Source organism: Panicum virgatum, chromosome 5N (assembly GCF_016808335.1).
Source record: "Panicum virgatum strain AP13 chromosome 5N, P.virgatum_v5, whole genome shotgun sequence".
Classification (NCBI taxonomy): domain Eukaryota; kingdom Viridiplantae; phylum Streptophyta; class Magnoliopsida; order Poales; family Poaceae; genus Panicum; species Panicum virgatum.
This window is the reverse complement of record NC_053149.1, coordinates 31,172,223-31,243,710: the sequence shown is the minus strand read 5'-3', so window position 1 is coordinate 31,243,710 and position 71,488 is coordinate 31,172,223. Positions and strand designations below refer to the sequence as shown.

Below are 71,488 nucleotides of genomic sequence, written 5' to 3'. Positions count from 1 at the left end.
TTTCTGGCTTCTAATCTTGGGTGTAGATCTTGGATCGGACGGCGCGCGGGTGTGTTGGGGACGTGGGCGGCGGCGGGCGTTCTGGCGCGCGGCGGCGCACGGCGGTGAGGTCGCCGGACTTCACCGAAATGGTGATTCCGGACTTGAATTCGAGCGGAAATTGGTCGGGGAGCAAGGGAGCGACACCCTAAACAGATCTAGGGGATTGACGCAGGGCCACAGCACGGCGGAGGCCCGGTACGGCAGTGAGGCGGCGAACTCTACTGCGGCGAGCGATTATGCGTCAACAGAGGGAGGATAAAGGGAAACAGGAGCGCGCCGAGATTTCTCACCCACGTGCGAAGCTTCGGCGGTGGTCCAGAGGGTCAGAGAAGCGGTGGAGCGCGGAGTTCGCGGTGGCGCGGCGGCTCTGGTTCTGCAGGGCGGCGAAGTGCGAGGAGCGGCTGCGTGGACGCTTCCCTGGGCGTCGAGCTCCGGTGGAAGGCGGCGCGGCGGTCCTGCAGAGGTACCAAGCAGGTCAAGGGGGCGGGAACACACCAGCAGCGTGGAAATCATGGGGCAGCAGCGCTCACTTGAGACGGGTCCCGTGGAATTACCGAGCAAGCGAGCCTCGGAGTCGCGAACAAGGGGTTGGTGGCCTTCGGGGCGTCGATGCGGGGCAAGAGTGGGGACTTGCCGGGGTGGATCTGCAGCGTGGTGACGGTTCCACGGCGGCGCAGAGGAGAGGCGCTGGGCGGGGCAAAAGCGGGGCGGATGTGCTAGGTTTTTGGGTGGCGGCTGTGGATGGGGGAAGAGCGCAGGGTCGCGGGGCACCAGATAAAAGGGTAGCCCGGGGATCACGGCGTGCGGGGCGGCCAGGGGATATCCGGCGGGGATTGCGGAGGCCGTTGCCTGGCGGGATCTCGGCGGGGACAATGGGTCCGACAAGTGGGGTCAGGTGGTCAGCGGGGGCGTCGCGCGCATGCGCTGGAGCGAACGGTGACGCGCAAGCGGGCCGTCGTGCGGGGGAGAGCGGGGGCGCGGGTTGGGCTGGAACAGGGGAGCGCTGGCTGGGCCCGCGTGGGAAAGAGAGGAAACGGTTTGGGCCCGGGGTGAGGGGAAAAAGAGTTGGGCCGCATGGGTGGAAACGGGCCCAAGAGAGAGGAGTGAGCTGGGCCGCAGGAAGAAAAAAAAGGAAACTGGGCTGGGTCGAGTTTGGGCTGGGTTTTCTGGGTTTCTTCTTTTCTATTTCTATTCACTCTCTCTTTTCTATTTCTAATTCAAACAAAGTTTGAATTCAAATACAAATTTGAATTCAAACCACACTCAAATAATTAAAACTATGCACCAGCATGAATGCACAAACATGTTGACCCTAAAATAATTTTTTTAATTACTTATACAACAAAATTAGATTAAATGCAAGCTATGCAAATTAAATCCTTAGAAAATTAAATAAAACCAATTAAATTTATTAATAAATGCTGAAATTTAAATTAGGGTGTTACAAAAATCCTCCCCTGTAACTGCAAGGGTTCTTGTCTAACAAGTTGATTAGTAATTAAGTGCATCCCGGGTGAGTGAATATTATATGGCCTGGATATGCTTTCCACTTCCAATCCCAATCTACTTACACATTCCTTGCTAATAAATGTGTGAGAGGCACCAGAATCAAATAGCACAGTAACGGGGTGCTCGTTAATGGAGAACGTACCCGACATCACTGGTGCTCCCTCAGGGATGGCCTCGAAGGTGGTATAGTGCACCTGTCCTGGCTTGAAATGAGCCACTTTCTGCTTCTGGCTCTGCTAACTTGATTGCTGGCTCTGCTTGGGTGGCATCGGGCAGTTACGTGCAAAGTGTCCAGGCTGCCCACAGTTGTAACACGGAAACAAATTGGGGCGTACCCTCGGCTGTTGCACCCAGACCTTCTGCTTGCTCTGCTGAGGAACAGGAGGTCTGAACGTCCCCTGAGGCTGTGCATACTGGGGTGGCCGATACCCCCACCGCTACTGTGGCTGGTGCTAAAAAGGAGCTCTCTGTGGGCCCGACTGTACTAGACGGAAACTCTGAGGAGCGCTGCTCGAAGATCCCGCTGCCGGTGCCTTCCTCTTCTTCTTTGCCTTGTGAGCCAAGTGGGCATCTTCCTGAATGATAGCCCCATGACTAGCTCACTGAACGTGTCAAATTTGATCATGGCCAGGCGATCCTGGAGCTTGCTGCTAAGCCCCTGTCGGAAACATGCCTGCTTCTTCTCATCAGTGTCTACATGATACCCCGCATACTGTGACAAAGTGTTGAAGGCCTGGGAGTACTATAGTACACTGTTATTGCCCTGCTTCAGGGCCAAGAACTCCGTGAGTTTTCTTCTGATCACCCCTACTGGGATGTGATGTGCCCTAAATGCTTCTTTAAACTGGGCCAAGGTGAACAGAGTGTCCGCCGGGAACATGGCCACATGATTCTCCCACCATGTGCGCGCGGGGCCCCTCAACTGCTGGGCTGCCAATCCTGCTTTATCCACATCATTTGTATGGGTGCAAGGTAAACTTGGACTCAATAGTCCGAAGCCAGCTATCCGCCTCCAATGGTTCATCCGCCTTGGGGAAGAGCGGTGGCTGAGTAGCCAGAAACAACGGATATCCAGGAGCAGGGGGCTGGTGGTGATGTTCGTGCCGCTGTGCCCTACCTTGCTCCACAATCTCCCGGAGGAGTGCCATCTGCTCATCACGTCCGGTGAGCATGGCCGCAATGGCCTAGGCCAAATCAGGAGGGTTCGGTGGTCCAGCCATTCCGCATTTAACCATGATTAGAATAGTCCCATGATTCTGATTACAAAACAATCAACCATGGAAGAATGCAGGAAGCATAAATTAAATCAAAAAGCCGGAAATTTTTTGCAACCAAATCCGGACTGTCCAGACTCTCATCCGGAATATCCGGACACCCCGCCCGGACTATCCGGACCCATGTCCGGAGTATCCGGTTACACTCGTGATGTTTCACACCGTTCCCACCTCAAAATGCAAGAATCTTTTTAAATCAATGAATGGCATGATGCACAATGCATGATCATCCTACAATAATCCTCTCATCTCCAAAACCAACAATCTAGCCACAACCCTAACATTAACCATATATAAGGCTATTATAAATAATCCCGCCCACACTACTAATTAACCTTTTATCTTAAGTTGAAATTCGTTTTTAAGTCGTAAAAACCTCAAAATTAGTCATGCTCGTACCACCCCCAGTGTGTTTCGGCTCTGATACCAGCTGTGATAGAACCGCCAAATTAAAACTCTAATTAAGCGTAATGGCCGTCATTGGAACACATCAGGCACATTCGCTTTATGGCTTAATATGGCGATCCTTTCTCAACCCATGGCCCGATCGAAATAACACCGGTAGTCTCACGCGAAGGTGAGCGCAGATGGCACAAGCACGACACAATACTTAAAAATACAACTGTCATATGCTTATGAAACATTTAGTTTACAAACCGAGTTCGAAATACATAATACAATACCAGTGGATCTGCCTTTTATACAAAGTTTGATAAACATGGAATCTGCCCACTACAAATATAAGAACGGAAATGAATTACACACTCAGCCCATGAGTGTGCAATTCCATACACTCCCAAGCTACGCGCCTGGGTCCTCGACGTTCCACCCATCCGCGTCCAGTCGAACGAACTTGGCGCAACACGGACAGAAGTCTACGTGTGCGGGTCCTGAAATCATTTTTTTCCAACAAAACCCTGAGTATACTAATACTCAGCAAGACTTACCCGACTAGTGGGTATAACTTAGCACACATATCTAGACATGCAAGGCTTTCTGGCTGGTGGTAGATTTTGCAGAAAAAGCTTCTAAAATGAGTCATTATTTTTCCCATTTTTAGCTCCAAATTCTATATGCCAAAATCATCAACTAATATTTGCACCTGCTAAGCAATCGTAACAAACATAGAGTAATAATTCATGATAATCATTTCCAATTATCACTTAAATTCCATATATCATTAATACGATGCGGTGCTGCGATCAAGGTGCTCATATCCGAGAGCGACTGACGGCGAATCGATCCGATTTAACCTTTCAAGGTGAACCTAACCAACACGGCACGCATTTGCCCCGTCGGACTATACATGCCAACCATTCCCCTCCCCGCCTCGAACTACAGAACTGTCCCACCTGCATATAGTCAGTCGAGCCCTACAAGAGACCACCAAAAGTAAACTTATGCTTCCCAATTTTCCGCCGCCACTCGACTCGCCCTAAGGGTTGGGTAGAAGTTCTGTACTTTCGAAGCAAGGCAGTACTCGGCTTAGCAGTTTCGACTACCTCCTACTCCCGGCATGCGGTTAGTACGATTCAAACATGATCAGCAGGGCCAGACAACGGACGGTCCTTAACCGACACAGACGGAGCTAGCCTTTCCCCGCCCGGTCTCCAATTTCTTTTCCTTCTCCAACCTATTCCAATATTCCATATACTCAAAATAACAAGATATCCTATATCTCGCAAGTGACCAGAAATCACTCGACTTCTACCGAAATCTTATTAAGCATAGCATTTCTATCGTCCTATACATACTAGTATAACTCCAGGGGACATAGGGATCATACAACTAGGGTTTCAAACAATTCCTAAACCTAATGCACAAGTAATAGAAACATATCTAGGTGTCATAAATTTAAAATAATAGGATGTGCACTGGGGCTTGCCTTCGGGCTGCTGCTGCTCAGGACTAGGCTCAACTGGGCCTTCAGCCGGGTCCTTTTGAACCTCCTATTGGACTTGCTCCGGATGCTCTTGCGGCTCCACGATCACTTCACATACGACTCCTTCGGTGGCGGCGTCTACACGTATGCATACGACATGAGAATGTATGCAAATATGATATGCAACAACAACTTAGAAATGCCCAAGTAGAAACACTACAAATTTACCCAATTCTACACCCAACCATCCTGATAAAACCCGGATTATCCGGATTCATATCCGGAGTATCCGGACTCCCAAATCCGGAGTTTCCGGGACTATACCCGGAGATTCCGGGTTCCACACCATTTTCACCCCAAAAACTAAAATCTTGATTTTGGCAAAACCAACCCACAAAATTTGTAACCCTTTCAGGCCCTAATAGAATGGTTCACAGGGAGATGATTGACCCAAAGAAAATCACTTAAAACACTTTAGAATGATCGATAACGTTAGCCCTAGCTTGAGTACCTTGCACAAGTTGAAAATGAAGCCACCCCAAGGAGGAATGAATGGAAAGTATAATTCTCCATGCTGATAGAAGTTCCCTTAGCCTTGGAATCAACTTGAACTAGAAGATCTTGGGGTCTAGGGCTTAGGGAGGAAGGAGGGCTCGTGAGGGAGAGAGAGGGCTGAAGTGAACGGTGTTTTATCATATGAGAACAGTCAGAAGGCTAAAAACACGTGATATGGAGCTTCAGGTCCGGACTATCCAGAAAAAAATCCGGAATATCCGGGTTAATCCGGAGTTTCCGGGGTAAAACCCGAAGTATCCGGGTCCACCCAACTCCAGAAAATAAATCTGAGTTTTGATTCGATTTGTGACAAAACAAATTACTTGCTAAGTATCTAGTTAATCCCAAGTTTAACACTAGAGTGTTACATCCGTAAGTTCTTCTGATCTTGTTTGTAGATGTATCGAGTACATTTTAGCTGATTTGTCATTGCAACAATGCACTCCTGGAGGCAAGGGGGAAACTGAGGACGACTCAGCCCCCAAGTCATCAGTGGAGAAGCCCCCGAGTACTCCGGAGATGAGTGCTCGCGAGGCGGAGGACATGGCGGATGCCATGCTTCAGAATTCTCCACTCCCAGATGCCGGAAGGAGCAATGAAAGGCTCCCGGAAGGTGGAGAAAGCGACAAGCTTCCAGACGAAGGGGGCAACGAGAAGCTCCTTGAGGAGGGAGGCAGTGGAAAGCTGCCTGAGGAAACTCCTACAGGTAAACTTATAATGCCTTATACTGATAAAGTACTTCCCGTCGCTTGTAGTTTTGGTTTTATAATGCATTTTTCCTCTAGATTCCCAAAATCCAGGGAATACTGTGGGAAGAGTCGAAGATGTGCTAGAAAAGGCAATCTCTGAGGTGCGGGCGACTACTTCCCATGTCTCATCGGGAAGTGTTCAGCCTCAAGAGAAGGTGAAACTTGCTTACAAGATTTTGGGGGTAAGTAGTCGAGTGCTTCGAGTACTTGTTTTCTTGGATCGAGTAATATATATTGATCCTCTTATTTTTACTTTTTGGCAGGAGGTGTTGGAGCAGGGGAGTAGCTAGGCCCCGGACAATTCAGAGCTAAATGCTCTAAGAGAGCGAGTGAAAACGCTCTCGTCCAAGAAGGCTTCCCTTCACGAGAAGATCAACAAACTCTCCAAAGCCAAGAAAGGTTAGTCTTTAGCATTTATGATGCAGTCGACTAGATTGTTCTGCCTGGTGTTTATAAGTTTTTCTTTTAATCGAGTACACAGCTTGCTCAAAATCATTAAAGATTGAGGAAAGCCTGGTACTGGATCTAAAGATTCTTATGTACCAAAACACAAATGAAATCGAGAAGCTCAAGAAGATCAAAGAGGACTCTGATCGGGAGGCGGTGACAGCTCTTAAACAACTCAAAGACCTATCAGAGTCCCGGGACTTGATGCAGCAGGAGCTCGTAGAGCTGAGAGATGTGAGGGATGCTGCTCAAGACGTAGTAGGCCTTGTGGAGACCCCAAAGGAGACTGAAGATGAAATGCTCACATTGGCGGGAAGGCTTCGTATGCTACCTGAAAGCTTTGAAAGGTATGTCTCCACGACCACCCGATAGTACGTGGGACATGTACTCGGGTTGTTGAGGTCCTACTGGCCACGTACTCTACTTGATGCACTTGGGCAGGGTGCGAAGGCTGATTGCACTGATGATCAATTCAATCAATATCTGCAAGAGACCTCCACCGTTGCAGACAAGATAGTGGAGACTTTGAACAAGTCCGGGTCTCCTTGAACTGCTCGAAAAAATTGTTTGGCGTGTGGGCCACATGTACTTAGTACAAATGTTTAATATTTGTGTAATGTCGGGTTCTTGTTTTATGGAAGTATTGTGTGATCCTTTTGATGAATCGAGTAATGATACTCAAAAGGCATGAGTTCTGGCAGCATCGCGCCTACTCAAACTTGATAAGAATTGTATCAATAAGTGCCTCAAGAGGTGGAGTATTCTCGAGTAGGATCGAGTTGTATGGTTCTTAATCAGAACTCTAGTGCTGACCGGTTAGGATTGAATCCCGCATGTAACGAATATGGCACCATTTATGCCATTTCGAGTGATTCTGGTGATCGAATGACAACACAACACTTGGACTAATATGATTGTTAAGATAATCATTCTCAGGCTTTTAGGTTCAAGTGATGACAAAGAGAAAGAGAAGGTAGGCATAGCAAGGCCCAAAGGGCCGCCCCTACGGGGCATCCGATGGTAGTCGGAAGAACCGACGCCATGGTACTTTGGTGCAGAAGGGAGTCGAAGCCAAGTCAACCTATAGGCACCGGTTGAACCGACGGGTCAAAAAGGGGCATCGGTGCATTGGCCGTCCTTTGTACCAGAGACGATGTCAGGTGCCCAGGAGAAGTGTCTTCAGCACCGGTTCAACCGATGGGGCATCGGTGCATACCACCGGTGTAATGACGTCAGCGTCCAGGAGGAGATTCCTTCAGCACCGGTTGAACCGGTGAGGCATCGGTGCAAAGCATCGGTTCAACCGGTGGTCTCTGCGTCAGCCGTCAGGAGTCCAACGGCTACTTCGTGTTATGAGTGACCGGATGAACCGACGCTACCCCGCCAAGAGGCATCGGTTCTTCCGGTGGTACGCAGATTTTCAGCTAACCGTTGGAGCAACGGCTACAAGACTTGGTGGCCTATATATATGCCTCACCCCGGCCATTTGAAGTTTGCTGGAGTTGTTGGACATCCCACACACACCCAAGAACATCTCCAAGCCATACAAAAGCATCAAGATCATATCCTTAGCCCTTAGCACATTTTGAGAGTGTTGTGTAAAGGATTAGCTCTTAGTGAGTGAGATTGCAAGGCCTTAAGCCTTTGTGCTGTGGTTCTTTAGCGAACCAAAACAAGAGCTTGGTGCGCCGGCACCTTGGAGCATGAAGCTCGCCGGCAACGTCATCGACCCTCCGACTTGGTGTGGAGCGGCGACGACACCTTTGTGCGGGGGACGTGGAGACCCCCATCCTTTGTGGAGAAGCTCCTTAGTGGAACCCGGGGCCAAGGTGACCGTGATTGTGTTCACGGAAGAGACTTGGTGGCCGAGTAGCAATACTCTTAGTGAGTGCTACAACAACGTGGATGTAGGTGTGCCTTTGTGGCTAACCGAACCACGGGATAAACACCCGAGTCAAGAGTTTGCTATCTCCTATCCCGCTCTTTAAGCTTCCGCATTTCATTCTAGTAATTTGTATGCCTTTACTTTCATAGAATAGTTTCTTGATAGGAAAAGCTATAGGTTGCTAAACTCTTTTGGGATAGGGGTTTTACACTAGAACAACCTAGTTGCACATATTGATAGCATGTTTTAGTTTAAGTTTTGTGCAAACTAGTTGGAGCCATAGGTCTAAGTTTTTATTAGTGCCTAATTCACCCCCTCCCCCTCTTAGGCTAGAGCACCCGATCACTTTCACCGCAGGATTTACCAAGTGGGAAAAGCACTAAGAGGATGTTTTAAGCCGTATCTTAATCCAGATTTCTTTTGGAAAAGAAATGCGTAGGTTAGAGCAATGCTCTTATGGACTTGATTGTCCAACGAGGAGAACTCTTATCGAGTACTTGGAGCTTGGATGTTTTTCTTTGATACATAGGTGAACAGGAGACTCTCGATGACTGCTCAGGGTACCAAGGGAAAACAGAACACTTTATGAACTTGGTGTCTCGAGCAAGCAGGTAAAACCCGTCAAGTACAAGAAGCAACAAGATCCGTAGTGTAACCCCCTTAGTGGTCCAAGCAAGCGGGAGACTCGTGTCAACCTTTTTTAGGGTACCAAGAACTTGTTTTATGCTCCTTGGGGTAATTTTCAAAGTTGACCAGTTATGATGGACCTCGTTTGGTCACCCAAGTAGAAAAAACTTTTTGTGAAAATATCCCCAAACTACTCGATCTAGCGAGTAGTGTGTCCTACATAAGGACTGGATTGATTTCTAAAATAGACCTGTTAGGATGAACCCCGTCGAGTTACCCAAGATGAAAATATTTTAGAAATATCCCAAACTTACTCGAGCAAGGCGAGTAAGGTGTCCCACCCAAGGACTGGAGTAATTTCTAAGATAGATCTGTTAGGATGAACCCCATCGAGTTACCCAAGATGAAACCATCTTAAAAATATCCAAGACCTACTCGAGCTAGCGAGTAGGGTGTCCTAACCAAGGACTGGAGTAACTCTTAGGACAGGTCTGTTAGGATGAACCCCGTCGAGTTACCCAAGACGAAAATGCCGAAAGAGTATTCAAAACCTACTCGAGCTAGCGAGTAGGGTGTCCTAACCAAGGGCTGGATTAATCCTTAAGACAGGTCTATTAGGATGAACCCCGTCGGGTTATCCAAGATGAAAATATCGAAAGGATATCCAAAACATACTCGAGCCAGTGAGTAGGCTGTCCTACCCAAGGACTGGAGTGACTCTTAGGACAGATCTGTTAGGATGAACCCCGTCGGGTTACCCAAGATGAAAATATCGAAAGAGTATCCAAAACCTACTCGGGCCAGCGAGTAGGGTGTCCTAACTAAGGACTGGAGTAATTCTTAAGACATGTCTATTAGGATGAACCCTGTCGGGTTACCCAAGATGAAAATGTCGAAAGAGTACTCGAGGTAAACCATAAAAACTACTCGATTGCTGCTCTAGTGCTGAGGACAGCTTTCAGAGTGGTATTAGTGATGGGGTATAGGTCAAATGAGCGAGAGCAAAGTAGTCGATTTATGAGGGAATCAACTTTTATTGAAGATTTGTTGAGATTACAGCGATTGTAAAATGACAGACTCTGACTCTTAAGACCTACCCCTTGCTCGTGAGCAATGGTTTACATAACTGAAAAAGTATTCGGGGTAAACTAATCGATACAACAGTCGACTAGATTTTGGGTAAAGTCTCCTTTACTAGTGGTGCCCCAAGGGCCTTGCGGAGTGAGTTGCACTTGAAGATCGTATGAGAGCTCTTTGGGTGCACGAAGCACTTGCGTAGGAGCATTTTGTTGATCCTATCTCCGCCGAGAGAAGTTTCTCCATGATGTTGAGTGCGCAGTTTACCCTGGGGATGAGTACTTGCTGGCTTGTGCTTCTTGAAGGATGCGGAAGCATGTGCTGGAATGCAGTAGTTGGAAGAAGGGATGTATGCCTCTATTTCCTCGCGCTCCTTTCTCCTTGAGATGATAGCATTGCATGCATCGTGACCAATGTTGATCACACTATGAAGGTCGCTGTTGGAGTAGTCGTAGTTGTTGCCTTGCTGTTCTTGCTGGCGATTGGTGAGGCGCTGGCACCTAAACTCCCTTTTTTGGTTAAGGAGGTGACGACGCTCATAGAGATCTTCTGTTGTGTGCTGCTCTTCCAGTTGGATAGTAACTATTACTGCTGGAGGAGGTGCAGGCAAGTCTTGCTTGGTAGCAGCTTGGGCTTCTGTGACCATGGGGGGAGTAGTTTCCATGTTGTCGGAAAGATACTCGTCAAAGTCATCAGAATTGTAGTCGTTGAGATTGAGATGCTCCATGGAGTCATCCTCTAGTTCATGAACTTCAGAGATGCGAACCATGAGGATTTCGCGGCAAAGATCTTGGATTTCTTGATCTTGTTTGCTTTAAGACGGATCTAGCGGAGTGCTCTGCTGAAAGGGAAGATCCATTGGCTGAGAGCTGGAAGCCTTAGAATCTTGTGTCTCCTTCAAGCGCACTGTCCGTCCTTGCGGCATTGCATATATGACCAAGTTTGGGAGGGAGTCCTGATTGGACTTGGAATTCTTCATCGAGTTGGATTCGACTTCCTTGCTATACTGGATTAGGTCGTCCAATTCATCCTCCGGGTCAGAAGAGTACTCGGAGTCGGAATCGGTTAAGCCACCGATTTTTGAATATGTGTGCTTTGGGTAGGCGAGAAGCGGCTACGCGAAGGACGTTCTCGTTCATCCAATGTAGCCATGATTGCGTGGGAGTCAATCCTTCAGGCTCCTTAATCCAGGGTTTGTCGAAAATCGACTTGCTGGTTTGTTCTGAAGCTTTGGATTTTCCCTTTTTGAGCTTGGCCAGTTCCCAGAGAGTGTCAGCGTTCTGGGGTGGATGGGCCATAGCGTCCATGAACAAATCGACGCTGTCAGACCAATCTTTGAGGTCATCAAATGGTTCAAAGCCGTCGAGGCTGTTAATGATTTGGTCGAAATCCTGGTCGAAAAAGAAATCAGCTGGTTCAGGAATCCGACTGTGAGCAGGTTTTGGTGAAGGGTTCTGAGGTTTCCTCGAGAAAGACGGTCCCATCTGAACAAGCCGGGGGTTTGTCCTTCCAGATCTCCTGCAGATTCCTCCTCCCGATTTCTGCTTCTTGTTTTGCAGAGTGCCTTCAGCCATCTTAATGCAGTCGACGAGCGTAGAATCTACTCGATCGACCCCTGAGAGTATATCGCCCGACCCTTCCTGTGGTGGGTTCAATTCTTCTCGGTTCTGCTGTGTTTTGGATGAGCCAAGAGCGGGTTCTACAAGTTTAATGCATCCCTCTATTGATCGTGAAACTCAATCTACTCCATCGAGTAGTTCGGAGTTGTCGATCTTTGGGCGTTTGATTGACTTGAGATAAGTCAAGTATTTTCTGAGGGTTTCGGAAGAGTGAAGTTTTTCGGAATCAGATTTTGTATCGAACTCGACTAACCCGAGAACTCAAGTTGGAGTTGACACATTTTCTGCAGTATCTGAACTGAGCTTGAGTGGAGCTTGCTTTCCGTCGAATTCTGCAGTCTTGCAGATTTCGACAGATTGGTTAATAGTTTTCAGCTTAGGCAAGTTGGGCGTGACAAGGTGGCTGGAGAGCCCCCCGATTCGTCAGCCATGCAAGCCCAGGAGCCAAAAACAAGAGTTGTGCCCTCGGGCACGTTGTTGGCGTCGCTTGATCCGGCCATCGATTCGCTGATGAACTCGCCGAGTCCCCTACCTAGCGCGCCAGCTGTCTGTGTTTACCGCCAAGCCTGCTAGGGATACTCTTAGCAGTAAGGTTTGTAGGTAGGGATCGACTGCCCTGGAACTCGATGGAACTAGGAACACAAAGATTTAGACAGGTTCGGGCCGCGAGTTGCGTAATACACTACGTCATGTGTGGTTGTTTGTATTGCTTTAGGTGTTGATGATGTTTTGAGGGGGTCTCTGCCCGCTCTTATATATCCGGGGGGATAGGGTTACATGGAAAGTTCTAGCTGAGTACAGTTGGAGTCCTACTACAACACGATCGGGTAATTTCCTTTGTACTGCAGCTAGTTCTATGCCTATTCGGGTAGTTACAAGAAAGGTAAGGTACATCCATGAGCTATCCCTTACTCTAGAACATTCTATGCCTATAAGCAGTCCCGCTGCGCCGGGTCTGACATGGTCGCATACAAGCAAGCAAATTCTTTGCATGGAGGGAGATGTCTTGTGGATTGCCACCTCTCTGAGAAATGGTCTTCCTAAGCATCCGGATTAGGATGGAGTAATATGTGTAAAGCCCGGTCACTTTCCCTGCATTGCCAGTCTCACCCCTAGGATACATGAACTTCACTTCCTCATTTGGAAGCACTGGTTGATTATGAATCTTGGGCCTATTTGCATCATGCCTATCAAGCCCAAGCACACGAATGAACTGAGTAAATGTCACTCTATAATATTTTCCCTCAGTCATCCAGAACATGGCTCTATCATCCCTCAGATGTCCAAAATGTACTGTGGCATAAAACTGAGCAATCACCTCCTTGTTCCAATCTTTCTGAAACCCCATGAGCTCCTTGATATGTTTGTTTTCACAAGCACTCATGATTTTCTAGAATAGGCGATCATCTGTCTTTTCCATGCCACTCCAATCAACCCACTGTGCCTCAACTATGATCCTCCTATCCCGAAGTATGACATACTCATAAAAATCATGCTAGAACTGACTATGAAATCTGGGATCAGCTGAGGACTTGGGCTCAGGATAAGGATCATTTTTTCTCCATCTTTTTACTTCTCTTGTCATTCCACTTCTATAATAATCAATGCATTTTCCAGAGCCTAATCTGACAGGCTTGTATATGATAGGGAATGTAATATTCTACTCACTCCCATCACTTTCCTCATTTTCCTCATCACCTCCAGCAGTTTCTTCTTCTTCCTCAGTGCTGCCTTCTTCAGTTGGGGCCTTCCCATGCCTTTGCTCAATCCGGTAGGGCTCATCTTCAATGTCATCATCATCACTACTAGAAGTACTATCGCTTTCTTCCACTATATTAGCTGCTGCTGTCTTCTGCCCCCTGCTCCTTAATTCTCTGCCACTGACTACACCTGGGCGACTAGAGCCACTTTCATCTTGATTAGCCCCTACAGGATCCATACGACGCTTAGTTCTTCTCTCAAAGTGCTTAGGCATCCTGCTGTTGTTCCTGAGTATAGAAGATAGGTAAAAAGACATAAGTCCACAGGAACACCCTTAGATTGATAAATGGGAGACAGAGACAAAATTGCAAGGAATTTAGAGCCTCTCTGTGCCATACCGGTCAGACCAGTACGTGAGACTAATCAGACCGGTCTACACAGATTGGACCTAAAAAATCCTGAAACCTCAATCTGGGTAGCACGATTTGTTCATGAAGATTGTATATGAAATGAGAATGATCCTAGGATAGTATATGTTGAAGTTAAAGCCTGAAATCATGAGCTTGGGCTACACTGGGCAGACCGGTCCGACCGGTCTGATCGACCGGTCCGACCGGTCGACCCAGTCTAGACCTAGATCGAGGATCCCTGAAAAATATCCAACGAAATTGAATGATCTCCTAGGAGTTGCTTCATTGGATATGCAGGAGAGGTTCTACCGGAGGGATTTTGAATATATGTCCTAGATAAGTAGATCGATGAGAAACAAGCCATAGAGTACCTTTAGATCGAGATTTTGAAGATGAAATCGATGAACCTGCTTGGCAAAGCGGTCAGCCTGGTGATGCGCGCCAAATCCCCAAAGGAATCGCCTTCTCCTTTGTTGAATCCTTAAAATTACAAATGGGGCGCCTTTAGCGCGGGTTGAGAGAGGGAATGGTGAGAGGATGTCGGTGGGAAGTGAGAAAGAGAGAGTTTTACTGTGTGGCCCGTGAAGGGGTAAATGGTAATTGCCAGGCCAAACCGGTCAGACCGGTCGCCCCTTGGCAGCTAGGAGTTGAGCTCCAATGAATGATTTTTCTCGAAAGATTTTAGTGAGGGGCACTAAGCTTTGAAACTAAAGATATAATGATGATTAATCCAAGGTTTCAAGTTTTTCTTGATACTTCCAAGAGAATAAGAGAGATAGATTTGGATTTTGTGGACTTGAGTTAATTTCACCATTTGTGACTAGCCAGCAATCAACCAAGAAAAACTATAGTCACAAATGGCTCAACTAGGTCACAAAGACTAAAAACCAAATTCTATCCTATACACTCTCACTTCCTATCGTGCTAGTGGAATTTTGAAACATAACTATCCCATGTCACACAAGACATGGAAATGCACATACTAGCAAGATAAAGTGGCCTAGATGCACAAAGGTAAAAACTTGAGTCTATAGAACATACCTTTGCCATTTAGATAAGCGTTGTGCAATATTTATCATTAAATCCAATTTTCTTTACTCCCAAGGATTTTTCAATTTGAATTGCAACACAAGAGAGAAAGCATGGTTAATTGCACGAGCTTCTAGTTTCATTTTAGTGATCCTTTGAGTGTGGAGGTAAATTGGATCATCAAAGATGAAATCTCACAATATAGGCTAAATTCCTCAATTATTAGTGCATATGTATAAGTATATGGAAGACAAGCTCACATGCACTAATTTGGTCACTTAAGTCCAACTTAAGGAATTTAAACTATATTATGGAGAGTAGCTATGCAAGAGTTAGTAACGAACCAAATAACAAATATAGAAATGTTATCACTTTCAGTTTTGAGTACAAGATAGCATACTCCTTGAGAGTTTTCTATCTCTCTTTTATGAGACTACAAATTCACTAGAAGAAAATGTTAGTCCAAAAGATCACACAAATTTGAGAATGACCTCCCCTTAATTAGTGCTGAAGATTTTGAATCTCTTCGATACATGGCACTTTATTCAATTAAGAATATGAGGAAGCTTATTCACAAATTTGGTCAAAACACATAAATAATATACAAGTATTGAAATTGTGCTTGAAACGCTTACTGTCACTTTTATGTACCCAAACTCGTGCCTTGAGTGAGAGAACTCTTCAAATGGTAATTCATGAATTCATTTCCCACTTTGAATGCTCAGGTGAACTACTCTGGGCCAGACCGGTCTGTCCAGAAACAGTCTCCTGAGAGCCCTCGGTCGGAAGTGACTCAAAACTTCCGTTGTTCATCGGAAGTTCCGACACTAGGTCGGAAACTCCGACAAAAATAATCCTGATTCCCAAGAACCCTTGATCAGAGAAGAGATGAGACTTCCGGTGATGGACGGAAGTTCCGACCATGTGTAGGAAGTTCCGACGAGTACACAAACAGCTCCAAACAAGCATTGCTTCATAAATTTTGCCTAGTTGAAAACAAATGACGTGTCCTTTTTTTTCTGTAGTTCAAACAAAGCATGTTCTGTATGAGAGAGACGTTAAAAGCATCATATGGCACAAAACAAATGGACAGCTAGAAATTGAAACAAGGTCACTTCCAAGTGTTTCACAGCTACATGAATTGTGATACACTCTTGTTCACAAAGAATAGAAAGTGACTAGGATGTGACAGTTTACTTTTATTATTGAGATGCCATTGAAGTAGATATTTCTCAACATTGACTTGCACTTGGTTGTTGTTGGGGGAGCCACCTTCGGATGGCGGGAGAAGGTGCAAGGCAGGCAAAGGTGCGATGGCGGGCGAAGGTGCGGCGCCCCGAAGCCCGAGGATAAGTCGATCGCACGAGATATTGGCACGAAGGTCAGGAAGCGAAGCACCCTTCGCGAAGCCCGAGAGCGAAGACCCAAAGTTTCGAAGGGTGATCCTTGGTCAGGTGCCGTGTGTGGCGAGCCTGGCGAAGCCCCGGCGGCGAAGACTCGCAAGCGATGGCCCACAGACGAAGGTGCACAGCAAAGGCCGGGCCCGAGGGCCTGTGCGAAGCCAGATTACGAAGGACAAGGAAGCTTTGGAGAGGCCCGCTTGTTAGTATAGTTGTAATCCACCACCACAGTCCTTGTTGTGATATTACGTTTGTACCCATGGAATATTCCTTAAATGTAGTAGTTAGAGGGCATTACGAAGAACTTACGCCGGTGGGTAGTTGAGCCGCCGGCTATAAATACCCATGTAACCACTAGTGACGGGACATTCAATACAGAGAATTATTGCGCATGCTTTGATTTTCGTGCCAGTATCTTGGTTGTCAGTTTTCTCATGAGGCTTCGCCCTTGTCGAATCGAGCTGTTGTGATTCCTCTTCTCTCCGAAGGGTTTCGTACACCAACAGTTTTGGCGCCCACCCACGGTTCGTTCTGACACGACCACATGGCAGCGAAGAAGAAAACCAACACTAGAACCTCGATGGAGGCCAATGCTTCGACAGAGGCCCGGCCTTCGACAGACAACACCATCGTCACAACGACCAACGACCACAACACCAGCAACCACGAAGATAATGGCGAAGATGCCTCGGTCGACGACCTCACCGAAGGAGAGTTCAAGGTTGACCTCCTCGATATGGGCATCGCCAACGAAGATATCCAAGCTATGAGAAGAACCGACGCACACCTTGCTGAGCATTTGCACCACGCAAAGCAAGCAACAACCCAAGCTGACACATCGAACGCAGTAGTCACAACAAGATCGAAGGGCAAGGAACATGAACTCACCGCACAAGAGCTGGAAGAGCAACTCAACAAGCTCAGAGAGGAAGAGCTTTGCTACAAGGCCATGCGGCAAGCCATCCGTGACTGCATGGCAAAGCTCTAAGGCTTCCCAGCCTCTAAGGCTTTATCATAAACCTGTCATTATCGAAGAAGAGCTGTACTCCAACGAAGAAGAAGGCGAGTATGCAGTAATACAGAAGCAGCATCAGCCACAACAAGGAGGCTTTGGCACCCCTCTTTTGGTAGAGTTCGAAGAGCTCCAATGGCCACCATGTTTCAACCCGGCCATTCTCCCGCAGTATGACGGAGACTCCGACCCACGAGAATTTCTCCTCAAATACGAAGCAGCAATCGAAGCAACCGGAGGCGGTGCCGCCTGCAAGGTCAAAGCCCTCGTCCTTTCATTAAGGGGCCTCACACAGCATTGGTACTCCAACCTCCCAAATGGTCACATCCTCGCCTAGGACCAGCTGCGAGCGGAGCTAACCGCTGCGTTCTGGGCGCCGAAGCTTGACGAAGTCAACTCATGCGATTTCCACAACTTAAAGCAAGAAGGATTCCCCTTGCAAGAATACCTACACCGCCTCGTCAGGCTTCGCGCAAGGGCCCCGAATGTAGCGGAGAAAATCATCATTGACATCATGGTCGCAACCCTAAGCCTTGGCCCATGCGGAGAATACCTCGAGTGCCACAAGCCGAAGACCCTCAACAGGCTCTTTGAGATAATGCAAGAATATTGCATCTCAGACAAGGGTAAGCGGTGAAGACTCGAAGAGATAAACGAGAAGAGGGCACGCAACAGTGACCGGGCGAGGCCACACCAGGTCGAGCAAGCAAAGACTCCGAAGGCCGTGAACACGGTCTCCGGTGACGAAGCCCGCGACTCCCGGCCTCAAAGCAACAGAGGAGGGAGAAGCGATCGAAGCAACAACAACAGGGGCCGAAGAGACAACGCCGGCCGAAGGCAGAAAGTCCCCTATTGCTACATTCATGGCAGGGACAAGGGGCATTGGATGAGCGATTGCCCCCTCGTCAAAGAAAAGAAAGAAGAATTCGACCGAAGCACCAACGCCCAGCCGCCGAAGCCCGTCAACTACACAACCCTCAACAACTAACCGCGAGGCCTGCTCCCACCCACTCAGTGGCAGCCTCCACAACAACCTCACTGGACTTCGGCGTATCCTACACTCTCTCCATCCTTCCCAACATTCCACTACAACCCCACATACACACCTCCAGCCCTTCCCACCCCTTCGGCACCTCAACTCCCACAAATCATAACCCCTTCGGCGCCACAGCAAGTGTGGTAGCCACCACCCGCACCACAAGCCCCCACTTACCTTCCCCCACCACCTAAGCTAGAACCTAGCATAGTCCCGGGAAGAGCTAACAATCCCATCGGAAGCATGGTAAATGTCATTAACGCCATCTCGGGTGGGTCAAACGAGCATGTGCACGAGACGAAGTGGCAGAGGAAAGAATCCTTGTTGACAATGGTAGCTCCGCAGATATTATTATTTGGCAATGCTATGGGGCTGACTAAACAGAACTTGCACAAGTCCCAGTACCCCCTCATCGGTTTCGGAGGGAAGAAAATTGAGGCCCTCGGAAAAATCGAGTTGAACATAACCTTCGGTGAAGGTAACACCCAAAGAACGGAGCTCATAATCTTCGATGTGGTGGACATCACCTACCCTTATAATTCCATCTTCGGCCACAACACCATCATCAAGTTCACGGCAGTCATCGATCAGGCTTACCTCTGCATGAAGACACCAACAGAAGGAGGAGTCATTGCGATCCTCGGCAACCAGGAAGAAGCAAGGAGGTGCGAAGACAACGTAGCATGTGCAATGAAAAATGTTCATGCGATCGAAGCCGCTGACACTGAGGAAGAAGAGGAAGAGCCGAAGCCCTCCAAGTTTGAGCAAGTGCATAAGGCAGAAGGATTTCTACCAGGTGAGCACACAAAGAAGGTACCGCTTTGCGAAGATGTCCCCGATCGCATAGTGACAATAGGCAAGGGGCTCGAAGAAGCCGAAGAGGCAAGGTTAATTAAATTTCTGAGGAACAATTAGGATGTCTTCGCATGGTCATATTCGGACCTACGAGGGGTCAGCAGAGAAATCATGGAGCACTCTCTTAGAGTAGACCCGAAGGTCAAGCCGTGAAAGCAACATCTCCGGACAATGTCCGAAGACCGAAAGAAAGCAGTCCAAGGCGAAGTCTAGAAACTGCTCGATGCAGGTGTCATTCGCGATGTGCAATATCCTGAGTGGTTAGCCAACGTGGTCATGGTCCCGAAGAAGAATGGCAGTTGGAGGATGTGTATCGACTTCACGACCCTCAACAAGTTTAGCCCAAAGGACGAATACCCCCTGCCTCGCATCGATACCCTCGTGGACGCAGCGGCGGGTTCGGAGATGTTGAGCATGCTGGACTATTTTTCTGGTTACCACCAGATCTTCATGAAGAAGTCCGACAAAGAGAAGACCAGCTTCACCACTCACTTCGGCACATATTGTTATGTCAGGATGCCAGAGGGGCTTCGCAACGCGGGATGCACCTTCAACAGAACAATCGGGGCAGTGCTTGGGAATCAGCTCGACAGAAACATCTCAGCATACATCGACGACGTCTTCGTGTGAAGTAAGAAGCGCGAGGATCACATCTCTGACCTCCGTGAAACCATTGCTAACCTTCGCAAGAATGGACTAAAATTGAACCAAAAAATTGTGTCTTCAATGTAAGACGAGGCAAGCTGCTAGGACGCATGATTACAGAACGGGGCATCAAGGCAAACCCCATCAAAATTGAAGCCAATAGAAGAATGCAGCCGCCAACAACGAAGAAGGGGGTCCAGAAGTTGACAGGCCAACTGGCTTCGCTGAACAGATTTATCTCACGATCAGCAGAGAAGTCGCTCCCTTTCTTCAAACTCCTCAGGGGCTCCGAAAATTTTAGTTGGGGACCAGAACAAGACAGGGCTTTAGAAGACCTAAAGAAATATCTAGAAAACCTCGCAGTCCTAACAAGCCCTTCGCCGGAGGCAGAATCGTTGCTATACATTGCGACTTCACATTCTGCGGTGAGCACAACACTGATCGAAGAAAGAATTGCCGAAGGAACACTAAAGTAATTCCCGATTTACTTCGTATCCGAAGCCCTCAGCGGGTCAAAGTTACTACACTCAGAAATAGAGAAGTTGGCATATGCAGTAGTGATGGCGGCCAGAAAACTTCGCCACTATTTCCAAAGCTTCAAAATCAAAGTCCTGACCTTGTACCCCCTTCGGGACATGTTCGAGAACAGGGAAGCCTCCAGAAGAATTGGAAAATGGGCAACACAATTGGCAGCACATACCATTGACTTCATTCCACGAAGTGCCATCAAGTCTCAGGTCCTCCCAGATTTTATCGCTGACTAGACACCACCAGCACCTTTGCAGAAACAACCAGTGATTGAAGCCATATGGCAGTTGGAATGTGGCGGAGCATACTACAAAAACGGCTCTGGGGCTTCGGCAGTCCTAACAGCACCTTCGGGCACCCAACTCAAATATGCGGGCAGACTAGACTTCGCAGGATGCACAAACAACATGGCCGAGTACGAAGGCCTGCTTCTGGGCCTTTGCAAAGCCCGAGCACTTGGTGCGAGAAGGTTATCCATCATATCTGATTCAGAGCTCATCACAAACCACATAGGCAAAACTTACAGGGCCCTCAAACCAGAGCTCGCGAAGTATCTGGCTGCGGTGCGAAGTATGGAAAAGTATTTCCTTGGTTTTAGCATTTGAAGCTTCCCCAAGCTACAGAACAAGCAGGCTGATGCCTTGGCAAAGGCTGCAGTAGAAAATGCCCCATTACCTCCTGATGTGTTCTTTGAAACGTTAAAATGCGGCTCAGTCAATTGAGCTAATGAGCTAGCGAAGTTCGTCAATGCTATCTCTAGCGAAGATTGGAGATCAACCATAATAGCTTACCTTCAGGGTCACTTCGTCCCGGAGGATGAAAAAGAGGAAAAGAAAATGTCTCTTCGGGCTCGAAATTTCTCCATCATTAATGAAGCCCTGTACAGAGGGGGTGTCTGCGCCCCACTGTTGAAGTGCGTCTCACAAATTGAAGGCAGGCATCTGTTACAAGAGATACACGCAGGCATGTGCTCTTCGCACATCGGCACGAGGGCCCTCATGGGGAAAGCTTTCCGCGAAGGTTTCTACTAGCCATCGGCAGTGGCAGATGCCCACAAAGTTGTCCGCACATGCTCAAATTGCCAAAAGCACGCCCATTACAGCAAATTTCCCCCAGATGAAGTTCACCTTATACCTCCGGTCTGGCCCCTCGCCAGGTGGGGCATCGCCATCGTCGGTCCTCTGCCAATAGCCCCAAGAAACTACAAGTACGCAGCGGTAGCAGTGGTGTACTTCTCAAAGTGGATCGAAGCCAGAAACACTTTGGGACATTACAGCTGCGGCTTTGCAAAAATTCTTCTGGCAAAACATTGTATGTCGTTTCGGCATACCAAGGGAGATAACCGTTGACAACGACAAGCAGTTTGATTGCTCCACGTTCAGAGAGTTCTGTTTTCAGCTGGGTAAGAAGCTGTGCTTCACCTCGGTGTACCACCCACAATCTAATAGGGCCATCGAAAGATCAAACGGCATCATCTTCGCAGGCATTAAAAAGAACATCACAGAAGAGACGAAGGGCAAATGGGTGGACGAGCTGCCAAAGGTCATCTGGTCGTACAATACAACAGAGTCGAGGGCAACAAAGTTTACACCCTTCAAACTCCTCTATTGCGAAGAAGCAATGACCCCAGAAGAGCTTTGCCACGGGTCTTATAGAACAGAGAACCCCGATGAAGATGTGAAGCCAACCATTGACATAATCGAAGCCGTAAAACACAAGCGGGCATCAACCTGGTCAAGTACCAGGAGGAGACCCGAAGATGACGCAACAAGAAAGTAAGGCCAAGGGAGATCAAAGAAGGAGACTTAGTGCTTCGCTGCATCCCGAAGGGCAAGTCGAAGGGAAAGATGCATACTAAGTGGGAAGAACCATTCTTCATCACTTCGATGGCAAGACCCGAAGCATGCAGGCTTCGCACTCTCGATGGAATCGAAGACCCATACTCTTGGAACAAGGACATGCTCCAGCGTTATTATGTTTAGTTTTTTTTCTCAATTTTTGTAATAAATTGTAAATTCTTTCTTCGCAACAAGTTTGCATCATGTACCCAAGGGCCCGTACTCTTTTCCTCACAGGGGAAGCCTTCGTGCAATCTCCTTGATCACCGAAGGTGTGAGGTTTTTAACGAGGCAGCAACCTAATGTAACCCCTTGTGAAATATAAACAAGATCCCGAGAAAAATAGCAAAGTATACCCAAATTGGTGCCAAAGCGTCTATCCCTCCTCGTCGCAGCGAAGAGGGGAGTCATCGGCGCATTGCAAGTGAATGACACTTGGAGAAGTAAGCCAAGGGCTCGCGAGCTCAACGGCCTGCAGCACCCTCCGGCTTCACTTCTTAATTTTTCCTAATCGAAAAGACCTTCCACGCACAGCGCCGAAGGCATGGAAACTCCTATCGTGCAAAAGCCGAAGGCTAGGGCTCACCTATGCGTGCTAAAGAGCAGAAGGTCTCCCTACAGAAAAGACCTTTTGCGCCGAGCGTCCTTGCAGCATCAGGGCACCCCAAACGTCACCAAACACAAGGCAAAAGGGGGGTGGCGCTTCGCAAACAAACAGATCACGCAGACAAGGCGCAAATCATCATTCAAGTACAAGGGGGGCTTCGCCTAGGTTTTTATATCCAAGCAAGAGTACATCAACTCGCAAACAAACCTTTGCCACGACCAGCGAAGTCACAATTACAAATGGGGCTTCGCCCTTAAAACCATTTGCATCGTTACATCTGAAACTTCATCCTCAAACACTATGCGGTCTATGTCTTCAATGACCATGCAGACCGCGCGCTCTAGAATTTCTTCGGCCATCCTTCGCAACTAAACTTCGAACGCAGGCCCTGCAAACAAACAAAGCCCACCATCAGACCCCTTTGGACAAGGTGTCTCCTCAAAAACGATATGCGAAGTGCCCAGCGTCGGGGGCTTCTCCGATAGGTTCTGGCTTCGGCTTAAGAAGCCCCATCGCAGATGCATAAGGATGGTCGGTGTCTAAAATGTGTTCTATTTCGCGGCGAAGCGAATGATCAGCGAGAGTCTTCACTTGTTTTTCCTTGTCATACGTAAATTCGGCCCAGAAGCGCTTGGCCTTTGCGTTGCCTGCATCATATCTCTGCTCCCTCCGTTCCCACCATTCCCCGATGGGACCCCATAGATGCTCATACGAATACTTCGCCCAGGACCCACCAGCAACATAAAAAGAACTACGATTCATCCATAGTGGCAGAATACCTTCGGTAATCCGCGCAGGTTCCAACACAGGGACCTGCGCAGACACCGAAGGTGTTAGTGTGTAATAAAACATGTGTTCCTTACAAAATACAACTACAACTTTAAATTGTTCACTCCGCGGCATTTACATCGTCATTATGCGGGGGAGCATCGCGGTCACCATCGCCGTCAATGAGTGCCTCCGCTTCTCCCGCTGCCATATCCTGGAGGTTGCCGGTGTGGGCAGGGCCAAGGAAGGCATGGGCATAGGCTTCAGTATTGTCTCGAAGATGCAAAACAAGCGAAGTCAACTTTCAAGTTGAGCAAAGTCGTAGCGCAATCAAAAGCGGCCAAGTACATGCTTCTAGAGCCACTCAGCCTCGGCTCGGACGAGGTCTCGCCCGCTTGTCTTGAAGAAGGTTGCCGTAAAATTATTGGCGATGTTCTTCGGCAGCGGGGGCAGGGAGTCGGGGTGGACTCCTCTGGCGAAGGCCACTCGAAGTTTGAGTCGTCCATCGACCGAAGCTGCGTCTTGGTCACGGCGGCATCAGCACCTCCACCGGCGAGGAGAAGCCTGCAGATGGAGGCGCTAAGAGAGCGTACAGTCACCGCAATGCTGAGATCACCCATTGCCCGACTGCCGGAGCTCGCCATGGCGATGCACCCCCGAAGCCACCGAAATAGTTCAGAGAAGGAAATGGTATTAGCGACCGGCGAGACGTCGGGGGCGGACATGCCCAATGTCTTCAAGAAATCACCGACCTTGGCTTGGAGGGGTTCGGCACCAGCCCGGAAGGCTTCGCGGTAAGCGTTGATGGCCTGATTTGCCGCTTGATGCCTGCACTAGGCCTCCTCGAGTTCTTTTCTCTTTGCCTCCGCTTGACGCCGGGCTTCAGTCACCTTCGCCTTTGAGGCATCGGTTTCCTGCCGGGCAGCCTCCAGCACAGTCTTCGCCTCAGCATGCGAGGTGGAGAGCGCAGCCTCCAATGCGGTCTTCTCTCGCTCCAATTGGGTGACCTTCTGCTCTAGGCTGGCGATCCGCAAGGGCTGGCCACGCTCCGCACTCAACTGCCGACTGGCGCATCGTGCCATCACGTACAACTTTAAAGCGAGGTCTTCTGTGTAGCGGAGCGCGTGGCCGGGCCCGGTCATCATCAGCCTTTGCTCCATCAATGGGAAGCAGAAGGAGTCGCCTGCCTCGGACAGGAAATCCCGTTCACATTCCCCGCTTTTGAAGCGAAGCTTCCCAACGACCTGGCCGCCAATCAGCCTTGCGTTCATCATACCGAGTGCCTCCATGACCTTGGCAGGGTTGGAGGTGCTCAGCATGTAGCCACTGCTCTCGGAGGAGCTTGAGCCGCCGCTGCTGCCCTCGCCACCGACTTGCTTCCCCTTCGTCGCCACGCTGCCCGAAGGGGGGGGTATGCCCCGAATCCCCCAAATCTTCGACATTCACCTCCTCCTCGTCTTCCGAACAGGATGTTGTTGTCCTCTCCGGGGACTTCTCCGCCGCCACAGCCGACACAGGGGCCTTGGCGGCACTTCGTCGTCACTCTCCGGCTCCGGGTTGCTCCACTACAGCGAGAAGGGGGTCTTCGCGCGTACATGAGCTACGGAGATCGGAGCAGCGGGGGGCCTCTCCATCGTGGCATTGTCCCCACTCGATTCAACCCCTCCCTCCGAGTACCCCTTGCTGCGAAGTGGGGACTCGGTGAAGAAAGTATCAATCAAGCGGGAACGCTTCTTCAGTCGCGCTCCGCCACCATCGCCCCTTCGTTTCTTCTACTTCAGGGCTCCGGTGGTCTTGCCACCTCGAGCGGCGGCAACCTCCTTGGAGACCCTTTTTGCCTTGCCTCTAGCTGCACCTGCAGCCTCGGCCTTCATCTTCTTCTTCCCCTCGGCTTCACTAAGCCGAGCTTCGGCGACACGCTGGGGGGCTTCGACGCCAAAAAAGGCGAACACCCGGTTGCTCCGGGTGCCGCCCAACTTCGCCTTCAGCAGCGTGTACTCCTTGGCCGCCTCGGCCCCAAGGACCTCGTCTGCAAGTACTCCTAGGCCGCCTTGGCCCCAAGGACCTCGTCTGCAAGTGTTTCAATCGCAACGGGGTTCACATCTGTGAAGACAGCGGCCAGATTAAAAAAATGGCGAAGGAGTGAACAACAACTCACCGTCCTTTGTGACCCCAAAGGACGTTGAGAAATTGGGCATTGGGAATCTGCCCACACATTTTTCCTTGCTCGCCCACGAGGAGATCGACCACCCCTCGCGGACAGGAAAACACTAGCACACAATGTACTCCTTGACGATGTCTCGGGTCCCAAAGACCTTCAACACTTCGCGGAGCATCGCGATGTGAGCCTTCGACTCCATCGTCTCCTCGTCCACCTCCACCACCGGAGGCTCCTCCCCGAGCGGACCAATTTATTTCACCACCAGAGGGCGGCTCTATGTCACGGTATCGAGGGGGACCTTGTGGTAGAACCACATCGAGGTCTAGTCCCCCCACTTGTTGCGGTAGGCGACCACGGGGCTCGGCACTGTACCCTTGAAGGCGAAGGTGTACACGCCGAACTGCGGCTCCGCCTCCGAAGTCCCGTCGCTGGAGCGCATGACTACCGTCTTCGACTGGTAGTGGCATCAAAAGAGGCGCGCGAAGCCTTCCGCACTGGGCTTCAATTTGCAGGTCTTCGCCAGCCACATGTAGAGGCTGAGCCGAAGCAATGAGGTCGGCATCATCTAATGCAGGAAGACACCGAGAAGCTTGAAAACCTCCACCACAGCCGGGTCGAGGGGGAAGCGAAGGCCGGTGGCGAAGAAATCGCGGAAGACCACCACTTCGTCCGGATGAGGCTTCGCAGAAGTCTCCCGGATGGAGGGGCCTGTGCGAAGCTGACTCAGAGGATGCCCGACCTCTCCATGTCCTCGATCATCGCTTGGGTCATGTAACTCTTCTCGAGGACGGAGGTCGCAGGAAAGCGAGCTCGTTCCTTCTGAGCCATCTCTTCGGAAGAGGCCGTCATGAAGTCGGGCAAGGACGGCACCGAAGCAAGTCAAGGAAAATGAGCGAAGCAATAAGGCACGAGAGCAAGAGCGAAGGGGGGCTGGAGGGGATAGAGCACTGGAAAGCATGGGGTTCCAGCTCGCCCCCTCCCCCCAGGCTTATATAGTGCCAGCCCACTCGACTCGAGCACCCTGAGAAGCGCGCTGCTTCAAGGTGCAAAGATCATCGTACTCCTCCCCGCGCGCGAAGGAAGTCGAAAAGGCCCAGGGACATCGTCTTTTCGCCAGGAAGCCTAACCGTCTCGTTGACTTCAATTTTTCTTTTCTTTTATTTATTTTCTTGACAAACATATCAATACCCCGAAGTATAACCTCACACACGGCGAAGTTGCGCATTTTCCTCTATCACTGTCCCACTGCAGGTATTTCGTTGCCCTCGCACGCTCACCCGCCCGAAGGGTGGCGCTTGAGGGGTCGTTTCACGCACCAGATTGTCGAGCCTCTGGGTACTCCGAGGAGAATACGAAGCCTCGAGGGGCTACTGCTGGGGGAGCCACCTTCGGATGGCAGGCGAAGGTACGGTGCCCTGCAGACCCGAAGCCCGAGGACAAGTTGATCGCACGGGATATTGGCGCGAAGGTCAGGAAGCAAAGCACCCTTCGCGAAGCCCGACAGCGAAGACTCGAAGTTCCGAAGGGTGATCCTTGGTTAGGTGCCGTGTGCAGCGAGCCTAGCGAAGCCCCGGCAGCGAAGGCTCGCAAGTGAAGGCCCAAAGATGAAGGTGCACAACAAAGGCCGGGCCCGAGGGCCTATGGCAAAGCCAGATGACGAAGCACGAGGAAGCTTTGGAGAGGCCCGCTTGTCAGTACAGCTGTAATCCACCACCACGGTCCTTGTTGTGATATTACGTTTGTACCCGTGGAATATTCCTTAAATGTAGTAGTTAGAGGGCATTACGGAGAATTTACGCCGGCGGGTAGTTGAGCCGCCGGCTATAAATTCCCATGTAACCACCAGTGATGGGACATTCAATACAGAGAATTATTGCGCATGCCTTGATTTTCGTGCTAGTATCTTGGATGTCAATTTTCTTACGAGACTTCTCCCTTGATGAATCGAGCTGTTGTGATTCCTCCTCTCCGAAGGGTATCGTACACCAACAGTTGCATCTTGAGATTTAATACTTCTTCTTGTAGATCAAGACTCCAATGCATCTCCATAGTCCTACAAGCTCAGCAAGTACCTTTTGGTACCCAAATCTTGTTGGGTCCATCCGAGTTAGATACAAGATGCTTAGGAACCCAAATGGCCCTTATGCTAGTTCGAGGAGAGTCAATCACTCTAATAGCACAGGTACCAGCTTTGTCTTTCCTAAGCTTAGTAAAATCATAATGGACAAGGTTTGAGTTAGGTGTTTTACCTTTGGGACAATCCTTACCCAAATGTCCTTTTTCTCTACATGTGTAGCAAGTGCGATGTATGGCTTTGCTTGCCTCAGAATTATCCTTGATATTCTGCACTTGCTTCATTTTGGGCTTCACCCATGAATTTGACTCTTGATTGCACTTGTAGGAGTGAGGTTGGGCATTCTGGGCACCAACCGGTCTAGGGTGACCTGTCTGACCGGTCAGGTCAGATCCCACCTCATTTTGCTGAATGGGGCATGCTGCAATAAGGTGTCCTTTTTCCTTGCATATGAAGCATACCCTTGTCCTTGCACGATACTTTTCTCTTCTTGAGAGCTTTATCTTGTTCTTGGAATTCATGGAACAAGTGGAGTGTTCCAAATTTGACTTTTGGCTTTGAACAAGATCCTTCCTTTTAGCTTGACCTTGTTGAGGAGGAAAGAAAGTGATAATTGAACCCTTCTCAAATTTCTTCACCATGTGATCGTGGTTATCTTGAGAAAGTTGCACTTGAGCCTTGCTTGTCAACTTGATTGGCATTGATTTTGGCTCTTTGACCTCTTTCTTGGGATTATCATCTCCTTGATTAATGAGGTCTTCACAAGTATCTGCAGCAACATGCTCAACACAAGAATTTGTTGCTTGAGAGCAACAAGATTCATTACAAGATAATGAAATTTGAACTTGTGAACATGTGCATGTGTGTGTGGGGGGTTGATAGTGTGTTACCGATATTATTACAACCTCATGATCAACTTGTAGTGACACATGTGAGTCCACAAGCTTCTCATAGGACTTTTCAAGTTCCAAATGAGTTTCTTGTAGAGCCTCATGTTCACTAGTGAGCTTTTCAACTTGTGCTTTGAGTATTTGATTTTCTTTCTCCAATGATGCTACACAAGTAATTGAGTTAGTAGTATTAGCATAATCATTGGACAATTCATTATACCTTTGGACCAACAAAGCTTGCTCTAGTTTGATCTTTTCAATGTCTTGAGTTAGAGCCTTGATTGCTTCAACTTTTTGGTCTTCATTTTCCTTGCTTTTGGCCAAAAAGCACTTGTGATCAACTTCACTTGAAGATGTTGATCTAGCTGAGGGTTGTGCTTGTCTTGATCACCTTCGGGAGCACATTTTGCTCTGGTTTCACCTTTCCCTAGTCAGACCAGTCTGACCGGTTCCAACAAGGGACCACCAGACTCTATTGATTTTGCTCCTTGACTTTCGGGAGGAGTCACATGGGAATGGATGATTGTTTCTGAAATTGAACACTCCTCCAGTGACTCCTCTTCTTCTTCTTGATCCTCATTATGGCTATCTTCTTCACAGATTACTTCAAGAAACTTCCCAAGACGATGAGCATCAATACATGTCTCTTACAACTTGTTCTCTTTCTATATAAGATATGAAAGTTCTTTATCCATATTCTCAAACAAGAGGTTAGTGTCACAAAGGTTGCGAAACCAACACTCTTATCCTCATTTGACAATTTTGATAAATTGTCAAAGTCCTTGGGAAGAATGCTCATTTCAACAACCTGCTCATAAGAAGGACCCAAAGCCCTTAAAACATTAAGTACATGAGCTGACCAAGAATAGTAGTTTGAGCCATCGCATTGGAGTGGCTCAAATCGTACCTCACATAGGATCGACATCGTGATACTCTAAGTGGAGAAGCTTCAATCCGGAGACCGACGCTCTGATACCAATTAAAATGATCTTTGGATGTCGCCTAGAGGGGGTGAATAGGCATTCTAAATTTTCTGTAAAATACAGCACTTAGAAACAAAGTCAACACACTGACCGGTCAGACAGACCGGTCTAGGACTTAGCCGCAGAAAACAATAGGCAACCGGTAAGACCAGTTGTAGTGACCGGTCAGACCGGTCCTAAGCAGAACCTGCCCAATATCAGAGTTTCTCCCCTCTTTTGACTCTAGTACAAATGTAACTTGGTGTAGTGCCTCTGCAGGTGATATCTAACATATTTCAAATCCCTACACACACAGAAACAACACAACCAAGTATATCAAAGCGGAAGCACAAAGTAATAGTTAGAGAAATAAGTAGTGAGGCAAACCACAATGGAGACACAAGGATTTGTTTTTTAAAGTTCAGATTCACCAAAGTGAATCCTACATCTCCGTTGAGAAACTCGTTGGGCGTGAGTCTCTTTCAACTCAATCCCTTTGAGTTGGGTCTTTTCCAACCACTCCTCCTTTCCACTATCTTGACCCTTTCCACCAAGGGGCAAGATCACGCCCGCACAGACATGCCGCTGCTCACACACCGTCGGGAGCTAGCCGGCGATGCCTAGTCGTCTAGGAGGCTCACCTCCAAGAGTAAATGCAAATCAAATCTTTGACGGAACCAAGAGTTCTCAAGCTATGGTTGCTCTCAGCTGCTCGAAATACAGCTCTCACAATAGTCACTTTGCTCTCACACACTCAATCTCTCAACCCAATCAAATGATATGCAATCTATTTAGCACAACTCACAAAGAGTGTTGGGGAGAGCTAGCTGGCCAATAAATTGTCTCAAGAAGCTCAAGAATATGCAAGGAACCAACAACCCTCGCAAGAGAGGGCCAAGGAGTATAAATACCCACAACTCAAAAACTAGCTGTTGAGACTGTCAGACTAGACTGGTCAGACCGGTCCAGTCTTGAACTAGCCGTTAAGCCCATGGACCGGTCAGACCGGTACCTCAGACCGGTCAGGGCCAGAGAACCCCAAATCCTTGTTAAAAAGATTTCTCTTGGTTCGTCAAGTCAAGACTTGATCATCCAAGAATTACTAAGTTAGTTCTCAGAGGTTTTCTCTCAGGATTCTCACTTGGGTGACCTATGAGCACTTTTGACCATGTCAAATAATCAATGTTGCATCCCTCTTGATAGTACGGCACACCTATACTCAAGATTAAATATAAAACACAATTCAACCACTTGAGCTTTGAATCACTTCAGTCTTGCCATACATTGACTTTGTCAATCTTGGAATTTCAACATTGCATTCTCTTTTTCTTGAGCAAATCCATACTTGAGCTAGTGACTTAGGATTTCCATCTCTTAGGAAAATATGTCCTTGAATCTAAGTCTCTCCATAAAATATTTATGCATTGCATTGCTTCTCCCAACAAGGCTTAGATATGATACTTCGAAAACTCCACGGATACTAGCCACTTCACCCTAGCAATTCGCACATATTAAGCCGTCACTTCACCAAAGCTTGCTTAGTCCCAAGCACTAGTCATCTCGGTTGTTTTCTTCATCACTTACCCTTGCCACATTGAGTTAAGATTTGCACATCAACAACGAATTCCATTTGAACTTTCTATTTGATTCCTTGAGCTTGATCTCATAAGTAATATTCCATATCTCAATCTTCCACCAAACATCAATTACTTAAATAAGAAATAAGCTCATACACATGTCTTGCTTTGCAAACATTCTTTCGATCAAACACTTCTCAATTTATGCCAAGCCATATATAGAAACCACTTGTTGTCATTGCATGAACGCTTGTTTCTTGTTTCTCATCACAACATACTTGACTTTCAACATTATTTGTCTTTTGTTTGATTCAATATCACATGAGCTAATGTCAATAATTGGTTTGTAAATAAATCCCTGCTCATGACAACTTCAACAATATCGTTAAGTCTTTAATCATGTTGTCATTCAACTCACCAAAACCCATTAGGGCCTAGATGCGCTTACACATATGCCTTTAGCCAATCAATCACTTGGTCACACGCCCAAAACTGTGTCACCGCTACACAAGTGCCTGCCCTCCTTGTACTGGTACACTCCTCATGAGGGTATGAGTTCCTCTTCATATGCCAATAAATCAATTCAATGGTTATTTACATCGGGAAAAAATATCAATCAATACAAATTAAGGGCAATATAAATATTGCCTTTACTGTGACACCATCGCCCAAAATAGATGCATGAAGTCTCCACCTGCAGGTCACATTCTTGCCACTGCAGTGCACCGTGTGCCGAGTTTTATCACTCTTTTCAATTTTATAGTGAAACTTATATTTGGTAGAATGTGAAGCTAAAGCCAACTTAAAAGCATCCATGTTTGAATACAAAGTGCCTATAGCCATAGGAGGATCACTCTTATCATAGTTAGCATCAGGCTTCTGTGGAGGCTCTCTATCTTTGACAACCTCATCTATGTCCTCTACTTCATATTCCTCATCAGAGAAAGATTCATCATCACCATCTGAATCGTAACATCTATCTAATTGGGATGTTTCAGGTTCTCTTTGTTGGCTGTGAGGATTGACAGGTTCTAGATTTTCGGGACCAATGTCAATATACAACCCTTCCCCATCACATTGAACCTCATTGCATGGGTTTGGGTTAGGCATTTGTTCAGTTTCAGGATATTGAGTATGAGTTTGAAAGCTTGGTTCTGCTATGCTAGCATATGACATTGAAGGGATGAATGGAGCTTCCATTGACTTGCCAGTACTACTAACATCCCATACAGGAATCTCAGGAGGCTCACTACCAGAGCTTTGATAACAGAATGTTAAATAGCAGCACTTTGAAGCCTTATGTTTTGCAAACATTTCAACCAAATTTTGGCTCCATTGACTTGCCAGTACTACTAACATCCCATACAGGAATCTCAGGAGGCTCACTACCAGGGCTATGATAACAGAATGTTAAATAGCAGCACTTTAAAGCCTTATGTTTTGCAAACATTTCAACCAAATTTTGGTCAGAGCGGACTTGGATGTTGGCCTTTGTATCCTTGCATGAGTAAAATAGCTTTAGTATGTCACTAAACGGGGAGGATACTTCTCAAAAATTTCATCAACCGAATCTCTGAAGTTGGTGAAGTCAGCATCCACGATTTTATCCAAAATGTACCACCTACCATGGGTTTTGGGAGCAACAATCCGAATTTTTAGATTGAACTGACTATTTTCGTCCATTGTACAAATGCACAACAACGCAGACTCATCACATATGCAAGCAAATATAGGAAATTTATAGCTATGTACCACTAGATGTATGAACCAATGTATGAATCAATGGGTAAAACCAATGTAGGAACCAACGGGTACTCCTAACAATAAGTTATATTCGACATGCTGCAAACTGCGCCACGAATTTGGGATGTTTAGCATCTCGTAATTTTCAATTTCAGCAGGAAAACATCAAACGACAGCAGCCATTCAGGAACACAGAGGCGGAAAGGCGCGGGTGGCGCACGTGGGGCCACGCCTGCCCCTAAGGTTGAGGCCCGCGACGCGGGTGGTGTGTGGGTGGCGGCCCAGGGCCTACCCCTGCCGCGCCTGTGGCCCGGCGCCTGCCCCTGCGCGCGCCTGCGGCCTGCCCCTACCGCACCTTGGCCTGATGCGCGCCCTGGCTTCTAGGGGCCGCGCTCTGCCCCTACCACCCAGGCGTGCCGGTTGGCCGGCGCGGGTTGGTCGGAGGCGCACGGGTTGGCCGGAGGCGCTGGCGGTCGGCGGCGAGGCAGGGTTTGGGGCGGGTAACCGAAAGAGGAACAAGGCCAGTTGCCGATTCGGGGCTGAAGAGGGACGGGTGAGGGGATGAAATGATTGGGGATGGGTAAGGAGCAATCTGGTCATTTTCAAATCCTAGATCCTAGCTGTCAGAGCTACTCCATCAATAAAAACTAACAAAACGTAGACAGAAGAACACTAGGGTAAAAAATTTGGCGGCAAGACATACCGGTGCGAGTGAATATTTTATTTTAGAGATAGTAGTAAAGTGGACGTGCGACACGCACATATTTTTAAAACACTGACATTCATTATCTATTCAAAGAACATAATATTAAATTCAGAAAGTATATTGATTGTCAAAAGTAACAACCGATAATGCCTCCAACACGTTTTGGTAGTACCACCGCTCGCCCTCCGTCACCACGGTCGTCTCGCCGGCGGTCAGGCATATGAACTTGTGGAAGTTGTACTCCAGCCCAGGGTTTACGTTATCACTGATACATGGTTTATCAGTGCCCTCCGGTATCGATAATCGATTGAAAATCGGTGAAATATCGCTAAAATCGACTGATAAGGAAGGTCAAATTCAAATATCGATAATCAATGATTTATCATTGATAATCGATGCAAATCGGTCGATTTATCGAAAATTCGGCTGAGAAATGTATTTAGCAGATGGAAAATAGAAATTTTTATAGTATTTTTATTTGGTTTGTTAAGTATGGTATTTTATAAGGTAAATTATACATACATACGTAGCTTACGATAGAATTGCATTAGAAATAAACATGTACATATATTTTGGACATAAATTGAATAAACTATAGATACATATTACATATATCCATGTTATGTATAATTATGCAAACCACACAAATAGGCATACACCAAATGAAATTGCACATAAATACAAAAAAGTACTTAGTCCATACAAACCACATTGTCCATATTAGCATAAATTGACACAAGTTTTATGCAAATTGGTAACAGACTCATCTGACCACATCCATAATTCATACAGAAAGGCACTTAAAACATCCATTTTTCATAAATGACACTTTTTTATAATAATTATGTAAACCAGTTAGACATAGTTTTTTTAGTATAAGCATACATATTATAGTCAACATTGAAGCCTATTGTATCCTAACTGATTTAACAAGTCAACATTGAAGTCTTTCTTCCCACCACTAATATTTAACACTAATCTACATTGCAAATTATCAGTATAACCATCCATTTGTAGCATAATATACAACAATATAGTAAATACCCCATGCATATTTGGTCAAGTTGGTGAAAGGAAATAGAAAATCAACCAAAATTGTTGAATATCAACTGATTTGCATTGATTATCGATGGATTTGCATCAATTATCAGGCTTTAGTATTGGAAACATTTTTTGTCTAAGCAAACGGTGGTTGTTTTTAATATGTGACATCATTCTAGACTATAGAGAGGCTCTAGTTTTTTATAGAATTTTTTCCACACTAGTTATAAATTTCTTTGAATTTTTAAAATTTGGATCGAAATCCATCGAAAAATCAATTGAAAACCGATATCAGTCAACATCGGTAATGGTAAATTTCACCAATAATCGCGATTATCGAGCGGTTTTGTATTCCATGCTCCAGCCTGCACGGGCAAATTCAGAGGACAAACGTTAGCTGAATGTTCACCCACGAAGCCTGAAGAAAAAACAAAGATCAAAGCTTTCGTCGCCAGGCAATCAGTCCTTCCTCGTGGTGGGAGACGTCGAGAAAGTCCGTTGTGTGCGACTGCAGCTTAACGAATGAAGGTGGCCGTGGACAGTAGCATGTTCCTTACCAGCTCGAGCTCGTTCTCCTGGACACCCAGGTGCGCCATTGGCTGAACAGAGAAAAAGAAAAGAACAGAGATGCAAGCAACGTCAGTTTCGTTTCATGGAGACTGAAAATCATTGTCCAAGAACTGTTGCAAGCCTGCAATCCTGCAGCAGAGATAGATGCTTTACTCTGGTCCATCCGATGCTACAAGTTGAGGTACTCCTGGAAATCCTGCGGCGTGACGACCACGGTTAGTTGAAGATCAAGTTCGTTCATGCTCCCCAAATTGACAAACTATCGGCATGCAGTAACTTCATCTTGGAATGGATGCACTACAACAACGAGCCTAATCAATCAATTTATTTTGCTGCATCGCAGAACAATCCCTTCCCAAAACAAGCAGAGAACAAGATCGACCAAGAACACATCACAGATCAATCGAACTCTGAAGAACGGATGAAAAAGACTGGCCGGAATCAAAAGGAATCTGAGAGCGGGGTTCTGAATCAAGGCTAGCACATACCATCAGGAAATCTGCAGGGACTCGTTCCTCCGGCCACGACGCTGGGCTGGCAACCCCGACGCGTTCCGGTCGGAGCGGTTCAAGGCCAGTGCAGTGGAGTTTAAGGGCGCCGACTTCGAGCGCCCTTCGGCGCTGGGCGGGAGGCGCCCGGCGTGGCCGACCCCGCCGAGTTCGACATCCGCCGAGTTCGACATGGCCGGTTCAAGGCCAACCTCCTCCGACCCATCCTCCGCGTATTAAGAAAAACAGACAGGATCACAGGAGGCGTAATCGACAGGGACCGAGGCACCGAGCAAATACGGCGGGCGGGTACGCAGAGCGGGCGGTGACAAAAGAAATTAGTATTTGGCACAAGTATCTCCTAATTTGTGATTTTTATGGGTCTCCAATCCTTTCCCATTTTCTGAGGAATCCTTTCCCATTTTCTGAGGAGTACAGTGGACCCAAATTAGATGAGAAAAATTTTCAATTATTTTCGATATAAAACACTTTACATAAGAATATATAAATTAAAGACTCCCAAACTACTGATCCCAAATTCACAATACGCTTTCGTTGCCCCCGGACCCCGCTCTCGGCCTCCGACCTTCCTGCCCCCTGGCGATTTCCCCTTGCTCCTCGCCCACCGGCTCCAGCTCGCACGCCGTCCCACCCGCTTCCCCTCTTTCTCGGCTAACCTTACTCCGCCTTTGTTACCACCCGTCAACCTCCTCGCCCCCCCCACCCCAAAGCGGATTGGAGCAGAGATCCATCCGGATCCTCGTCGGTCGGGGAAGAAGACCCGCCCCGCCGGAGATGGCCACGGTACCTCCTCGCCGGGCTAGGGGAGATGTAAGCATCGAGTCCCTGGCGCGGCCGGTCGCTGTCGACCACCGCATCACCATCCACTACTACTTCCGCATCGCCGACAACCTCCTTCGCCAGGTGCCCTATGATCGATTCCCCTCCCCTTGTCGTGGAAGACTTGTTAGCTTTGCGTGTATAAGTGGTCGCTTCGAATTTGAGCTCGTGTTCGAGTAAACTGCCAGAATACCGTAATTATGGGCAATTAACACTCGGCTTGTTGAATTCCGGTGCTTTTTTTTTGTTGTGTCTGCAGGCTGATGTGTATCGAGAGGAGAACAACCTCCTGGACCTGTACATTATCCTCCTGAGATATTCGAGGTGAGGTGTTGACTGCAATCTTGTCAATTTCTTGTTAACATTGTCAGCTTGGAACTGTTTGGTTTGAGAAATGGAGTGATCCCTCACCATCTCACTCCTCACATTTTTGTTCGGTTGCATAATAGAATGGTTTCATCCATCAGCACCTCTTCCTTCTCAAACACATATAGCTTAATAATTTGGATTGGTCTCATTCCGCCATAATTCATGGAGAATTGGAGATCACCCCATGATGGACCATTCCATACTAGACAAGGTGGCTCAACAAACCAAACATGCTATAAATGTTATCTCTGTACATTGGCAGCTTGTTGCTTGAGACGATACCCAAGCATCACGATTACATTGCATTTAAGGCGAGAGAAAAGGAATTCCTGAAGAAAGGCCCCCATAACTCTAAGGTATTGCCTTGCTGAGTTTATAGCTACCTTTGTGTTTACTGTTTCTAATGTTCTTAGATAGGAATACTTTCTTGGTTCTTTAAACATGCAATTTGTCGTGACTAGAATGGAGAACCCAAGCACTTTAGGATCAGTGTCGTGTTGAACCCAAGCATAGGTTCCAAAAGTTTTTTGCTGAGTGACTGAAATTGTTTAAATTCTTTCATTATAGAAACTTCATAATGTTCTCAATGAGCTAGAATCCCTGAAGCCAGTTGTGCAGCAACAATTTGCCAACCGTAGCGGTGGTGCAGAGGATCCTATTGGTGTACATGGAACCTATGCTGCAAGCAGTGGGATGGAGCAGTATATCCCAAGCCCGTATATGCCAAAGGTACACAAATCATTGGATGGCATTTCCCATCCTTACTGTAACAGTAAGCAAGCATTGGAAGGTGTTATGTGCTTAAAATTTCTAATTTATTGTTCGGGATGTCTGGTCATAGTCTTACATTCCCCCTTGTTCACAGTCATTGGCTGGAAGCTCTACTGGACTACAGCAGAAATCATTCTCTAGTTCGAACCGTCAAGCAGAATCAGTGCAGAATGTTCAATCTGAGAGACAACTAATCAAACCGTAAGTTCTGATGTGCTACAACATGTTCAGCTTGACCTGTAACTAGATTAGTAGATGATCCTTCCATCCCAAATTTGGCTTTTCTAGGTATGCACCTAGATATACGCAATGTTTAGATACGTAGTAAAAAAACCCACGTATTTAGAAAAGCCAAAACGACCTATAATTTGGAACTTATGGAGTATATTGGATTTCAGATTGAACAGTTGGTTACAATCTTTTATTTATATAACTGCAGAAAATCAGTTAAATTTTTCATTAGATTTACCTTGAATATGTCATTTAGTTAATGAATTTACTTGGTTGAGCTTATAGGGTCTGCCTTGCTGTTACACAACTGCTCATGTTTGGTTCAAATCTCATATTCTTACGTGTTCTCACTGGGGTAGGTTGAGTTGTGATGAATTCTTTTAACATTTTAGCTATGGAGGCATTTTATGGACTTAGGATCATATGGTTGCGCGCTCTGAAAATTCACAATGAAAATCATAGATGAAAAAAATGCTATACAGCCTATGTTCTTGCAAGATTTTCTGCTAAAGAAATTATCATATGCTCTGTAATTATACAACTAGGACACTCTTGTATTGTCAGAATATATCTGCTTTTTTTACAGCATACTTATGGCCATATTTTTTACGGGAATGCTAAGACATAGACGTCCGGATGGGGAAGAAAAATCGGACGCTCCAACATATGTTTCAATAGTTGATCTTCGATGTTGCAACTATTGTTTCCGCATGTTTCATGGTGAATGTTTGCATGAAACATGGTGAATGTTTGCATGAAACATGGTGAATGTTGCATGAAACATGGTGTTCATGTTGTGGCGGGAATTTTCGTATCCAGGAGTCAAACGACTTAATTAGTTATTTCACATATTTCATGGTGAATGTTGCATGAAACATGGTGTTCATGTTGTGGCGGGAATTTTCGTATCCGGGAGTCAAACGACTTAATTAGTTTTTCACATATTTTTCAAGGTTGCACCTATATATTTTCAATGTTGCAACGGAGCGTCCGATGGGAAAGTTCCCATCGGATAGACTTGATCACGGGCCACCCGACCTGATAAACCCGACCCAACCTGCCCGAAAAAAACCCAACCCGACCCGATCAAGTGACGGGTCGGGTACGGGCCAAATATTTGACCCAAAACTCAAAAAAACCCAATCCAACCCGAAAATTACACACAAAATTGCGGGCCAACCCGACCCAACCCGAACCAGACCCAACCTGACCATGTCATGGGCCGGGCATGGGCCCACATTTTTTGACCCGAAACCCGAAGTGACCCGACCTGACCCGACAGATGACCCGGGCGTGTGGCAAGAAAGTGCGGTGCTCCGCATAGAAGCGTTCAGGCAGCACGGAAGGGGAGTGCTGTCAAGATTAGTGGGAGATTGTTAGCAATAATCTTGACTAGTAGTGCAGTAGGTACATGTAAGTTACTTAGGGTCCAAGTCTAGTCGTTGCCATGTGGTCAAAAAAAAAAAAGAAGAAGCTGATGGTGCTGTGGTACTGTGAGTAGACTGGCGTTGTGAGGCTGCTAGGAGAAAATGGTGGCTGCAAGCTGCTGGAGAGAAGATTCTGGCATGGTGGCACTGCGAGCGATGTGCACAGCAAGGAGAAAGAGAAGGCCTCTGCGTGTGGCAAGAAGGTGCGGTGCTCCGCATAGAAGATTTCAAACAGCACCAAAGGAGAGTGGTCTGGTTGTTCTCTGCAAAAGAGGAGTGTGTGTGGCTGCTGGCTGGTTGCTGTAAAGGACTGCCTGGGCTGCAGAGTAGGATTTGCCATAGCTGGATGCTTACAGGCTGACCGGAGGCAACTTTAGATTGGGAGGAGCTGACAAGTGGATCAGTTCCAAGTAGGTTGCTGCGGCAACTATTGTGTTTCTGCGTGAAACTAGTGTGTTAGCGTGTATCTTCGGTAGTGTGTTGTCCCAACATTTACCAATGACATAAGTGTGGTTTCACTTGGCAGCAGTGAGCTGTCTTTATAATTCTCCTGATTATATTCTTCTGAGCATTGCCTAGGATAGTTCATGCAATGCACTTTATTTTTTGTGCAAGTACACTGCACTTTATACTTAAATAAAATGAGTCTGAATGCATTCTTGCTTGCATACCTCTGTTATTTGACTTAACATTATATAGTTTTGAAGAATTCGTTTGTTAATAAATATTTCTTGGACACTTTTTTGTTAATAAATACATACATAATTTTTTTTTGCTTTGTAACTTATGCAGATATTCTACTTTTCCTTATCCAAAAGAGGAAACACTATCAAGACACTCGGTACTAGGACCAAATGGGCTTCATGGCCAATGGGCAGGGCCTGTTACTGGTATCAGGGTATATTTTGTTTATGTTTTTGTATTTGCATTTCCTTTTTCGTAAGTTTGATTATAATGATGGGCATTTATGTTTCGCTCATGCCTGTTGCAGATTGAGTATCCATGTAATCCTGAATTGACCCAAACTGATATCTCAAGGTGAGAACTTGGAAAATCTTCAGCTTGTCCTTTGTAACAAAGGCAGTCTATACTGACAGCTATATGGCGTTCATAAACTTATCTCTCTGCTCTCTCTGCAGTTTAGTGCCATCGATCTTGAGCCAGGACAGCTTGCATGGTCCCATTACAGTATCGCAGGACAAAAATGATGATGTGCTGTCTGTTCTCTCACTTGATGATGGAAGATGGTCTTTACCAGTAGAAGAACCAGCCTCAGTATCTCCGGGTTTGGAAGCAGAGTTTTCCCAGCTGAATATAAGACAACCATCTCCCCCTCCTGTCCTAGCACAGGTGCATTCTCAGCATGGAACAATTCCGCCATCAAGAGTTGCTGATCCAAGACCAGGACATGCTACCTCTGACACTGGACGCTATCAGAATTTGCATGTGGTAATCTCTTCATGGAGATTTTTTTTTGACACTATGATCCCAAATTCACTACATTTGAGCAAAGATATGGATGAGTATGATTTTTTTGAACAAGACACATGAGTATTATTTTCTTGACTACGTCTTGATTATCATATACTTGAAGTGTGAGGTGATTTTATTTTACCATTTATCAGCCAGTGACATTAATGGAGTGCTTCCTGAGGGTTGCCGAGGCAAATACCGCTAAAAATTTGGAAACCTGTGGGATTCTTGCGGGTACCCTGGTATGCACCTTGCCCAAAAAGCAAATGAAAATAGTACTATATATGGCTATATCGGTAACAATTTCTTTTGTAGAAAAAACGAACTTTCTATGTGACGACGCTGATAATTCCTAAACAGAAATCAACATCTGATTCAGTAAGTTGTTATTTTATGCTGTTACATACTCTTTATTTGCTCCTATTCTCCATTAGATATTGGCTGTGACCTGGACTGTTTTCTGAATAATTGGCCATCCATTAGGAGCTTGTTATGAATTATGATCCTAAGGTCATTAGGGTTAAACACTGATGGGAAGATAGCTGGGCGGAGTTGGCTTGGAGGGAGATCATACTATTAGTGGACTTAGGATTAATTCTTCTTCATTGATTGATCTCAAATGACTGCCATGCCTGTGTATATATAGAGCCGGCATCTAACAACCTGATAATTATCCTAAAAAACTAACTAATATAATCTCTCTCCTAATCCTTATCTCTTGACATGAGGAGTAGATGGGCTGGCCCTCCAGCCACCCATAACACTTCTCCCCCCTTTTCGAGCAGCTCGTCCTCGAGCTGCAGCAGACCTTTGTTAGGAAAAATGACATGACTCGATACGTGATTAAGCTTGTTACATCTCGGCTTTACTTTGTTATTTATGACTAAAATGCAAAATAAATCGACTCTTTATTTGTGGCATAGCTTGAACTGTTGGACCCATCCGGAAGCATGAAGAGATAGAATGCAGGGGCAGCTTCCCTGGTTCACTGCCTTGCTTAGGGACAGAGTTGTATCCTGTGTTATTTGTAGTTCCGATGAGTCGCCTTTTCATCTCTGGCACTAATACCAGAGATCATAGAGTTCTACCAGGAGGATTGGTCCACATGGGCCCCACTGAAAGAGCCCTGCCGATGGCTGCAGCTCATAGAATCTTCGCTGCATCTACTTGTGCCGACAGACACCGGCAAAAGCAGAGGATCCAATGTTTCGACTGTCCGCTCGTTCTGGAAAGATCTGCGCCCATTGTCTTGGCCTGTGGCACCCATCGCACCCGCTGCGCCACGCAGAAGTGGCCTGAAGCGCCGGCTTGGCGGCTTGAGCCATGCTGGGCAGAGGTGACCTTGAGTGATCATGGATGAAGGTGGCGATTCGCTGCAGAGATTGGTGGAGCAACTAGTGCATTATCCACGCCATCACTCTCATGAGGAAGCCATATGCCGTGGCTTGCAGGTGCACGGCCATCGCCTTCTCCTTCGAAGATGTCCACGTGATTGCTTGGGCGATGGAGTCCATGGAAGAAACCAAGAGGGGAATGGTTGCATCTTCCCTCGTCGTGTCCACGGCAGCCGCACGGATGTTGCCTGCGCTGCTGTGTGTGGCGTCTTGAGACGAACCCTCAATACCTAGCGCTGACATGCCGCATGCTGGCAGGTTGGGCACAGCCATGAGAGCTGCTCCAACCAGGATATCACCCTGATGGGGGCTTGCGCCGAGCAGACCATCCTGCTGTGTCACCTTCTCAATGTCTCAGATCAATTTCCTTCGCAGCTGGTCCACCAAATCCCTTAGTTCATTGGGCTCCTCTTCTTCGGCATGTAGCGACCTTCACAGCCTATCTGCTAATTCAGACCACAATGGTGATTGTACTGCCAATTGATTGGCAGCAGAACCATGGGAAAGGATCCCTAACTCATGATACCAGATGTTATGATCCCAAGATCATCAGGGATAAGAACCTCTGGGAAGATATCTGGGCAGAGTCGGCTTGAAGGACGACTAGACTATTAGGGGAGTTTAAAATTAATTCTTCTTCATTGATTGACCTTGAATGACTGGGTGCCTATGTATACATAGAGCCAGCACCTAACAATCTGATAATTATTCTAACAAACTAACTATAACTAATATAATCTCTCTCCTAATCCTTATTTCTTGACGTGAGGAGTGGTTGGGCTGGCCCTCCAGCCACCCATAACGGAGCTTCTGAAAAATACCATCTTCAGATTTACTGATATCATTTTTAGACTTCTATTGAGTTGTGGTAACTAATACTAGGGGATTAGTGTTTGTTTTGTGCGTCAACTCAGATCCTATGGATTTGCATGTGTTGTCTGCAAGTTTACGGTGGTGCTTATTGTGTTGCAGTGCAGTCTCCAACATGCAGTTTTCTCAGAATACTAGAATTAATTTTCCCCTTAATTTTCCAGTGTCAAGCTACAAATGAAGAAGAAATTTTTGAAGTCCAGGACAAGGGCTCACTTTTACCTCTTGGTTGGATTCATGTAAGTCCAGCACTTGGTTTAGTTAATGCAATTTTTTTAACCAAGTCAATAAATTACTTGTGTTTATTTAGACTTAAAGTGTCTATCTCTTTTTTCTTATGTTGTATTGTATGTAGATATTGAAGGAGCACATCTGGAAAAAAATGTTCAAAATCCAACATTATTTTCGCTTCTTTTCACTTAACGTTCCTAAAATCATGCTTACACAAAATATCTGACAGTGACCAAACTTCTTAAGTGCTATGGAAGTGTTCTATTTTCACTCATTCGCCATGATGCTCTGTTGCTTTTGTTATTGGTTGCTGATTATGGAGTAATAAGACAAAACCTTAGCTGCCCTCAAATATATATGTAGCAAATTTCTACTTGCGCTGGGTAATTTCTACATGTTATCGTTTCAACTGTTAAACTTCCATAAAACTCTATAGGCTATACTTCGATGACATGAAAACTTTACCTTCAAAATCAATATTGCTGCTTTTGAGCTAACATATTACTATGAAAACCAATTGTCAGAGTTGCGTGTTACAAGCCATCCTTTATCCATCAGATCATATTCTTAAAAACTGTTTGTTTTTTTCTTTTTTTCCTATTTAGCATCACCTATTATATTTTCTCGAAAGCACAGGAGAGCTACGCTTCATTATAGTAAGAAGAAAGATAGATAGGGGAAACCCTCCCCTCAAGGGTTACAGATATGAAAGGACTGTAACACTCCCTAAGTACACAAAATTCTCTTTACTCTGCTAAGGAACACAGCGGGACCAAAACTAGACCAGACCCCCAATATTAGGAGATCGTAGGAGCCAGGGCGAGGAGGAAGGAAACTCCTCTAGCCCCAGCAATAGACCACAGGTGCAGATCTTCCCTAGTTGCTAACACTAAGCTGTTTAAGTCAGGAACAGCCCCATCAACACACCGGTTTTGGTGATTCCACAAATTCCAAGCCCCCAAGATGACTAGAGAATTAACTTCTTTTTGGACTTGACCAGACAACCTGTTGCTCAAATTATCCCACCAGTCGTCAAACACCTCATCATCCAATCCTGGGGCAAGCGCTTGCAGTCCAAGGCCTTGTAACAAATTGAACCACATCTGCCGGGAGAAAACGCAAGAGAGCATCACCTATTATTGGAATGTTCAACGTTGTAGGCATGTAATACTGTAATTAGTTTACTAATTTTGATGATTTCTTTTTTTGTCATTCTTTCAGACACATCCAACACAGACCTGCTTCCTATCTTCCATTGATCTTCATAATCATTATGCATATCAGGTAAGCACTGTACCTTGTTTATGTACTTTCAAAATTAAAACTAACTATTGTGCTCAGCACTTGAAGATGCCATTGTCCTGTAAATTTCTTTGTTGCTGAAGAATGTTCTTTAAATCCATATACTGTTTACCATTCAGTTATTGTATAAAGATTTGAAAATTTAGAATGCATGATTGCAATGCAGTTTTTGTCAATATCTAGATCATTTACTAAATTGGTCTTGGCTTGTTCTGCTTGACCCTATGATTTCGCTTGAAACACGTATCAGGAAGACTGACTTTCACTGGGAGTCATGGTGTATTATTTGTCTTTTTTTTTTGTTTACAGCATAACATAAGTTTATGAAGTTTAAAATTAAGAGTTTTTTTGTTATTACTTATTAGTATCTTTATCTTGACTTGTGGAATGTCTTTAGTATCACCACAAATTCTGTGGTGAAGCACGTCTTGGCCGTACTCTATTGGCTTTTGCAAATGCTCTCTCTCCACATTTTTTATTTCAGCAATGTTTGAGGAATTTTTATTTTATTTGACTTGACCATTGCTTTTTCTCATCTTGTTGGCTACAGATCATGCTACCTGAAGCAATTGCCATTGTTATGGCACCAACTGACACAACAAGGTATTAGTTCCATTGATGTCTCATCTAACCTTTTGGGCTACCCTTGATGCGACATCTAACCTATGGGGCTATCTAGTTCAGCTGGCTAGAGTTAAGATTTAGAGTGCTAATATTAATAATATTGGCAAATGCTAATGCTGGTCTTTAGCATCTATTCCAACAACTTCTGTTCGATGTTTACTGTTAGACCATGGGATGAATGCTATTTTTTTCCTTAACCAAAATTTGATTAACCTAGGAGGAACTAGGTGGCAATGTAAGAAATATGCACACAAACTTGAGTCTAGGAGACATTCGCACCTATGAACATAGCTAGGATGAATTATCAGCATTCCTTATCCATAACTCAATTTCATGCAGCAGATTATGTAAGATCTTGACTATTAATGAAAGCATTAAAAAAAAATCAGAGATGCCCTTGTGTATCTGCCCCTTTTGTTAGTTCTTATCGCAGTCGAGTATCATTTATTAGCTTCTTAGCAGGATAAATTGGGTAAAGCTCCTCAGTTGCAGCTATTTTGCAGCCTTATGCTTTTAATGAAGTTGCCAAACCTGAAATAATTAATCACATGCAAAGGCGCATTTGCAATACTATTATGTGGTATCCTGTTGTGCTTTCCCCGCAAACATCCTGTTGTGCTTTCCCCGCAAACATCCTGTTGTGCCATTTTGTAATGTGATTACTGAGTTATGTTTCATTGGAACAGAAAGCATGGCATATTTCATCTCACGGATCCATGTGGCATGGGTGTGATCCATGATTGTGATGCTACTGGATTCCATCCCCATGAGGAGCCCCTAGATGGCACACCAATCTACGAACATTGCTCCCATGTGTACATGAACCCGAACGTGAAGTTTGAGATGGTTGACCTACGTTCGTGAGAATCCATGGTTCCCTTTTGGCATCAATTGCCAGTTATTACACTTCTAGCAGGTGACCTTTTCAGATCCAGGAACCACAGCGGTTTGTAGTTATACATAGCTATTTTATTCCATTTTCATGTACAGAACTTTTATATTGAATGGAGGCTTTGTTTTTATATCTGGGGTTAAGTGACATAAATCTAGGCACCATGGTACGTGGGACGTTTTTGCTTGGTTTTATGCCCTTTCAACTGTTATTTTGTCTTTTACTTCCCTTTCATTTGATAATAATAGGTACTGTGAGCGGGGTCGCGCTGGCACCAGCTCGTGGCCCCAAGTGGCCGCACTGAGTTTTTTCTCAATTGCGCCATGTGTTGGTTTCGCCTGTTTTACTTTCTCGACGAGTACCGTGCGCGTGCCCTTGCGCGCCTATTGTCCTTGCATATCTTGATATTAAAGGGGAGATGGTTAATTTACATTTTGTATAGTATGTGAGCAGATGGTCAATTATTTGCGCGTGCGTTCATTTTATCATTGTTTCCATTTGGCTATATACAATTTTTACAAATAGTAAAAAAGGTAAGCATGTTAACTTCTTTTTTAATAAAAACTTGCCCATGTGCTATATGAGGCAGCACCAGTGACGTGGTTTAAGAGAACAGAGATAGTAGCATTCACCTTCAGTCGGATGAGCTGAGACTTGGCTACGATTTTCATGTTTTCTCCATTGCCAGAATTTTCCACTAGATTGTTAAGTAAAATACTAGGAGAAATCACAGTAGAGGATTCCACGAGCCTTCTCGTGCGTCCTATTTGCCTCGAAGTACGTCGTCAGCATTGATCGTTCAACCCCTGGACGGTTGACAACGTCTTTAATCTTGCGTTGATAGAATGAGACCATGTGCATGTCAGGTAGATGAAGCTGCAACTACTTTATGGGCAGATTGACCTTACTCAACTCAAAGCCTTATATCCTCCACGGCGCATCTGGAGGAGTAACCCACCTGGCGTCCCTGTACTGCTTGATCTCGTTGATGTAACCATTCTCATCCTCCTTGGCAGATTCTCTCACGGACACGGACGCTCGGTCATGCCCCTTGTATATATATTTGAATAAAAATTTCACGGACTTAATGCTCCTGCATGCCTCAACATTGATGTGACAGTTAAACAACCGCAACAGATAAGGGTTGTAAGGGACGACCCATTGATTGTCCAGCTCGTGACCCCAGATTTTTTCCTTGCACCCATCATCACGTCGCCTATAAACGGGATAAGAATCTTTGCCTTGTGAGGTGGCCTCACAGAAAGGGCGCTGGTAATGGTTCTTGCATGAACCACGACCCTTCGTGCATGGGCAATTCATATATAGCAAACCGCATGCATCATATGCTTGGTGGCCATCTTGTACAACTCAGGGTACTTCTTCTTATTCGGTAGCTCGGCTGATATAAGTAGGTCATACTGTTCGGGGCACGTGAGTTTGAATTTGTCGCGCATTATAAGCATCCAATGGGCATGCGGCAATCCCCTCTTCTGGAACTCAACGACATATACGTAGGTCAGTACCTCTCCAAGGATGTGATCTTCGAGCAAACTTCTTTTCAACTCCTCAAGTTTTGCCCTGAAGACCCGGGTAACGAGATTCGGACGATCCTGTGATGTCTGGCCTGGGTAAAGTTCCCTCCTAATCTCATCCCAATTAGGATTGCAGGTCATTGTGAGAAATATATCAGGTCTACCATACTTTCGCACCAATGCCATAGCATCCATGTACCGCCGCCTCATGTCCCGAGGCCCTACGATGAATGACGTACCCATCAAAGTACACTTGCCAATTGCATATGCTCGTCCCTCGTCGGCATGAAGACTGTCAATAAGACCTTGGTATATATCAGCCCTTATTTGATTCTGATTATTACGGAAGTAGTCTAAACGAGAGCTCTCGATCTTGACATAAGTGTCCACAACAAACTGCTGGAAAAGACGCTTGCCATGCAATATTGGGTTAAATATTCCTGGCCGCATCTGAAATTGGTAGCAGTAGTAATCACGCACAGACATGCATAGATTTATAGCAGACTCTGTACAAATAAGAAAAATATATTAGTGACTATGATTGCGCATCCTACAAGGTACACTGCATGAGTTATGTCAAAACAAATTACCTAGATCATCATTACCATTGCCCTGCCAACGTTGCTTGCGTATCTCGTGAGCGGCATTCACTTCTTCCATAGTAACACCTGCCTTTGGAATCATGTTGTGCCACCCAAGTTCACCTCTTGGAAAAAATACAGAGTACGAGAGTGCATCGTAGCACCCATGATATGACCGGATGCCATGTATAGACCTATCCTTCCCATGCAGGACAACACTATTCTCGAATTGACCTCGACGCTCGCTCCCTTCTATCCATATAGTGGTCACTTCAGATGTGAGCGGTATGTTATATGTTCTCTGATCTAACCGCTGATCAAGGTTCAATTCCACATGATAGCTGTCAAGATTCTCATTCTGCCCCATACTCCTGATATGTTCAGAGTACAGGTTACCACGCATGATGTCGACCAACTTTCGAATCACCTCCTTGTCCATCTCTATGCACTTCTGCCGGCACTTGTGGCACCAATTTTCAAGGCTGGGGTCGTCATTGTAGAAGTAAAGTTCCAGGTGTCTAGGTTCCGTACCATCTCTACCAAACGATCTAAGGTTATGGTAAATTTGGCCATACGCATGAAACGTGTATACCCCAGCGGTCCTCATATTGGTGGTGATACGATCAAGCTGACAATACAGTGAAGTGAATGAGAAATGCCCATTGAAACATCTGATGTTCACACGAAAGTGCCTAGCATCAGCATCTGAACTTGACCACAGCCTCATGAGCTCGGGTGGTGTATCAGGTGTGGATAGCTTAATCCCGCCGCGGTAGCAGAATCCGCGAGGCTCAGACTCAAACTTCTTCGCGTTGCAATGTGGACAGTTCTCAACAGGCTCCAGCATGTGGGTATCCTCGGGCATATTTGCATACACTGCGTCATATGGATCTAATACATCTGGGATAGAACCAGAGTTACCATCTGCATCGTTGAGTACGACTTCCTCTTCGGTGTCATCATCTAAATTGGAGTATTTAGATAGTAACGTGTTAGACATATTTAGTGATGGTATTAAAGCATCTTGGAATTTATCTTCATGCATACAATTACCTTGGCCTGCGAAGAGGTATCCTTCAAACTCTTTATCGTCTTCCTCAATATCACGTCCTCGACTGTGAGGTAGGCATGTTAATGAAATGGATGGTGGCATGTGCGAAAAAATAATAATTTTAGTCTAAGAAAAAACCAAAATTACCATCATCTGTAACATTTGTATAGGCTGGATCCCCCGTATGCTTTGGTTGGCTTTGATCAAGACTGTCTTTGAAGCATATAACACGATGTCCGGTTATGGCATGATTTAAATTACAAGATAGATGTAACAGCATAAAAATGTAGTAACTGTAACTACCATTCATAGCACCAGCCGTTTGAGTAGGGAGTTGTGATAAACTGACTTCTTCCTCATTATCTTCATAAATGCCTTGATCCTCATGTACTATCCGACAAGCTTTTCTTGCCATGTTTGACGCAAACTCTCGATTCCGATGCGTCAGTAATGAATATCTTTCTCCGTGTGTAACATGATGCCTATGGTTTAAATGGCTAGCAAGCATTTCTGGAGCCTCAAGATCTGGTGGTTGGGGTATACTCACATCGGTGGCACTTACTTTTGCACCATCCTTAGCTGGATCCAAAATTTCAGGGACATAATGTGGATTCTCCATGGTGATGGAGTGAGAGTGCCGTCTATTCTTTTTTCAACTCATTTGGTCTTCTTTTGCATGCTCTTTTCCCTTCCAGCCGTGCTGGTGTCGAACCATGCATTTTCTGGCTTTTTTTTATAGAAATACTTTAAGGGAAACCCCTAAAGCTTAATTAGGTGCGACACCTAGGGTTTGAACCCTGGGCGGGAACACCCCGACCAGTGGCCTTTGCCACTGCACCGTGAGCCCCTTCGCACATTTTCTGGCGTTCATTCCTAGCTTTCTTCTGATCTAGGGTTAGTTTTTATAGCACTCCCTTTGGTATGTGCTCTTTAACTTTCTTGTCATAATATTGGATACAAAATCATGGATGTTTATGGTCTTGTCAGAGACTTCAGGGGCACCCTTGTCACATAACTCTAGACCCTTGTCATGTAACTCTGATGATTGGAACGATCGTTCATGATTATCAACATTAATGAGCTGATAGGAATTGTTGATAGGGCGCCCATCATTAATTTTATCAAGACCAACATTTTCATCGTTCAATGCACCAGCCTCCTCTACAAATAGTTTGTACAAATATAAGAATATAAAGTAGCAAAACTTGAATTCAATTCTAGTTGCTCAAATGGAATGCGAGGAACTCTGGGCATTGTACTCCTTTCATCTTGTAGAGATATTATGACAACCATACATACTCCGATACCAGAGTAGAAATATATGAGAAAATGTTACAAAGGAAGTAGAAGTATTTAAAAGTCCAACTAATTTGTAAGATCCCTATGATCTTAACCCATCCAAATTACAAGTAATGTATTTGTAACACCACAAATATGTAACACATCTGTCACCTTTATTTTTTTGACGCACTTCACGCTGCCTTAGACATATTGCATTCTTCTCTTCTTGAGACATTGTTGCATACCTTGCTCTACCCCTTTCCCGCTTACGGTGCTTAGCATTATTGAGTGTGAATTGGATGCACTGTTAGCTCCTGCGGTGTAAATAGCAGAACATATATAGTCAGTGCATCTATTTTTCTAATTCAAGTAATCCCTCCCATCATGTTTGTTCATTAGTTACCTCCATTAGTGTAGTTTGTCAAGTCACCAAATGGAGCACGAGAATAGTTTGTTTCCATGGAATTCTAACATTCTAAAACCACACACCAAGTATAGTAAATATGAATGGACAACACATGACACATAGAAAATAGGAGTATTAATATATGCAACTAATTGATGGAATGTTGACCCATGCATGTTACAGGGTAATATATATGTAGAGCAACAAATATGGAATTCACCAACACCTTTCTTTTTTTTATGCGCTTCACGTTGCCTCAGGTTTCTTGCATTCTTCTATTCTTGAGACATTGAAGCATACCTTGCTCTTTCCCTTTCCCGCTTACGTTGCTTTTTATCATTGTTTGCTGACTGAATTGAGCGTGCTCCCAGCCTCTACTGTACAAGTAGCATAACATATATAGTTAGTGCATCTATTTTTGTAATGCAAGTAATCCCTACTATCATGTTTATTCATTAGTTACCTGCATTAGAGAGGTTCGTCAAATCGCCAAATGAAGCACGAGAACAGTTTGTTTCCATAGATTCCTTTAACAGTCCTTGTCAAGAGCTGCAAATGTCATACACCAGTCATATTCATAGAAAATTAATAGATTGTGGCACAATCAATTCAAAGTGTCCGTTAATATCAAATGCAAGGAATCATAAAGGAACTTAGATATGAATTTAAGTATATCAGCATAAGCAACATGCAAATGGAGAATAAAATAAACTGCGTAACATCGACAATGTATACTCAGGAAAACTTAGTTGTATAAGGTTTTTTGTCCAGTATTGGATAGTGATGTCAGCTCCAAAGCTCCAATGCTATGAGGACTAAATAATTATTACAGATTTGAACATAATACTGAGAGATGCATTACAGAGCTAGAGAAGTCACTTGATGTACTACAAAGTAGATAATTGCAAACCCACATCTTTCTAATTGAGTGTGGTACATTTCTACCTATTAAGAAAATGCAGCCTTGTATTCTTAGTTGGGTTAATATATGAAATTGGCTAGCTGTTCCAAGGTACCAGCTTGATCATCTATCAGAAACACATGACTATATAGAAACGTTTTCATGAATTCCAAAATAATCAGAACCATGTATTGCACAGTTAGAAAAGCGCAACCCCAATATGCCATCCAACTTAGAACCTAACAGAGGTTTCAGAAGGAACATGCTCAACAATGACAGGGTACGTGCATGTTTGCAAAATAAGAATGATTACCCCTTTGCTTATAAATAGAACTGGTTCCTTGTCATGAAAATGAATAGAACAAGAAAAAATATTTGACGGATTTCAACATATGATCAAGGAGACGGAAAATGAAATAAACAGATTACCTTTCTGTCTCCTTATATTGTCAGAATTGAAGTTGCCCTCTCTTTCAAAAGAAAAGTAGCTGACCCTGCATACATTTGCACACAACTTGCTAAGAAAATTTTGAAAGCACAAAAATCAAACATCACAAGTCTGTCACTAACCATCATGTGACATAAGATTAGAGGAAAATTAAACATATTAGATAGTGTCTGGGCACTATATCATGTGATAAGATTACAAGAAAAATTAGATGTCATTAGTAATTGGAATAATCCCAGTCCCTTGTGTTCAGCTATTTGTTTGAGTCATGTCATTGTTTCTTCAGTTCGTTCAGACTTTTGTTTCTTTTCAGTTCAACCAGGTTGGTCTGCTAGTCTGCTAGCTCAGTTAGGTTCAGTTAGCCAGCCGAGTCAGTCAAGGTTATTAGGATGTCCTAATCTTTAGGGTAGAATCAATTGCTCTCCACTGGACGTGTCCAGGTTGTTTTGGCCAGTATGGCCAGTAGTTTCAGCCATCGCAAAAAGAAAGGCTTGATGCAATTATGATTCAGGTAAATATTTCAAAAACAAAATTAGATGTTATCAGTGAATGAAATAATTCCTGTCCCTTGTGTTCAGCTATTTGTTTGAGTCGTGTCTTTGTTTCTTCAGTTCATTCAGAGTTTTGTTATTCGTGACTGCGTATTTGCAATACAGGCGTGGGGATCAGTTGGATCTTTGATTGAGTAATATTTCTTTTTTTGATTGACCTCCTCTCTTCTCTGGTCTGGAGGAGGTCAAATTGGAGTTGCAATTCTACTTTGTTTTTTTAAGTTATTTTACTCTGTTTTGACATAAGACATATGGAATCACGCTCTGTAGGATTTGATTCTACGACATCGGGTTTTGGAGACCCGCGTTCTTTTCAGTTCAGCCAGGTTGGTCTGCTAGTCTGGTAGCTCAGTCAGGTTCAGTTAGCCGGCCGAGTCAGTCAAGGTTGTTAGGATGTCCTAATCTTTAGGGTAGAATCAAATGCTCTCCACTGAACGTGTCCAGGTTGTTTTGGCCACTATGGCCAGTAGTTTCGGCCATTGATGCTATGTAAATCACTTCTACAAATAAGGAGGTGATGCAACCTGTAGAGGCTGCTTCAGCAGCACCAAACCATTGTCTATGCACGTCTAAAAACTGCGGATATCTTCCACATCTAAGAATTGTACGAAACATGATGGAATGCATCATGCATCTGATTCAGAAAAGCCTTGGATGAGTTTCTTTTTAAAATTATCAAGACATTAGAGAGCCATCATAGTAGAATTTAGATTAATTTATTTATTTTCTTGATAGCTTATGGTTTTCGTAGCATCATGTTGTTGCCTTTGTTTTCTGGCTATAAACTGAACGAACTCTCGCCTTGCAAACCTGAGCGACACAGTGGAACACGAATTGTGGGAAAAGTGCACAACCTCTACAGAGTGTAAAACTAATATATCAGTCGTGCTCACAGTCAAGAACAACTTGGACCCTCACATGATAATTAAACTTGAAGAGTAATTAAATTGTGGTTCTTTGGTATTCGTTGGATCCTTTATGCTTATGCTTAAGTAGGTTGGTATAAATTTATATCTAATAATTAGGTGCCTGCTAATAAAATTTGACCAATTAAAATGCTAACTGCAATAAACCTCAGCTTTTCCTTGATGGTCTTGCATCTTCCCCCACTTGCTGAGTATCAACCGTAAGAGTACTCACCCTTACCTAATTGTTGTTCGGAAGAGAACAATGAAGTGCAGTACTACAACAACTTTGAGGAGTTCTAGGCGTGTTCATCAGTCAATTACCTGTGTGAGTTGATGAAGCTTTATTGAAGATCTTGTATAGGTTATTAGTGGAACGTCAAGATCTTCGTGTCTATCTATCAGAGTGTGTAATAAAGTACTTATTCTCTTTTATTTACGTTGTTGAACACTATCTTTAATATATTCAGTTATGACGTCCTTCATATGTGTGTAAACTTGACTCTAGTACACATATGAGATACATCTGGCTTTTTGTCTAAACCGGGTGTGACACAAGATCCTTGGTTATTTAATTTGCGTAAGACTTGCAAAAACCTTGTTCTTATGTTTGCTGTGACCCTAAGTTGCAAGTTAGCCTGAGCTACCCCGCCGATCTTGATGCGGTTGAGTAGACCTTTTTGCCACAATGACGTCTCTGAGTTTATCACACTTTTGTTATCGTATCGAGCATCATATGCTAGCTCTCATCTTAATATTAATGATTCAGCAGTTTGCTTTAAGTCATGTACAAATTGGACGGTTCTTACATGTACCAAAATGATTGATAGCGAAAACCAAAATAAACTCTTGCATGTTGGTTGGACGGCTAACGCCACAACTATCCGGCACTAAATCATTCATCTTTTTTACACTACTCTAAAGACTTTTATGTGCCAACAACATTTACCCAAGGAAAAAGTTAGCTGGAAACATGGGACGGTCACCCTACAGAGAAAAAAAAAGGCAAATTGGAGAAGATGTTTAATCAAGCCAAAGGATGTCCAAAGCGGCAGAGCTAAGATCCCTATTGCGTCTAAGACTAGTCTCAGTGGGGAGTGTCATCACACAATTGCCAAGACTGTTAACTAGGTAACCGAGCCAGGGAGAATATCATCACCATGACACTCCTCCCACATCCTATGATACTCCCCTTCTCTCTCTTCTGACATATTAGCAAATTTAATGCTTATGACACTCACGACACTTCCATTAAGATTGGCCTAAGATAGATTTCTTACTGGATGCGAAAAAATATACTACAATGGTGAAACGGTGTTACATAGTACACAAAATAATGATAGACAGAGTCCCAGGTGATCAGCATATTGCTGTCACCACCACCACTGATTTAATATCAAGTTGACGTTGAACAGTTCATTGATCAGCATCTGCATGCTCATTAGAAGATGGTTTTTATATTCATAGGCTCACCAAACGCAAACAAGGAATCATGATATTAATTAAATTTGAGTAAATATTATATTGTGGCTGCTGCAACACCATTTCTTGTTCGTTTCATGGATCTTCTGATGGCACAGTAGGAGTTAAGGGTACCTTTGACTCTGCACATTATGAAATTTGCAAAAGGATTACATTTGTTCATTGTGGAAGCATATATGTAACCTACTATTTAAGCAACATAAGGGTAACTCACCAGGTTCAAGTGCCAAGCGAGTTGAGGGTATTTCTTCTTTTGTTGCTGTTGCAACCTTAGAGCAATGTCTATTAAACAGCAAATGAGCTACTATTCGGTCAATTGGATTTGTGGTTGTTTCTGCTTCCTTAGTAGATCTGAGATCATGCAAAAGATGGACCGAATCATTAAAAGCTTTCCATGATTAAAACAATGGACCACAAACTACTAGTACCTAACAAGTGTACAACTGTACATAAAACGTGTTGCTGCTCAGAAGTGGTAAAGATGGTAAATAAGACATGATTTGAGGTCATTTTAGGTGATTTTAAATTGCATAATATATGTTACCAAATAGCATTAAGAAACTAATACGAGAACATGTCAACAAACCCATGTTCCGGTGAAGTAATCTACCTTGTCGTCCTAGTAGATGTGTCATGTTCTAAAGCTTCATCTTCATCTTTAGTAGTCTTGTTAGTGCTACTCCTGTCACCGGCAATTTGTCTCTCCGTAGCACTATGGGCCAAGCGATGCAAACTATCTCGAATGCATAGTCGAGTTTTGGTATCCAACTGTGTGAGAAAGGTAAAAAAAAGTTGAAGTTAATTTCTTTTCTGGTTAACATCTTCAGCAAGTAAATAATGCTTTCAGTAGACATATGAAGCATCAATAAAATTGAAAGGGAAGAACAAATTGCCTTGCCAAGAGCATCTTGAAGTTGATAATATATTTTCTCCTCTATATAGGGATCATCTGAAATTGCAGAACTTTTGTGAACCTCATCATATCTAGTTGGCATCATCTCAGGCGAAAAGACCTTATTTGTGTTTTCATCTATGACAATTGAGCTCCCTAAAGAATCTGGATTTTTGTTCCTTGTGGAGTATGCTTGAGGTACAATTGTATCACTGCCAGAACCCTCGTGACCAAATTGTTGCTGTTGTTGCTGAATAGCTATCAGTGCTTGCATTTGCTGCCTGCGCCTAAGCTTTTCAATCTTTTCTTGTGGTGTCATCCTCAGTGGCCTTGATGGTATGTCTTGGCACTTTTCTTTGGAACTTGCATGTTTTGGAGAATCTGCTGAAGTTTGGTAGCTTGTGGCAGGTGATTTTATCTGATGTTCTTCAACTTGAACGTTTGACACTAATGGAATGGTAGGAAACGGATATGCTGAATACCCATATCCAGGAAAAATAAACTGATTAGAATGCTTTGCTGGCCCCATGTTCTTGCTATCCTGGAACAGTGCATATTGAGGAGTCTGGACAGGTTGCATAGGAGCTTGCAAATTGGCTAATGCATTCTGTACTTTGCTCTGGAAGAAGCCACTTGTATCGCTGGATATTTTAATTTTGCCCCTTCCCTCCTGTTTTCTGCGTGACCTCGCTGGTCTCTTCTGCATATCTCCCTACATTGAGTGGTTAATTTAATTCACATTGAATTAAAGAAAACTCACCCCCTAAAATCAGATGCAAAAAAGTATCAATTGAGTTAAGCAGATTAATCAGAGGCTTTAAAGATAGCTTCCACGAAGAGATACTAGGCGTATATTGAGCCGATTTTCCCTAACAAAAACCCTATTTTGTGCTTAATGTACTCAAAAGCACCAAAAACTTCTATTACGGAATTCAGAGCATTAATTGGAGCAACCTTAGGCTTACAAATATGACATATCACATTGTTACAACAAGATTGTCACAAAAAATCATAAGAAATGTCAAAATCAGTTTGTAAACAGACTACAGATTGACACAGCAATTGGAAACCAGCCATATCTTTATCATCCAATGCCCTAAGTGAAAAATGCCATTTTTACCCTGATATTAATCCAAATAAGAAACATCAGCATATTAGTTAGTACTTCAGTTTGATATAAAAGCTCTGAAGTGATTTCGTTCATAAAAAGTTTATCAGGGTACACCATATGGCTTCTACCTCCTGCAAGAACTGGTTTGGTTTGCCAGAATATTTGCAAGTCAGATGATTTTTGCTCTCAACTTGCTCTCCAGATTTAGCATTAGCATCTGCTACCTGCCAAAAGTGGATAACAAGAGTAGCCAAGAAATAATTGCTAAACATAGGAACATATGTATATGCATTTATTTGTGTACCTTGTTTTCTTGTTTGGTAATGCCACTGGAAATTTTATTAGTCAAAAGCGAAGAAGGCCCATGATCAGATGATGGTTGTTTATTCAATGGTACTTGCTAAACAAACAAGAGCAAATTGCAGTGAGAAGAATGCGGAACAGAAAAACATGAAATTTTCCAGCACACTAAAAACTACATTTACATACTGGAATTGGGATTGATTGCACAGGATTATCCATCAATTCCGAAGATGCAGAAAAAAAATCACTGGCATTGGCAACCATCTCATTACCAAATATGGAGTCACTATGGCTGCAAAAAAAAATCACCTGGTAAGATTACGAAGTTGATAGTACTATCCAGTCATGAACATGAATGAGTCAATGGCTGCAGAATTAACTCATGGGTTGAGTAAGAAGTAATGAGTTTTCAATCGTACCAAAATAGACGGTCAAAATCATCGAAGTCACCAATATTACCCCAGTCGCAATCAAGGAAGGTGCTACTCTTCCCTTCATGATCATTACCAAACATTTCAGGTTCACCATCCAGCTGCACTGTACACATATTAAGAAATGCGATGAATTTTTCTTCTTTTTCATAAATGCATGATTTTTTTCAGGCACCGATGTTACTATTTGACAAGAAGTTTCCAAATTAAAGCAGAAACATAATAAACATTGGCAATGCAGAATGCTGAAAGAAGTAAACCTGTAGCATTTCCTGTCACTTTCTGTAAACTGGGCTCAGCACTGAAATCCAGATATGTGGATGCTATGTTATCATCGCTATAGTTTCTATCAAGTGCAGGATTGAGAGAAGGTAGGTCAGCCCAGGATTCCATGTCAAGTCGTGTAGCTGAAAAATGTGCACTTGTCTGATTTGCATGCTGCTTTTCCATCCCTTGAAGTTCAGTTTGACCACCTGCAGAATGTTCAGTAATGCCCGCAATACTCACTGTGTCTTCATCATTGTTCTTTTGATCTCCAACACTAACTAACATACTATCTTCTGCACCTTTAGGGTAAGGCACAATATGGTCTTCACTCTCATTGAACTCAGCCCATATTGCATCCCCTACCTGCATTTCAAAGGGAATAAAATAATGAAAAAAATGGAAATACCCAGTGCTCAATGCTCCAACAATACAAGAGAAAACAAATTTAAATAATCTAAATCCATCTAATGGATGATTAACCAATGCACTAGTCATCCAATATCTCAATTTGCTAGATCACATTATCTAGATATATTATATTACAAAATCAAATTGAAAAATAGACATCCTAGAATGCATGCACTCAATTCTTGGTGAACATCAATTTGAATATTCAGACTAGCCAGAAAAAAAAAACTGAAGGGAGATTTTCCATGAAAAATACCTAGGTGGAATTGTAATTCCCTGGTTTCAATAGGAAAAGTCCACTTTACTACCAGAGCAATCCATTTAGCACGCTGAACTCCTCGGAAAAAAATTAGGCTCAATTTAATTTCCCAAAACTATTTCAGTTCGTGCAGAGCCCTAATGAGATTGTTCTTTTCTGTTTCTCCAGGTATAAGTTGAGTTTTAAGTTCAAAATTTTATGTGGAGACTATGAAACTATTTCGTATGTTAGAAAAATATATTAATGTTTCATATAAATTTTCATGCTGATCTGTGTCTCTAAAATCAATTTGCTAATAAACGTGCTTGACCTATGAAAATAACCACAAAAATTTCTTAATGTATTTCTTCCAACAAAGGGCATAGTGTTCTCTATATGCTCAAAAAAATTGAATTTAAAACTCAAGTTGTACGTGGAGAAACAAAAAAGGCAAATCTCATTATGGGGTAGATTGGACCAAATCAAATACTTTGTGGGAGCAAATCATGCCCAAATTTTGTTTAAGGGTGTAAGTGGACAAAGTGAATTGTTCAAGGTAGTAAAAATGTCATTTTTCTTTCTTAGTAAATATAAATTAGACGCAACCAAGATTCCAGACATCTGTTCACGTCAAAACAATAAATTGTGACAGCAAGGAGAAACATAAAAAATCCATAAAGGAGTGTCAGCAATTAACGATGATAATGGTGGATAGTTCATAGTCAAAAGTTTCATTCAAAATTCAGAACAATAATCAAAGCACAAAGCAACACCATATCAGATATTATCACTAAAGGTACAGTGTATTCAGTATTATATATCATATCTTTAAATTCACATGAGAATGACTGAATTACATTTCCTGAATAAACTGATCCTTTTCCATGGAAAGATGTAAAATAGCTGAGTAGCATTGCCAACCTATTAGTGTGCACCAAAATGTGTAGAGCAAAATAGCTAAATTTTCATTAGGATTTATTTCAGAACCAGCTTCCATTTCAGTTCAGCAGCAAGGTTCGTAAAACATTTATCAGCTCAGTTCACACATTTCTTTCAAACAAACTGTGGAGGCAATATTCAGAAACTAGACTCTAAGAGCCATGAAACTTATAAAGACTCCCTTAGCTTCTTTCGTCTAGAAGATACAAGTCCCAACATTTCAGCACTGCACCGCCCAACATTTCAGCACTGCACCGCGCCCTGAACAATCTTACAAGCTTCAGCGCACTAAAAGTAGAGGTAATCCAAACTGATTTGTCCTATTACCATGTAGTTAGCAGTTTAGCACAGAAAGTGAATGGGCAATAGATTGCAAGCAGAAGCATGGAGTTCGACTGCATCCCTGCAGCAGCACTACGCAGCCACAATTCCACCCTTCCGCTCGCAACTTCCTGCTCCTCCAACACCGTCAAACTTAGACCCCTAAGAGAAGTGGAAGAAAAGCAAAATTCCCTTCCGGAACAACCACATCCAGACTAAAACCTAGTGAATTAGAGCACGTGGGGGCACGAATTGACGGATGAATCACACAGCCGGAGCAGATCCAGCCGCGCGAGCAACCATAGCGCAAGATCCAAGATTTTGACTGAAGGGGAGACGGGGAGGGACACCTGCTGATGCTCGTCGTTCCAGTTGAACATCCTGCTCAGGTGGCGGCCGCTGTCACGGGAGCCGCCCCCGAACCCGAGCCCGAATTGCGTTTCCCCTCGAGTCCCGACGGTCGCATCTCCGGCCGTCGAAAAGTCACCCCGACTCGCCGGCACGGTGAAGTCTCGCGCCGTCCTCTCCTATCGTCCACCACCCGTGCTGAGTTGTTGTCTTCTTCCCACCTCCCGTTGCGGCGTTGCCTCTTCGGCGCCTCTCTCTCTCTCCACCCGCCGAGAGGAGTCCAGGGAAGGGAGAACGCGTGGGCGCCGCTGATTGGGCAGGCGGCTGCGGTGGGGAGTTGGAGAGCCACGTGTGCAGGGGCGCATCTCGGGCAGTGGCCGAGAGGGCTCGATCAAATATCACACGCTGATTGGTTGCGGGGTTCGGCTAACAATGGCCCTGTTTTATTTGGGCTACTCGTGCTAAAAAAAATTGAGTAAAAGGCACTTCCAGCCTCTGAACTTTCATTGTTGTGTCACCCTAAACTTCTAAAGTATATCATTATTACTCCTAAACTCCATTTGGGTCTCAAATTAGCCTCTAACGGGCCTTGCCTCATTAGGCTATTAACAGAAAACCCCCTGTCTCTTTACTTTATTTCAAACCAGCCTAAACCCTGATTCAGGGAATCGTAAGTTACCCATCCATCGATCGCCCCCGTCCCTTGTTCGTCTTCTCGTCTTCCTCGCGACGGTTCAACTGGCGGCGATACTGCGGTAGCCGGTGGCGATCATCGACGATCCGACCTGCCACGGAAAAAGAAGGTGTGCGCGACGCAGCTATCAATCGAGAAGGCGGGCTTGGAGGCGGGTGACCATGGCGGCGCGATTGCGGTGCCAAGGGGAACCCCCGCCAGTTTACTGTGAGCTTCTCCATCCTCTTCCTTGAATCTTTAACCGCGTTTAAGGATTAGGTGTAGTTTGGTTAGTGTCTTGTGTCCAGTAAATTTTGGTTAGGGTTTAGGTAACTGTATGCAGGTGATTTTGATCGACTCAATTTGTTCTCTGTAATGTAGGTGCAAGTGGGGATCGGTTCTCAGTTGAGGTTCATCATGGGGGATTTTTTGTTGGTGAAGGTAATATGAGAACCTATGTCAATGAAAAGGTCGACTTTTTTGATGATTTGGAGGCCGACACTTGGTCCCTGCTCTGGTTTGATGACTTTGTACAACAGCTCGGTTACCAAAAAGATGAAAAGATCAAGTTTTATTGGTTGTTACCAGGGAAAAGCTTAGTAGATGGCATAAGAATAATTTGGGAAGACAAAGACACCAATGCCATGGCTGCTTTTGTGGGCAAGATCAAGAATTATGTGGTGTACTTTGATCATGTTGACATTGTTCATGGGATTAGTTGGGATGACATTGTAGTTAATCCTGTGAATGAAGTCCCTAAAGTAATGAGCCCAAGAACAGTGGACAAGCTCCCGGCTTTCTACAATGAACTTCCTAAAGTAAGGAGCCCAACTAAAGGTGGCAAGAAGCAACCTGAAAAGCTCCCAGTGAAGAGTGCAAGAAGAGTGCAACAATTCAATATCAGAGAAGGAGAATCAAGTGGTCCTAAAGATAAAGACAACACTAGTGCTTTAGATGGTGATGATTTTTTTGATAGTGACTATGAAATTGAGGCAGAAGATGATGATGTTTTTGAGAATTTTGTTGATGCTCATGACGATAATCCAGTTGTGAGAGATAGTAGGAAAGCTAAAGGCAGCAGGTTGAAGGCTTTTGAGGTCAGTAGGCCAAATGTAGTAACTGATGAGGAGCAAGACACTGATGAGGAGGGCCTTGGGCTACTAGAATTTGATGGTGAGGGAGAAGGTGGCCATGTGTTCAAGTCATTTAGAGATGAGGACATGAGAAATCCTACATTTTCAGTTGGCCTTGTGTTTCCTTCGGTTCAGAAGCTGAGAGAAGCCATCAATGAATATAGTGTCAAGAATAGAGTTGAGATAAAGATGCCAAGAAATGAGAAAACTAGAGTCAGGGCTCATTGTGCTGAAGGATGTCCATGGAATTTGTATGCTTCAGAGGACAGCATGATGAAATCTTTTGTAGTGAAAATCTACTATGGACTTCATACTTGCCAGAAAAAGTGGAAAGTCACCAAGTGTACTGCCAAATGGATTGCTGCTAAATACTTGGATGCCTTTAGAGCCAATGACAAAATGAGCATTACCAGCCTAAATAGAACAATACAAAAAGATTGGAACTTAACTCCTTCTAGAAGTAAGGTGGCTAGAGCAAGAAGGCTCATTTTGAAGCAAATTCATGGAGATGAGGAGTAGCAGGTCAATTGTTTATGGGATTATGGTCAAGAGTTGAGGAGGAGCAACCCTGGATCATCCTTTTTCTAAATTTGGTTGACAGTAGATTCAGTACATGCTACATGAGCATTGATGCATGCAAAAGGGGATTTCTTTTAGCATGCAGGCCCATAATTTGTTTGGATGGCTGCTTCATCAAGACCAAATATGGGGGCCAACTCCTAATTGCAGTGGGCATTGATCCCAATGACTGCATTTTTTCTATAGCAATGGCAGTGGTGGAAGTAGAGTCACTTGTCACATGGAAATGGTTCTTGGAGACACTTAAATCTGACCAAAACATTGACAACACATTCCCCTGGACAATAATGACAGACAAGCAAAAAGTAAGTATCTTCATATCTCTATGTGTACTTAAAATTGTCTGTTGTTGTACACTTAAAATTTTCACTTGTATGTTTTTCAGGGGTTAATACCAGCTGTGAAGCAGGTTTTCCCAGATTCTAAACACAGGTTCTGTGTAAGGCACTTGTACTCAAATTTCAATGAAAAGTTCAAAGGTGAAGTGTTGAAGAACCAACTATGGACATGTGCAAGGTCTTCTTCAGAGTATTCATTCAAGAGGAATATGGAGATTATGAAGTCTTTGGATGCTAATGCTTATGAATGGCTAGCTAACATGCCACCCAACACCTGGGTAAGAACCTACTTCTCCACTTTTCCAAAATGTGACATCTTATTGAATAACAATTGTGAGGTGTTCAATAGTTACATATTAGAAGCTAGAGAGTTACCAATTTTGTTAATGTTTGAGAAGATCAAATGCCAGTTGATGACAAGGCATTACAGCAAGAGAAAGGAGCTGGAAAAAGATAATACAAGTGAATTTTGCCCAAAAATCAGGAAGAAATTGGCCAAAAATGCAGAGTTTGCTAATGTATGCTATGCACTTCCATCTGGTGCTAGTGTTTTTTAGGTGTTAGTCAAGGATTACCAACACATTGTAGACCTGGCAGCCAAAACATGTGACTGCAGGAGGTGGCAATTGACTGGTATTTCTTGTTGTCATGCAATCAACTGTCTAAGACATGAGAGGATAGCACCTGAATCTGTTCTACCTAACTGCTACTCATTGGTTGTTTATAACAGTGCATATGCCTATAGCATTTGGCCTTGCAATGATAAGACAAAATGGGAGAAAGTGGATGCACTAAAGGTCATGCCACCTGTTTATGAGAAAAGGGTTGGTAGACCTCCTAAGGCAAGGAAGAAGCAGTCTCATGAGGTACAAGGAAAAAAATGGTCCAAGGTTATCTAGGCATGGTGTGACAATGCATTGCAGCCATTGCTCAGAAGGTGGTCATAATAGTGCAGGATGCAAACTTAAGAAGCAGGGCTTCAGTGCAGTGGAAGCAAAAGGTTTAGTTGCCAGAACACAAGCCACACTTCAGAGGGAGGCACAAGAACAAGCATTGAGAGCAGCTAGTGATCAAGTACCTGCTGAGCAAGTCCTTGAAAATGAGATACCAGACCCACTTATCATGTCATCCACTCAGCCACCATCTGTCAACATGACACAAGATAGCACCATAGTGCTTTCTCAAATGCTTGGAGAGGTCAGATTTACTCCTCATCATTTTTATCTTATTCCTAGCATAAATCATTCATTGACTATTTTTTTCCTAAAACAGGATTATGTGGAGACCTCACTGTCACAACCTCAAGGGTCTCTACCAGATCCAACCTTCATCCTTTCTAACCAGCCAGTGAAAAGGCCAACTCCACTTAATACAAGCACAGTTGCAGGTCGGGCTGCATTAGCCAAGAAGAGGAAGGTATCCACAAGGGCAAAGACATCTTCCAAGAAGACAAAAGCATCTACCCCTAAATCTTCCAATATAGCATCACAAGTGGAAGGGGAAGGACTTCCTAATAATGTGTAGTTACTGAAGAGCTATAGTGCACCAGTATTGCTCACTATGTATGCAAATGCATCTTTTTTTCTGGTTAAGTACTATGTTAAGTACTTTTAATGCACTATGTATCAGATGTTAAGTACTATGTTAAGTATCTTTACTGCACTATGTTATGTACTGGTTAAGTTGACATTTATCTCTATGAAAAGTCCTTTTTAGCTGTCAATGCTCTGTGCTCACTTCATTTCTTATTTCGGTTGTGGTGAGTGGTGAAAAGAGAATGGAGTGGTGGCCTGCTGCTTCAGTTATCCTGACAGACTGAATGGCTCAGGGTTATGAGCATTGAAAAACAATGTTAAGAGCTGAAAGTGAGCTTAAATTATGGGGAAATTCCTATGAAAACTATAGTTGTTCTTGCTCTACAAATAATTTTGGATATGCAGAGCATCCATTTGATCAGTGGTTGGACAAGAAAGACAAAAATTCAAATTGAAATCGAAGCTCAAAGTTTGCTGCTTTTTATTCCTGGAACTAGTAGTCTGTCGAAATTGAATTGGACTGCAGTTCATTCATAGTTGATCAGGTGTCCTTTGTTTAAATCGGTGCTAAGCGCTAGGGTTTTTTATGTTAATAGCCTAATGAGACAAGGCCCGTTAGAGGCTAATTTGACACCCAAATGGAGTTTATGAACAGTAATGATATACTATAGAAGTTCACGGACCGGGGTGACATAGCAATGAAAGTTTAGGGGCCGGAAGTGCCTTTTGCTCTAAAAAAAATCTTATGAGTATTAAACAAAGTTTATTTGTAAAATCTTTTTATAGATGGGTGCAACATTGCACGTCGAATCTAATGACGGTAATTAATTCACGATTGGCTACAGTAATGCTACAGTAACCATCCTCTAATCGTGCGGTCAAATGCCTCATTAAATTCGTCTCGCGAAGTAGCGCTGGGATTGTGAAGTCAATTTTGTAAACTGCCTTTATTTAATACCTCTAATTAATGGTTAATGTTCCTACAGTAGCTTGCGGTACAAAAACCAAATAGGGCCAAGAGCGACTATTAGGCCACTCCCAGTGGAGGTTTCATGTGAGTTTCATGCACATTAAATAGGGTGCCATGTCACCATTTTAAAAGAGAGATGTCACCCTATTTAAACTAGCAATTGTCCTGAACTCATCTGCCTCTTCATCACCAACTGAACTGTCACCATCGACATATTCTTCATCAGACTCTGTTTCAGCTTCCTCCTCATCAGGGTCAAATCCTTATGAGCACCCTTCAACATCTCCATCCCAGTCAGCATCACCATCAACACCACCTTGCCCATCTCCATCTCCAGCAGCATTCACCATTGGACTGCTCTTTGTAGGATAAGACACATCTAGTTGTTCTTCACCTTGCTCTGCACCTGCATCACTCTTGTGAATGTCCACATAAATTTCAGCAACACCATTACCTGTAATGCAATCAGACATGAACTGACATGTCTTATCATCATTTAGAGGCCTCAAACCATTTTTTAGATCTTTTCCAGGAAACAGCCAGTGAAGTTGCACATCATCATCTTCGCCAAATGTCACATGATCTGACAGAAATCCTCTAACTTCTATCAAAGATATCTTATCCCTATCCAAGTGAGATAATCCAACAAATGTTTCACCTATGTAGTTCACGTTGTAGCCATCGTAATCAAACCTTCCCCCAACATGAAATCTAATTGCCAATACATCTCTAGAATCCATTGCCCTGAAATGCAATAAATAACAAACCCATCTACAATTACACATACAGAAACCCTAGCCTTGTGAAGCAAAATTCAACCAAGGTGCTAGTTCTACAGGGGAGAGGTACGCACCTCGAGAAGTTCACTGCTGCCGATAACCTCCGTTGTGCCGCGATCGCCGCTGATCGCCGCCGTTCACCACCTGGATCGATCCACCCTGGGGCAGAGTCCAGGATGAAGAGTTCTTGAGCAAAGCACAATGGGGAGGCACAACAGCACGGGCATGGCAGGTAGCAGTAGGGGGTATGCACCTCAAGAAATTCATCGCTGCCGATCACCTCCGCTGTGCCGTGATCGCTTCCTGAGTCGGCACCAGGATCCGTCCGCAGCCAGGCGGAGTCGCGATGGCTTTCCATGAGGCAGGGGAGTGGTCACAGATAGGGGAAAAGGAGGCGCTAGGAATTTTTGGCCATGTCATCCAGCTTATGTGGCTTAATTATTTGCAAGACCACCTCCATGTCACCAAAACCATATTAGTTTAGTGCCAAAAGGTGTTAATGCACTGGTTTAGAAAACCATTATAGTAAAGTAAACTAAACAATTCCTTAGGGGGTTATCCGGACTTCTGCAAAAACACAGGGTAGTAATTTGGACTTTATGGTCCTGATATGTGGAGAAACATCATTAATGTCTCTCTATATTATTAGGAGCAGTAAGCATGTTAATTCTTCATACTTCCTTTAGAAGTGAATTAATGAGAGTTCATCAAAATGTGAATTATCTTATTGGAAAATTCACGATTTGAGGGGGAGATAAGAATGTCTCATTAAGATGGAGATGCCTGGCTCGCTAAGTGAAAATTTGACAAAATTCACTTCTAAAAATAAGAATTATGGTTGGAAATTTAGAGAATAAGCACACGTGCTTTACTTGGTACCACAGAAAATAAGTATGTTCTGTTAAGTTGCCAAATTATGAATAACTGCACATGTGTTTGATTGAACTTTATTAGATTCCAACTTGAGATGGTACTATTACATACATACTAAATGAGCATTACTTTGTTAAGCAACACATCGGACAATCACCCAAATAAGAGAGAGATCATTTTCAATTTCTCATTACTTATGTTAGTCAATATGATGCTTTAAGAAGGATTTCCTAAAGGAGCCAAAATAGTGTGTCACAAGAGATTCACATAAGCGATAGTGACTGCAATAAGGAAATTGATAGTGTCGACTAAAGTAAAGTAATAATTTTGAATTTTGCTTAACATTTGTTGCTCTTTGTTTTCAAGACAAGAGCTATAAGTATTCATATTATAAGTAAATTTAAGAGGGATATTGTATAAAAGTTGAAGCTTATGCTCCTTCAAGTATTCAGATTATCTCGATTTGCAAAGTCTGACTAAGAGAGAGTATTAAGCCTGACTCAAAATGGGAGTATTTTTAGTAAGTGTTACTCTGTCACGCTTATTTTGGGTCAAGGGCGATAAGTTCATCTATGTTTATTAAACGCCCTTTAATGTTTATAACCGGGATTTTGGCAGAAATCAATCTAGGATTGGACCCCTAGAATTTCCTAAGAAAGTTTTGCATCATATGCATAGCCCTAAGGGATTACATGCTCACGAATTAAGAATCTGATAGCCATGAGGTTGCTGATTACTCATATGCTAATTTTGCAAGAAGTGTTGATATTAGATATTCCACATGAGTCTTCACTCTTGCTCGAGTCTGGGGGAGCTATATTGTGGAAGGCTCCAATCAATCTTACTAAGAAATAAGTAGCATTTCAATTATCAGTTGTGGCATGTTTCAATCCATATCTGACATTAAGATTGAGAATTAAGTTTTTAGCATGAGATCAATTGAGTTACTTTCTAAGAATTAAAAGAATTGATTCCAGAATCACCATAAGAAGTGCAGTTTAGTTTTGAGTAACATGTCTAGTGGTACTGCCAAACACTCAACATTGTGAGATAAAGATTCAGAATCATACATAGTATTTAAGCTCATGCTCTTATGATATAAGATAATGCTCAACATATAAGTGTTAAAGGTTGATCATCACTCAGGTTAAGTTTTTCCTAATTGATGGTTTGTCTCAAATTATGCCGGCCTATGAATTGAGACAACCTATAATTTTCGGATAATTGAGATCTCAAATCCTGATTCTAAACACAAGTTTTGTTTTCGTATTACTAAGTGCGCATGATGAAGTTGAAAACAATTTGCACAGGAGGACCATAAGTAAGTAGGTCATCTCCCATTATGTATAAGAAATTGGAGAAGGATGATGTATTGTGGGTAATGAAGTAGCAATGGTGTTTACTGACTATTGTGACACGTTACCTCGTATGTTTTTCTACTATGAGTAAAGGATGAAGATAAGCCTTACGATCAAGGGGGAGAATGTTGGAATTGATCTTGTCTTTAGTCAAAGAGGACCTAATCCTGAGAGCACTAACTGCCCATAAGAATTGGGCCATGTTGGACCAAGTCTAGCCCATGATCAGTGGGCCCATCCAACAGCTAAATGGGCCAGGTCCCAGGCCACCACGAGCTATAAGTAGGGTAGCCACCCCTTTACTGGGTGAGTAGAAGAGAGAAACCCTGCCTTAATCCTTCTGATCAGATTAGCTCGTGAGTGGCACTAAAGACCTAGGCCTCCACCGTGTACCTCGTCGTCAAGCCTGCATCGAGCAGGCATGCGGTCGTCAGCGCCCCTAAGGGGATCTACAGATCCATATGTAAGTTTTAAGTTCAGATAAGTTTTAATTCTTTGCAGTTTATAGGTGTTCATGTAATTAGGCTAACTATTCTAAGATTAAGTCATGTTGTAAATCCAACATCCTCTTCCTCTGATCCAACAAAGCCCCTAGGCTCCCCCCTGCCCCAGCCACCAACATCGAAGCAGCAGCAATGGCGGCACTAAGCTCCCTCAGCCCTGTAGTCGCGCCATGGATCCCGCCGCCGCCTATGACTGGATTTACGACTTACATCTAAATGGCCTCGCCGCCGCCGGAGTTCCTAGCAGTGCCGTCCCTTGCTCGACCTCCACCTCCACCATGCTAGAGCAGCCTGCAGGTCCCCTGCGTCCAGGGGATGCCGATGCAGGAACCGTTCCATGGCACCGTTGTGCCAAACAGAGCGATTGCTATGGTGATCCCCTCTGGGCCAACTCCCGGTGCCTGCCCACCACGCCGCCATGTCGAGGTGTCGAGGAAGCCGCGAGTAGCGGGCCTAGCTCCAGCGGCACCCGCGACCTCTACAGTGACGCCCTCCCATGCTGCGGAGCAATAGCCATAGATGATGAGCTGGGTCCAGAGAAGGAGAATCTTAGAGCTGCGGAGAATAATGCTGAGGATGTTGGATGGGAGAAGACAGGGGACTTCAAGATGGATCCAAATGGAATTGCTGCAACATCCAAGCCATACAAGCTCCTAGGAAATATATTCAAGATGCTTTTCGCCCAGTAGCGTGAGGGCCTCCGTTGCCTCTTTCTTCTGCACTGCAGGGGAACTGGAGGAATCCAAGGGGATGATATGGGCCTTGGCAAGATGATGCAGGTTTGCCATGTTCAGCTTGCCCTTTTCTTGAGCTTTTTCAGATTATATTAAGGTGTAAGAGAGGTTTTACTGTTACTGCTGACGCTACTTTGCTATGTGCCCTTTTTTGACTCAGGGTTGTAACTGTTTATTGGGCTTGTTTTCTCAATTAGTTGTATGGGCAAGATAGGCTTTTGTTTACTTTTGTAATAATTTACAAAAGTGTGAACATGCATAACCACATTGATTTGTTTTGTTCCCCTGCTACATTTATTTATGAAGCTGAAATCAGTTTCTTTTAGACAGAAGCATACTTTCCCTCATATAGTAGTAGTGCGGAGTGCAGCGGCGGATGGTTCGGGTTTTGACCGGCCGGCAGGGCCAGATGACCCAATGCCGAATCAGAGCCGGATGACGGGGCTGGATGACCCACTGTCGGATGGCGGGGGCCGGATGACCGCCCCGTGCACTCGCCCACGTGTGCTTGCCCAGGTCCCAAAACATCCCAAACCCTTCGCCTTCCTGTTCGCGTAGTAACTTTCATGGACGACTCCAATGAGAAACCAAAGCAACCCCACCATATTGGTCCCATGCGTCGGCATGACAACATAAACACCACGTCCATCTGCCTGCGCTTCTATCGTGGACCTCCAGCCACTCACCCATCCCCGTCCAAACTCCAGAGCATGAGCTATAAACCCACCCACCTCTCACACGTTTGCTGCCCCAAATTGGTATCTACCACACAATGGCCCTCCTTGAGTGCTTTGTGTCATTTTGAGCTCTTCGCCAATACGCCACCACACGGGTCCTGATGCCTCCTGTGTGGTCATCTGTGAGAGGTGAAAGCCGGGGTCATGGGAAAGGGGACCGGTACATCAACGTGATATATTGTCTTGAAAATTCCCGGCCTCTGCATAAACGGTACACAGCCCAAAAGAGAATATGAAACAGCCTAACACACTAATGACTGTGAATCCTAAAACTAGACCGCCACCCATATGCTCGGGCAAAAAAAATCCTTGGCCACCTGCGCCAAGAAGTGAGATCCCGCTACAAGCTTGTCCTGCAAATAATGCTGTTGAAGGATAGCCCATGAACGGAGCCAATACGTTGTCGAGTAGATAACCTACAAAAAGGAAGTTTTTTTGTTATCAAACACCACTGAATTTCTGCATAGCCAAACAGACCAACACAAGGCCGCCGCGCCCAGAAGAACTAGTGGTTTGAGATCTTTAGGAATTCCATTAAGCCAGCTCCCGAACATATTAGACATGTTATGAGGTTTTGATATGCCCAAAGCCGCATAGACTAAAGCCCATACCCCTCTCGTGAATCGGCACTAAAAAAATAGATATTGTATTGTTTCATTTTCATGACAAACAACATTGTTGATTCCCCTGCGAATTCCGTTTTGCAAGATTATCCTTTGTGAGAACTACACCTCGCCTAAGGTACCAGA

General features: G+C 44.6%; 3 protein-coding genes across 8 annotated transcripts; 1 reads left to right on the top strand and 2 right to left on the bottom strand.

Moving 5' to 3' along the window:
- Window positions 1-36,245: 36,245 nt before the first annotated feature.
- On the top strand, window positions 36,246-46,354 carry LOC120674402 (AMSH-like ubiquitin thioesterase 3). Its single transcript, XM_039955590.1, has 14 exons — window positions 36,246-36,631; window positions 36,807-36,871; window positions 37,179-37,272; window positions 37,484-37,645; window positions 37,782-37,888; window positions 40,138-40,243; window positions 40,337-40,383; window positions 40,485-40,794; window positions 40,971-41,060; window positions 41,134-41,196; window positions 43,247-43,321; window positions 44,535-44,597; window positions 45,166-45,218; window positions 45,926-46,354. Exons 1-14 carry the CDS (start codon window positions 36,503-36,505, stop codon window positions 46,101-46,103), a joined length of 1,542 nt encoding a protein of 513 aa, XP_039811524.1. The 5' UTR covers window positions 36,246-36,502; the 3' UTR covers window positions 46,104-46,354.
- A 698-nt stretch (window positions 46,355-47,052) lies between these two features.
- Window positions 47,053-49,397, bottom strand: LOC120674735. Its single transcript, XM_039955869.1, has 4 exons — window positions 49,298-49,397; window positions 48,254-49,207; window positions 47,833-48,169; window positions 47,053-47,224 (listed from the first exon to the last, which is right to left on the bottom strand). Exons 1-4 carry the CDS (start codon window positions 49,395-49,397, stop codon window positions 47,053-47,055), a joined length of 1,563 nt encoding a protein of 520 aa, XP_039811803.1.
- A 5,647-nt stretch (window positions 49,398-55,044) lies between these two features.
- Window positions 55,045-60,886, bottom strand: LOC120674401 (protein LNK2-like). Of its 6 annotated transcripts, none has more exons than XM_039955586.1 (11): window positions 60,530-60,830; window positions 58,573-58,636; window positions 58,267-58,479; window positions 57,995-58,112; window positions 57,762-57,867; window positions 57,577-57,672; window positions 57,401-57,496; window positions 56,163-56,873; window positions 55,880-56,037; window positions 55,484-55,620; window positions 55,045-55,391 (listed from the first exon to the last, which is right to left on the bottom strand). In XM_039955586.1, exons 1-11 carry the CDS (start codon window positions 60,557-60,559, stop codon window positions 55,345-55,347), a joined length of 1,776 nt encoding a protein of 591 aa, XP_039811520.1. In that variant the 5' UTR covers window positions 60,560-60,830; the 3' UTR covers window positions 55,045-55,344. The 6 variants fall into 6 exon arrangements, with proteins under 6 accessions (XP_039811520.1, XP_039811522.1, XP_039811518.1 ...); XM_039955588.1 differs by having other exon boundaries at window positions 57,401-57,412; XM_039955584.1 differs by having other exon boundaries at window positions 58,267-58,636; window positions 60,530-60,832.
- Between the last annotated feature and the right edge of the window lie 10,602 nt (window positions 60,887-71,488).

What these genes read in the sequence shown, in the direction of transcription:
- LOC120674402 (XM_039955590.1), top strand. Translation starts at nt 36,503, where the DNA reads ATGGCCACGGTACCTCCTCGCCGGGCTAGGGGAGATGTAAGCATCGAG. An exon ending in ACCCAAACTGATATCTCAAG is followed by an intron (nt 40,384 to 40,484) that starts GTGAGAACTTGG and finishes CTCTCTCTGCAG; the next exon opens with TTTAGTGCCATCGATCTTGA. An exon ending in GCTATCAGAATTTGCATGTG is followed by an intron (nt 40,795 to 40,970) that starts GTAATCTCTTCA and finishes ACCATTTATCAG; the next exon opens with CCAGTGACATTAATGGAGTG.
- LOC120674735 (XM_039955869.1), bottom strand. Translation starts at nt 49,397, where the DNA reads ATGCCACCATCCATTTCATTAACATGCCTACCTCACAGTCGAGGACGT. An exon ending in CAATGGTAATGATGATCTAG is followed by an intron (nt 48,170 to 48,253) that starts GTAATTTGTTTT and finishes TTATTTGTACAG; the next exon opens with AGTCTGCTATAAATCTATGC. An exon ending in GCTATGGCATTGGTGCGAAA is followed by an intron (nt 47,225 to 47,832) that starts GTATGGTAGACC and finishes TGAGGCATGCAG; the next exon opens with GAGCATTAAGTCCGTGAAAT.
- LOC120674401 (XM_039955584.1), bottom strand. Translation starts at nt 60,559, where the DNA reads ATGTTCAACTGGAACGACGAGCATCAGCAG. An exon ending in GGAACGACGAGCATCAGCAG is followed by an intron (nt 58,637 to 60,529) that starts GTGTCCCTCCCC and finishes TTTGAAATGCAG; the next exon opens with GTAGGGGATGCAATATGGGC. An exon ending in TTCAAGATGCTCTTGGCAAG is followed by an intron (nt 56,038 to 56,162) that starts GCAATTTGTTCT and finishes TTTCTCACACAG; the next exon opens with TTGGATACCAAAACTCGACT.